General features: G+C 55.3%; 2 protein-coding genes across 2 annotated transcripts; one reads left to right on the forward strand and one right to left on the reverse strand.

Annotated features, from left to right (window-relative positions):
* Positions 1-14,624: 14,624 nt before the first annotated feature.
* On the forward strand, positions 14,625-30,020 carry CIPC (CLOCK interacting pacemaker). The gene is made up of 6 exons (XM_040411955.1): positions 14,625-14,696; positions 14,741-15,004; positions 16,992-17,112; positions 20,243-20,388; positions 28,959-29,699; positions 29,822-30,020. Exons 3-5 carry the CDS (start codon positions 17,007-17,009, stop codon positions 29,649-29,651), a joined length of 945 nt encoding a protein of 314 aa, XP_040267889.1. The 5' UTR covers positions 14,625-14,696; positions 14,741-15,004; positions 16,992-17,006; the 3' UTR covers positions 29,652-29,699; positions 29,822-30,020.
* Positions 30,021-42,961: 12,941 nt separating this feature from the next.
* ZDHHC22 (zinc finger DHHC-type palmitoyltransferase 22) lies at positions 42,962-51,484 on the reverse strand. The gene is made up of 2 exons (XM_040412142.1): positions 50,926-51,484; positions 42,962-43,655 (listed from the first exon to the last, which is right to left on the reverse strand). Exons 1-2 carry the CDS (start codon positions 51,419-51,421, stop codon positions 43,420-43,422), a joined length of 732 nt encoding a protein of 243 aa, XP_040268076.1. The 5' UTR covers positions 51,422-51,484; the 3' UTR covers positions 42,962-43,419.
* Positions 51,485-71,862: the final 20,378 nt, after the last annotated feature.

Below are 71,862 nucleotides of genomic sequence, written 5' to 3' on the forward strand. Positions count from 1 at the left end.
TAGTATATATACAGTATACTGTCCTCTGTAGTATATATACAGTATACTGTCCTCTGTAGTATATATATACAGTATACTGTCCTCTGTAGTATATACAGTATACTGTCCTCTGTAGTATATATACAGTATACTGTCCTCTGTAGTATATATACAGTATACTGTCCTCTGTAGTGTATATATACAGTATACTGTCCTCTGTAGTATATATACAGTATACCGTCCTCTGTAGTATATATATACAGTATACTGTCCTCTGTAGTGTATATATAGTATACTGTCCTCTGTAGTGTATATATACAGTATACTGTCCTCTGTAGTGTATATATACAGTATACTGTCCTCTGTAGTATATATACAGTATACTGTCCTCTGTAGTATATATATAGTATACTGTCCTCTGTAGTGTATATACAGTATACTGCCCTCTGTAGTGTATATACAGTATACTGTCCTCTGTAGTATATATATAGTATACTGTCCTCTGTAGTGTATATACAGTATACTGCCCTCTGTAGTGTATATACAGTATACTGTCCTCTGTAGTATATATACAGTATACTGTCCTCTGTAGTATATATATATACAGTATACTGTCCTCTGTAGTATATATACAGTATACTGTCCTCTGTAGTGTATATATACAGTATACTGTCCTCTGTAGTATATATATATACAGTATACTGCCCTCTGTAGTATATATACAGTATACTGTCCTCTGTAGTATATATACAGTATACTGTCCTCTGTAGTATATATATATATATATACACAGTATACTGTCCTCTGTAGTGTATATATACAGTATACTGTCCTCTGTAGTGTATATATACAGTATACTGTCCTCTGTAGTATATATATACAGTATACTGTCCTCTGTAGTGTATATATACAGTATACTGTCCTCTGTAGTGTATATATACAGTATACTGTCCTCTGTAGTATATATATACAGTATACTGTCCTCTGTAGTGTATATATATATACAGTATACTGCCCTCTGTAGTATATATACAGTATACTGTCCTCTGTAGTATATATACAGTATACTGTCCTCTGTAGTGTATATACAGTATACTGTCCTCTGTAGTATATATATACAGTATACTGTCCTCTGTAGTATATACAGTATACTGTCCTCTGTAGTATATATACAGTATACTGTCCTCTGTAGTATATATACAGTATACTGTCCTCTGTAGTATATATACAGTATACTGCCCTCTGTAGTGTATATATACAGTATACTGTCCTCTGTAGTATATATACAGTATACTGTCCTCTGTAGTATATATATACAGTATACTGTCCTCTGTAGTGTATATATAGTATACTGTCCTCTGTAGTGTATATATACAGTATACTGTCCTCTGTAGTGTATATATACAGTATACTGTCCTCTAGTATATATACAGTATACTGTCCTCTGTAGTATATATATAGTATACTTTCCTCTGTAGTGTATATACAGTATACTGCCCTCTGTAGTGTATATACAGTATACTGTCCTCTGTAGTATATATACAGTATACTGTCCTCTGTAGTATATATATATACAGTATACTGTCCTCTGTAGTATATATACAGTATACTGTCCTCTGTAGTGTATATATACAGTATACTGTCCTCTGTAGTATATATATACAGTATACTGTCCTCTGTAGTGTATATATACAGTATACTGTCCTCTGTAGTATATATATACAGTATACTGTCCTCTGTAGTGTATATACAGTATACTGCCCTCTGTAGTGTATATACAGTATACTGTCCTCTGTAGTATATATACAGTATACTGTCCTCTGTAGTGTATATATACAGTATACTGTCCTCTGTAGTGTATATACAGTATATTGTCCTCTGTAGTGTATATATACAGTATACTGTCCCCTGTAGTATATATATACAGTATACTGTCCCCTGTAGTATATATACAGTATACTGTCCTCTGTAGTATATATACAGTATACTGTCTTCTGTAGTGTATACAGTATACTCTCCTCTGTAGTGTATATACAGTATACTGTCCTCTGTAGTGTATATACAGTATACTGTCCTCTGTAGTGTATATATACAGTATACTGTCCTCTGTAGTATATATATATATATATACACAGTATACTGTCCTCTGTAGTATATATATATACAGTATACTGTCCTCTGTAGTATATATACAGTATACTGTCCTCTGTAGTATATATACAGTATACTGTCCTCTGTAGTGTATATACAGTATACTGACCTCTGTAGTATATATACAGTATACTGTCCTCTGTAGTGTATATATACAGCATACTGTCCTCTGTAGTGTATATATACAGCATACTGTCCTCTGTAGTATATATACAGTATACTGTCCTCTGTAGTATATATACAGCATACTGCCCTCTGTAGTATATATACAGTATACTGTCCTCTGTAGTATATATACAGTATACTGTCCTCTGTAGTATATATATACAGTATACTGTCCTCTGTAGTATATATATACAGTATACTGTCCTCTGTAGTATATATACAGTATACTGTCCTCTGTAGTGTATATATACAGTATACTGTCCTCTGTAGTATATATATACAGTATACTGTCCTCTGTAGTGTATATATACAGTATACTGTCCTCTGTAGTATATATACAGTATACTGTCCTCTGTAGTATATACTGTATACAGTATACGGCCCTCTGTAGTATATATATACAGTATACTGTCCTCTGTAGTGTATATACAGTATACTGACCTCTGTAGTATATATACATTATACTGTCCTCTGTAGTATATATACAGTATACTGTCCTCTGTAGTGTATATATACAGTACACTGTCCTCTGTAGTATATACTGTATACGGCCCTCTGTAGTATATATATACAGTATACTGTCCTCTGTAGTATATATACAGTATACTGTCCTCTGTAGTATATATATACAGTATACTGTCCTCTGTAGTATATACACAGTATACTGTCCTCTGTTGTATATATACAGTATACTGTCCTCTGTTGTATATATACAGTATACTGTCCTCTGTTGTATATATACAGTATACTGTCCTCTGTTGTATATATACAGTATACTGTCCTCTGTAGTGTATATATACAGCATACTGTCCTCTGTAGTATATATACAGTATACTGTCCTCTGTAGTATATATACAGCATACTGCCCTCTGTAGTATATATACAGCATACTGCCCTCTGTAGTATATATACAGTATACTGTCCTCTGTAGTATATACTGTATACAGTATACGGCCCTCTGTAGTATATATATACAGTATACTGTCCTCTGTAGTATATATACAGTATACTGTCCTCTGTAGTATATATATACAGTATACTGTCCTCTGTAGTATATACACAGTATACTGTCCTCTGTAGTATATATATACAGTATACTGTCCTCTGTAGTGTATATACAGTATACTGTCCTCTGTAGTATATATACAGTATACTGTCCTCTGTAGTATATATACAGTATACTGTCCTCTGTAGTGTATATATACAGTATACTGTCCTCTGTAGTATATATACAGTATACTGTCCTCTGTAGTGTATATATAGTATACTGTCCTCTGTAGTGTATATACAGTATACTGTCCTCTGTAGTATATATATACAGTATACTGTCCTCTGTAGTATATATATACAGTATACTGTCCTCTGTAGTGTATATACAGTATACTGTCCTCTGTAGTGTATATACAGTATACTGTCCTCTGTAGTGTATATATACAGTATACTGTCCTCTGTAGTATATATACAGTATACTGTCCTCTGTAGTGTATATATACAGTATACTGTCCTCTGTAGTATATATACAGTATACTGTCCTCTGTAGTATATATACAGTATACTGTCCTCTGTAGTGTATATATACAGTATACTGTCCTCTGTAGTATATATACAGTATACTGTCCTCTGTAGTATATATACAGTATACTGTCCTCTGTAGTATATATACAGTCCTCTGTAGTGTATATATAGCATACTGTCCTCTGTAGTATATATACAGTATACTGTCCTCTGTAGTATATATACAGTATACTGTCCTCTGTAGTATATATACAGTATACTGTCCTCTGTAGTATATATACAGTATACTGTCCTCTGTAGTATATATACAGTATACTGTCCTCTGTAGTGTATATATACAGTATACTGTCCTCTGTAGTATATATACAGTATACTGTCCTCTGTAGTATATATACAATATACTGTCCTCTGTAGTATATATACAGTATACTGTCCTCTGTAGTGTATATATACAGTATACTGTCCTCTGTAGTATATATACAGTATACTGTCCTCTGTAGTGTATATATAGTATACTGTCCTCTGTAGTATATATACAGTATACTGTCCTCTGTAGTATATATACAGTATACTGTCCTCTGTAGTATATATACAGTATACTGTCCTCTGTAGTATATATACAGTATACTGTCCTCTGTAGTGTATATACAGTATACTGTCCTCTGTAGTATATATATACAGTATACTGTCCTCTGTAGTATATATATACAGTATACTGTCCTCTGTAGTATATATACAGTATACTGTCCTCTGTAGTGTATATACAGTATACTGTCCTCTGTAGTGTATATACAGTATACTGTCCTCTGTAGTATATATACAGTATACTGTCCTCTGTAGTATATATACAGTATACTGTCTTCTGTAGTATATATACAGTATACTGTCCTCTGTAGTGTATATATACAGTATACTGTCCTCTGTAGTATATATATATATACAGTATACTGTCCTCTGTAGTATATATACAGTATACTGTCCTCTGTAGTATATATACAGTATACTGTCCTCTGTAGTATATATACAGTATACTGTCCTCTGTAGTATATATACAGTATACTGTCCTCTGTAGTATATATACAGTATACTGTCCTCTGTAGTATATATATATATATACACAGTATACTGTCCTCTGTAGTGTATATCTTATGCCGTGTCAATTACTTTAGATACTACCTTCGAGGTCCTTGTCCTAAGCTTGTGACCTAAATCCCTAAAACCATTTTTAAGGACGCTCCACCTTCCTCTAACTTTGTCATTGGTTCCGATATGGACCGCTGGGTCTTCTCCAGCCCCTCCACTAATCTGTCAGCCCGATCTGCGGTGCGTCGAACTCGAGCGCCAGGAAGACAACACAGAGTCCGCAGATCCCGGTCTTTGTGACAGATCGCCCTATCTGTCCCCCTAATAATGGCGTCTCCCACTACCAGCACCCGTCTGCCCTGCTCTCCTGCTTACTGGAGCTGACATCCCCCTGACTGGCAGAGGAAGGGTCCGGCTGCAGCAGTGCCGTCCCTGGACTGACATCCCCTCATCTGACAACCTTGTGTCAGATCCGGGCTAGCCTCCCTGCACTCCTCCCTCGACCCCGCTTTCTGTTACCCAGCTAGCTCCCTCACTTTCCTCCCCCTCATCTACCCCACAGAGCGCCTGCTCAGTGAGCAGCGAACTCTTCTGCAAATTGTCAAGGCCTCTCAGTGTTGACCCTCGCCCGGTTAGATACTCGATGTGCGATTCCAAACTGGTAATTTGCTCACATGTTGAACAAAGATATGAAAACGGCTGTTCCAGGACTGCAGACACCAGACAAGACGAGCGCTGGACGGCGCTGTCAATAACGGACACAGACTAATGGGGATTACACAAGAAAGAGAAAATACAATACAGTGCAGTGATAACAATGTAACTTACTGCAGTCCCTCCTAAAGTCCCTGAATCTGAAGTCATCTACAGTCACGCACTTAATACACACTGGAACTCAAAACACGTGAACGCTCACAAACTCGCATTATTTGCCGGCTTGTATGAATGCAGCTCCCATGTAAATAACATCACTCCCTCCCACACCCGCCATCAACACACAGTCCCATGTAAATAACATCACTCCCGCCCCCTCCAACACACAGTCCCATGTAAATAACATCACTCCCCCCCCCCCTCCAACATACAGTCCAATGTAAATAACATCACTCCCTCCCCTAGCCCCCTCCAACATACAGTCCCATGTAAATAACATCACTCCCTCCCCTAGCCCCCTCCAACACACAGTCCCATGTAAATAACATCACTCCCTCCCCTAGCCCCCTCCAACATACAGTCCCATGTAAATAACATCACTCCCTCCCCTAGCCCCCTCCAACATACAGTCCCATGTAAATAACATCACTCCCGCCCCCTCCAACACACAGTCCTATGTAAATAACATCCCTCCCTTCAACCCTAACATACAGTCCCAGCATTACTCTGCTCATGTACAGACATCACCACATCCTCTTCCCCAGGACTTCTCCTCTTTACTGCCGTCCTCTCCTGCACTGGGTGACATCATCGCAGGTCCTCCTTAACCACTGCCTGTGATGTCACCACAGGTCCTTCAGCTCTTCCACCGCATTAGATTAAATTGTATTGCCACCCTGAGGACTTACAGTTGTATCTAGCTGGCAGGCAGGACATTCGGGGCCTGGGACAAAACATCAGGGGCCCCGAATGTTTTAACCTAGCAGCGCCCCTGCCCACCACCCAGAAGACTGCAGTGGGCTATTTTTAAGCCATGGAGTTCCGGTGCTCATTTAGCGCCCCCTTTTAAAGCACGAGGCATTGGACTGCTCCATATAACACGCCACAAAACAACGCTGCCTGCCTTCCGGGCTTTCATTTACGTGCAAATCACTTACCTAGGCAAGAACTGGAGGCTTCTCAATCAAGCTGCCTACCTTAGATCCTTGTGAGGGCACCTCCAGTGTGTTCTCCTGGAGATGCTCTCTGACCCCGTCGTCCTGCCTAGCCTCAGCAGATTGCCACCTCACTATTGTGGGCCCTGCTGCAATCACACGTGGATGCAAGGAGGAGGACAACCACATCACCAGCCGCCCGGCCTTGCTTTACATGGGACTTATTGCTCGGTTTTTCCTGGTGGATCCTACTGCTCATACGCTGGGTTTCTGGGATCACATTGCACCAGTTGGCCTTCTGCTAAATAACCTGCACTTTTCTTTTAAAAGGTATCTTCCAGGGAGCCATCTTGCTAGCACCACCTTCTGGAAGTGGCTCTGAATGAGACAAAGTCCGAATTTCCAACAAGCCTTGGGACACGAATAAGCAAGCCAAATATCCCTGCGCAGGATTCGGGTGCTTGCTGCATTTGTAGGATAGATCTACCATAGATGAGTCACAATCACAAACGTTGTGGCCCTTGGAAGCTATCCAGCCCCACCTGCTTCTCCGCACCCCATGACTCTTATTCCAGGACAGAGTTGACTCTTCTGGACGTGACTAACCTAAGGCCATGCACCAGTTGTTTCCTTAGACCTTGGTGACGTCCTATTACGCAGAGATTTCCCGTGCAGCTGTCCAATTGGGTGGTTTGGATAATACACTGGGCTACCTTTGTGGCAGGTACTCACTTCATAAAGAGACATAGCTTTACTATGAGCATCAAAGAAACGACGTATAATAAACGGCGGTCAACATGCCCAGTAGCCATCTCCAGACACAAGGGCCCCCGAAGCACATTCCCTCTGAACACATTTTTGCAAGGTTTGGTAAAGACACAAGATGGATCCTCAAAAAATGACCACTGCCAGGAAAATCAGGTGGCCAGTTCTAGATGGAAGAAGCATCGGAGCTTCCGTAAGAGCATATCCTACGACTGTAGAAGCGTACAAAATGACGAATGAGACGTGCCGCTGGCCCCGCCCCCTCCACAATTTTAGACCTGGCGTGAGCGGGGAGAAGTCGCGCCTGAAATATATGACCCCCTAGGTGTCATGGACCATCAGGTGACTGTTGTCAGGAGATCAGAGAGACTGGCTGAGCGTGGAGGAATCTAACAGCCTCCTTGATTTCTCTTTATTCAGTGTTGATAGGGTTAATGACCACTTCCCTTTTCTCAGCTGTTGCTCAGTGGTCATCACTTCTGCCCTTTATAGTCTGACCCCACCCTTCTGACCATGCGGTAGATAGCTTCATTTGGGTTTGGCTGAGCTGGTGTGAGGTCGTCTCTGGTGTTCCTGTTCTTCCATCGCTACAGAAGTTAAGTGTCGCATTTGTTTGTATTTGTTATATTCCCTGTTGTTTGTATCTGGGCCTGAGACAGAGACTTCCATTCGTCCATCTGGGGAGGAATGGGTTGTCTCTGGTCCTAACCTCATTCCAGGGCCTTATAGGGAAATCAGGGCCTAGGTACCTATTCATATTGAAAGGTAGTCAGGGCCCGGATCAGGGTTGTCTAGGAGGTGACCTGTTCCTTCCCTGGTTTCCAGGCCCAGTTACTGTTCCCCTTCCCTCCTGTGTTCAGTGTGGAGCCTCCCCCCGATCGTTAGGGTTAGGGTCTAACCCTAACCCAGGTTCTTTACCAGGTTAAAGGCAATGCTCTGATGTTAATCGGTGAACCTACTCCCACATGGGCCCAAAAATACCTGCTTGAGATGGTGCACGAAATCTGGGGGTAGAAATAACACACTCTCCAGGAACCCTATCGAGCCGCTCCTGCTATAGGCATTTCTCGTTATCTTCTACGTGCAGAGCTAATGTCTAAGATGGCAGACGTCATCTATTATCTACTCCAAAGCCTCCAGGTCTTTATTTCACGGAGGGGGGGAAACCAAGAACCCCAGGCTAAACCGGGGCCTCAACTTCCCTAATATACGGCGTTACAATCTAGATACTTTACTGCGGTATATGACAGAGTCCCAGAAGAGGTTAAATCCAACCTGGCACGCCATGAGGCTGATCGCATGCATTTCCCCCCTCAGATGTCAAATGTGACCACGGCATCTGAGCAGTCGGGACGCCGGAGCCGCGCACTCCCACTCCGGTATTCCCCGGCTGAGATCGGGGGGCCCGTTACACTGCACTAGCAGACCAAAGCCTCATGCATTTTGTAAGAGATACCAATACAGGCCACTAGGTGGCAGCACTGGGCTGCTATATCGCCATCAGTGAACACAATGGGCGTCGAATGATTCCAGTTATAGTCACCCAGGGGGAATAATGAAATATCAAATCACCCCCTTTCCCCAAAATCAAAATACTTAACCAATAAAAAAAACACACATCATTGGCATCGCCGCGTGCAAAAACCTCTGAACTGTTAAAATGTAACAATATTAACCCCATACGGTGAATGGCGTAACGGAAATAAAAAACAGCCAATTCACCATTTTTTTTGCACTTCAACTTCACGCTAGGTAACAGGTCAATTTTACCACATATTTAACGCCATAAATTTTTTTTAACTGTGTCAGAATCGTGTTTTTTCCCCTTTGGAAATCCCTTTTTCCCGCTTCCCATTATATTGTATGTGAGTGTAAATGGTGCCGTTGGAAAGTACAACTTGTCCTCATAAGGCGATGTGAACTGAAGAAGATAAAAGGGTATGACTATGGGAAGGCGGGGAGTGAAAAACGAAAACGCTAAATCGCTCAGTCCTCTAAGGGTTAACCCTTGCAGACGTAGAATATTGATTCCCACTTCTTCCATCATCTTCAAGCTTCCAATTAGGTTGAAGAGATAATGAGACATCTATGGACCTCCCAACTCAAGTCTCTGGTAGTTGAGGGCTTCCGTAATTCTATAAGTTCCTCCATTACTCCTACTGACAATGGCGCTTAGGTGACCCTCATCCCTCCCGTATAATATGGGTATCTTCCCCACTCGCCCCCGAGTGACGCCCCCACATAAAGTGCTCCGTTCAGCTCACTCCATTCCTTCATCAAACCTCTGCTTGTGGGAGCGCACGGAGAAACGCCATCGTGAAAACGGATTGGATGGCGGCTGCTCCACTGCAGGAAGGCGAAGTCCTTCTCCATAGTGTGCGGTGAATATATCCCACTACAGTCGCCTTCTTCCTCCACAAATAGCTGGGTAATCCTGCACCCGTTAGTGGGGTCACCTCCAGACCTGACTGGGCGGCTCGGAGTAGGGCGAGGCCACCATGTTAATAGACGTACAGCTTTTTTCTCTTTTCATTCCTTTGAGGTGTCGTATGGCTGTGCCGCTCCTGTTTCCGGGCCCCCTTGGGGACACACCCAGATGGATATTACGGTCATGGTGTCCTATACCACAACCGCGCGGCCTTCCCATAGCTGAACGGCTTGTGACGGCGGGGTCAAGTGAGAAGCTGATCTACCCCCCCCCCATCGTCCCTCCTTAAAGGGGTTATCCAATATCCCCCCATATACATCACTATGAAAGGCAGAGACTTACGCCTAGCAGGGAGCCCGGTGTCACTAGTGCTGGACCCCCCTGACGATAGGTCCATAATAAAATACCCCACAACACCTTTAAAGCAGGTAAAAAATAATGCCCACCGTCTTGTCTGGGATTTAACCCTATGACAGACTCCGGGTCACCGATGACAGTCACCTGATGCGGAGCCGCCTCCAAAAAGTGCCGCCATTCCTCGAGCGCCCGCTCCCAATCACCCATGTCAAAGAAGGTGCACGGCCTACGCCGAGCGCTGTCCAGCCGCACCTATTTCCGAAGCGTCAGAAGCTCCTCCTACAAGGGGGCGGCGCCTCAGGTAGGGACCTAGTCGGTGGAGACTCTGAAGGGCCTCTCAGCTGATGTCCGGACTCCAGCGGAGTGTATAGATCAGAGGACATTAGACCGCTATATGTAGACACTGCAATCCGAACAGCCGCGAGGCCGCACTTAGGAAACCATGGAGAACTGGGATGGACGGCGAGGGCGCCTGGTCTTTACCCATGGATGGAGGTGGAGGGCGGAATACGCAGACGGTCCTGAATACACCCTGACAGGTCCGAAATCCGCCCCTCTGGGAATAAATCAATATGGCGATCGTGGTCTATGGAGGATAGATGTTGGCAGGTGCTCGGTACCGATCGTAGAACATGAACCATTACGGGGAAACAGGAATTGGCGCAGTTGGGCCCCCATTTCTCCAGCTCGCCCGCCGACCAGTTAATGGCGCCATGGCAGACCCAAGACAGCAGAGGCCATCACAACCCTCGGTGTATAAAAGTCTACATTTCCTGCAGACCCCGGGTCAACAGGGGCAGGACCCAAATATTTAGGCCGGGATCACGTGGCGTTATAACGGAATTCTAGGACGGAAAGCAAAGCAGAAACCTTTAAGAGGCACTATGTTTGGCTCCGTCCTAATACATGTCTACGGAGCACATAACGGTTCCGTGTTTGTCCGTTATACACGACGGAAAAAAATAGTCCTGTCGTCAGGAACCCTAACGTGCCCCGTAGACCTGTATTAGGACGGAGCCAAACAGAGTGCCTCTTAAAGGTCTCCGGGCAGACGTTCGGGGGTGATCTGCACTCCCCGGGTTCTAGCGCAGCCTTTCTTGTTTGTTCCCCAAGTTTGATGGGTTCATCCACGTGGACCACAGTCCTAGGGGCCAGGGACGCTGGGACCCCTGCTCTCTAAGACGCCCGTCCAGGGAGGGTCAGCTCGCCTGGTCCCTGCCTCCTGAGTGCGGGGTCATACCGCTTAGATGCGGGGCACCATCTGCAGAACTCTGCACGCTAACCCTTCCCTGGCCGCTTACCTTGTGTCGCCACCTTCACCTGATGACCGCCTGCAGGGCGCAGCGCCACCTTCACCTGATGACCTCCTGCAGGGCGCAGCGCCACCTTCACCTGATGACCGCCTGCAGGGCGCAGCGCCACCTTCACCTGATGACCGCCTGCAGGGCGCAGCGCCACCTTCTCCTGATGACCTCCTGCAGGGCGCAGCGCCACCTTCTCCTGATGACCTCCTGCAGGGCGCAGCGCCACCTTCTCCTGATGACCGCCTGCAGGGCGCAGCGCCACCTTCACCTGATGACCTCCTGCAGGGCGCAGCGCCACCTTCACCTGATGACCGCCTGCAGGGCGCAGCGCCACCTTCACCTGATGACCGCCTGCAGGGCGCAGCGCCACCTTCTCCTGATGACCTCCTGCAGGGCGCAGCGCCACCTTCACCTGATGACCGCCTGCAGGGCGCAGCGCCACCTTCACCTGATGACCGCCTGCAGGGCGCAGCGCCACCTTCTCCTGATGACCTCCTGCAGGGCGCAGCGCCACCTTCTCCTGATGACCTCCTGCAGGGCGCAGCGCCACCTTCACCTGATGACCGCCTGCAGGGCGCAGCGCCACCTTCACCTGATGACCGCCTGCAGGGCGCAGCGCCACCTTCTCCTGATGACCTCCTGCAGGGCGCAGCGCCACCTTCACCTGATGACCGTCTGCAGGGCGCAGCGCCACCTTCACCTGATGACCGTCTGCAGGGCGCAGCGCCACCTTCACCTGATGACCGTCTGCAGGGCGCAGCGCCACCTTCACCTGATGACCGTCTGCAGGGCACAGAGCCACCTTCTCCTGATGGCCGCCTGCAGGGCGCAGCGCCACCTTCTCCTGATGACCGCCTGCAGGGCGCAGCGCCACCTTCACCTGATGACCGTCTGCAGGGCGCAGAGCCACCTTCTCCTGATGGCCGCCTGCAGGGCGCAGCGCCACCTTCTCCTGATGACCGCCTGCAGGGCGCAGCGCCACCTTCACCTGATGACCTCCTGCAGGGCGCAGCGCCACCTTCTCCTGAGGACCGCCTGCAGGGCGCAGCGCCACCTTCTCCTGATGGCCGCCTGCAGGGCGCAGCGCCACCTTCACCTGATGACCTCCTGCAGGGCGCAGCGCCACCTTCTCCTGATGACCGCCTGCGCGCAGCGCCACCTTCTCCTGATGGCCGCCTGCAGGGCGCAGCGCCACCTTCTCCTGATGGCCGCCTGCAGGGCGCAGCGCCACCTTCTCCTGATGACCTCCTGCAGGGCGCAGCGCCACCTTCTCCTGATGACCTCCTGCAGGGCGCAGCGCCACCTTCTCCTGATGACCTCCTGCAGGGCGCAGCGCCACCTTCTCCTGATGACCGCCTGCAGGGCGCAGCGCCACCTTCTCCTGATGACCTCCTGCAGGGCGCAGCGCCACCTTCTCCTGATGACCTCCTGCAGGGCGCAGCGCCACCTTCACCTGATGACCTCCTGCAGGGCGCAGCGCCACCTTCTCCTGATGACCTCCTGCAGGGCGCAGCGCCACCTTCTCCTGATGACCTCCTGCAGGGCGCAGCGCCACCTTCTCCTGATGACCTCCTGCAGGGCGCAGCGCCACCTTCTCCTGATGGCCGCCTGCAGGGCGCAACGCCACCTTTACCTGATGGCCGCCTGCGCCACCTTCTCCTGATGACCTCCTGCAGGGCGCAGCGCCACCTTCTCCTGATGGCCGCCTGCAGGGCGCAACGCCACCTTTACCTGATGGCCGCCTGCAGGGCGCAGAGCCACCTCCTCCTGATGACCGCCTGCAGGGCGCAGCGCCACATTCTCCTGATGACCGCCTGCAGGGGCGCAGAGCCACCTTCACCTGATGACCTCCTGCAGGGCGCAGCGCCACCTTCACCTGATGACCGTCTGCAGGGTGCAGCGCCACCTTCTCCTGATGACCTCCTGCAGGGCGCAGCGCCACCTTCTCCTGATGACCTCCTGCAGGGCGCAGCGCCACCTTCTCCTGATGACCTCCTGCAGGGCGCAGCGCCACCTTCTCCTGATGACCTCCTGCAGGGCGCAGAGCCACCTTCTCCTGATGACCGCCTGCAGGGCGCAGCGCCACCTTCTCCTGATGGCCGCCTGCAGGGCGCAGCGCCACCTTCTCCTGATGACCGTCTGCAGGGCGCAGCGCCACCTTCTCCTGATGACCTCCTGCAGGGCGCAGCGCCACCTTCTCCTGATGACCTCCTGCAGGGGCGCAGCGCCACCTTCTCCTGATGACCTCCTGCAGGGCGCAGCGCCACCTTCTCCTGATGACCGCCTGCAGGGCGCAGCGCCACCTTCTCCTGATGACCTCCTGCAGGGCGCAGCGCCACCTTCTCCTGATGACCGCCTGCAGGGCGCAGCGCCACCTTCTCCTGATGGCCGCCTGCAGGGCGCAGCGCCACCTTCTCCTGATGGCCGCCTGCAGGGCGCAGCGCCACCTTCTCCTGATGACCGCCTGCAGGGCGCAGCGCCACCTTCTCCTGATGGCCGCCTGCAGGGCGCAGCGCCACCTTCTCCTGATGGCCGCCTGCAGGGCGCAGCGCCACCTTCTCCTGATGACCGCCTGCAGGGCGCAGCGCCACCTTCTCCTGATGGCCGCCTGCAGGGCGCTGGTGGTGGGTTGACTATACCCGGTGATGTCCCTCCACTTTCTGGCACTGGCGCACCCCACAAACCCCTGACGCCTGTACTCCGACCCTTCCGAACACTAGTGACTGCACTCATCTCACAGGCGCCTCCTGGAACGGCTGTATGAACGCGCTCCTATAAAATAAAGACGTCCCAGTTCATTCAAAACCGGACACCACAGGAAAAAGGAGGAGGGCGGCGGGGCGCCGCTGTCACCATGTCAGGTATACATGCCCCCCTCCGGCCGCCTCGTTTCTCGGGGTCTTTCCTCCTCAGTGACATCCGTGCCCCCGAAGACGATTTCCTCAGACGACCTCCAGGGCGATAATACGCCCTGTTCTGGGTCACTTCTGAGGAGGCTTTAAAGGGCATATGCAAATGAGCCTCTGGGAGCAACGGGGGCGTTACTGTTACACCTGGAGGCTCCGCCCTCTGCACTGTGATTGACGGGACCAGGCACTGCAGAGCTTACATTACATACATTCTTCCCAGCAATGCGGACACGTGTGAACATGGACCAACACAGCCGCCGTCAGGGGCCCTTCCAGCGACATTCTGGGCCCTATGACCCGTTACCTTCAGCCTCCTACACCCTACTCGGTAACATGGAGGCTGCCCGCCCGGAACCGACGAGGTACCAGAGAGACCCCAACATGGCGGACAGAGCAGGACGCCGGGGGAGGCGGAGCTGCACGCAGTGGTGACGTCATCGCGGCGGACGCCGTCTCCTGCCGGTTGTTATGGTGACAGAATGTCGGCAGTGAGGCCTGATCTGCGCTGGAGCTTTGGTGTGGAGTAGCCGCGAGTGCACGGTACATGGCGGGAAGCCAGGGCGGGGGTGTAACGGTACATGGCGGGAAGCCAGGGCGGGGGGCGGGGGTGTAACGGTACAACATGGGAGATAGGAGCCCAGGAGGTGAAGGGGTTCACGATCTATATGTGACAGGAGGTATAATAGGAGGGATGCAATAGTCTGTATGTGACAGGAGGTATAATAGGAGGGATGCAATAGTCTGTATGTGACAGGAGGTATAATAGGAGGGATGCAATAGTCTGTATGTGACAGGAGGTATAATAGGAGGGATGCAATAGTCTGTATGTGACAGGAGGTATAATAGGAGGGATGCAATAGTCTGTATGTGACATGAGGTATAATAGGAGGGATGCAATAGTCTGTATGTGACATGAGGTATAATAGGAGGGATGCAATAGTCTGTATGTGACAGGAGGTATAATAGGAGGGATGCAATAGTCTGTATGTGACAGGAGGTATAATAGGAGGGATGCAATAGTCTGTATGTGACAGGAGGTATAATAGGAGGGATGCAATAGTCTGTATGTGACAGGAGGTATAATAGGAGGGATGCAATAGTCTGTATGTGACATGAGGTATAATAGGAGGGATGCAATAGTCTGTATGTGACATGAGGTATAATAGGAGGGATGCAATAGTCTGTATGTGACAGGAGGTATAATAGGAGGGATGCAATAGTCTGTATGTGACAGGAGGTATAATAGGAGGGATGCAATAGTCTGTATGTGACATGAGGTATAATAGGAGGGATGCAATAGTCTGTATGTGACAGGAGGTATAATAGGAGGGATGCAATAGTCTGTATGTGACATGAGGTATAATAGGAGGGATGCAATAGTCTGTATGTGACAGGAGGTATAATAGGAGGGATGCAATAGTCTGTATGTGACATGAGGTATAATAGGAGGGATGCAATAGTCTGTATGTGACATGAGGTATAATAGGAGGGATGCAATAGTCTGTATGTGACATGAGGTATAATAGGAGGGATGCAATAGTCTGTATGTGACAGGAGGTATAATAGGAGGGATGCAATAGTCTGTATGTGACAGGAGGTATAATAGGAGGGATGCAATAGTCTGTATGTGACAGGAGGTATAATAGGAGGGATGCAATAGTCTGTATGTGACATGAGGTATAATAGGAGGGATGCAATAGTCTGTATGTGACATGAGGTATAATAGGAGGGATGCAATAGTCTGTATGTGACATGAGGTATAATAGGAGGGATGCAATAGTCTATGTGACAGGAGGTATAATAGGAGGGATGCAATAGTCTATGTGACAGGAGGTATAATAGGAGGGATGCAATAGTCTGTATGTGACATGAGGTATAATAGGAGGGATGCAATAGTCTGTATGTGACAGGAGGTATAATAGGAGGGATGCAATAGTCTGTATGTGACAGGAGGTATAATAGGAGGGATGCAATAGTCTGTATGTGACATGAGGTATAATAGGAGGGATGCAATAGTCTGTATGTGACAGGAGGTATAATAGGAGGGATGCAATAGTCTGTATGTGACATGAGGTATAATAGGAGGGATGCAATAGTCTGTATGTGACATGAGGTATAATAGGAGGGATGCAATAGTCTATGTGACAGGAGGTATAATAGGAGGGATGCAATAGTCTGTATGTGACATGAGGTATAATAGGAGGGATGCAATAGTCTGTATGTGACATGAGGTATAATAGGAGGGATGCAATAGTCTGTATGTGACAGGAGGTATAATAGGAGGGATGCAATAGTCTGTATGTGACATGAGGTATAATAGGAGGGATGCAATAGTCTGTATGTGACAGGAGGTATAATAGGAGGGATGCAATAGTCTGTATGTGACATGAGGTATGCTCTTGAAGCCCGCCGAGCGCCTGTACAGTGTTTTTTGTGGATTTTCGGCCCTTTATATTGGGGAGATGCTCTGCCCCTCCCCGCAGTATAGCGGCAGCACAGCCAACGTTTTATTTCTTGTCTCCCCAAGGGTCAGTCTTAAGACATGGAGAAGCTGCAGCCGCCAAGGTCATGTCATGTGACAGCGCAAAAGAAAAGGCCCAGAAACACCGCCGCGGCTCCGGAGTCTGACAAGGATTCAGGATTCTCAGGTGCCAGAGGGCCACCGCTATGTGTGGGGTCATATAGAGTTCGTGGGACCCCCTATGTGTGAGGTCATATAGAGTACGTGGGACCCCCTATGTGTGAGGTCATATAGAGTACGTGGGACCCCCTATGTGTGAGGTCATATAGAGTACGTGGGACCCCCTATGTGTGAGGTCATATAGAGTACGTGGGACCCCCTATGTGTGAGGTCATATAGAGTACGTGGGACCCCCTATGTGTGAGGTCATATAGAGTACGTGGGACCCCCTATGTGTGAGGTCATATACTGTATGTGGGACCCCCTATGTGTGAGGTCATATACTGTATGTGGGACCCCCCCTATGTGTGAGGTCATGTAGTGTATGTGGGACCCCCTATGTGTGAGGTCATGTAGTGTATGTGGGACCCCCCTATGTGTGAGGTCATGTACTGTATGTGGGACCCCCTATGTGTGAGGTCATGTACTGTATGTGGGACCCCCTATGTGTGGGGTCATATAGAGTACGTGGGACCCCCTATGTGTGGGGTCATGTACTGTATGTGGGACCCCCCCTATGTGTGAGGTCATGTAGTGTATGTGGGACCCCCTATGTGTGGGGTCATGTACTGTATGTGGGACCCCCTATGTGTGGGGTCATGTACTGTATGTGGGACCCCCTATGTGTGAGGTCATATACTGTATGTGGGACCCTCTATGTGTGAGGTCATGTACTGTATGTGGGACCCCCCTATGTGTGAGGTCATGTACTGTATGTGGGACCCCCCTATGTGTGAGGTCATGTAGTGTATGTGGGACCCCCTATGTGTGAGGTCATGTAGTGTATGTGGGACCCCCTATGTGAGGTCATGTAGTGTATGTGGGACCCCCTATGTGAGGTCATGTAGTGTATGTGGGACCCCCTATGTGAGGTCATGTAGTGTATGTGGGACCCCCTATGTGTGAGGTCATGTAGTGTATGTGGGACCCCCCTATGTGTGAGGTCATGTACTGTATGTGGGACCCCCCTATGTATGAGGTCATATACTGTATGTGGGACCCCCTATGTGTGAGGTCATGTAGTGTATGTGGGACCCCCCTATGTGTGAGGTCATGTACTGTATGTGGGACCCCCTATGTGTGAGGTCATGTAGTGTATGTGGGACCCCCTATGTGTGAGGTCATGTACTGTATGTGGGACCCCCCTATGTGTGAGGTCATGTACTGTATGTGGGACCCCCCTATGTGTGAGGTCATGTACTGTATGTGGGACCCCCCTATGTGTGAGGTCATGTACTGTATGTGGGACCCCCTATGTGTGAGGTCATGTAGTGTATGTGGGACCCCCTATGTGTGAGGTCATGTAGTGTATGTGGGACCCCCTATGTGTGAGGTCATATACTGTATGTGGGACCCCCCTATGTATGAGGTCATATACTGTATGTGGGACCCCCTATGTGTGAGGTCATGTAGTGTATGTGGGACCCCCCTATGTGTGAGGTCATATACTGTATGTGGGACCCCCTATGTGTGAGGTCATGTACTGTATGTGGGACCCTCTGTGTGAGGTCATGTAGTGTATGTGGGACCCCCTATGTGTGAGGTCATGTAGTGTATGTGGGACCCCCTATGTGTGAGGTCATGTAGTGTATGTGGGACCCCCTATGTGTGAGGTCATGTACTGTATGTGGGACCCCCCTATGTGTGAGGTCATGTAGTGTATGTCGGACCCCCCTATGTGTGAGGTCATGTACTGTATGTGGGACCCTCTGTGTGAGGTCATGTAGTGTATGTGGGACCCCCTATGTGTGAGGTCATGTACTGTATGTGGGACCCCTTATGTGTGAGGTCATATACTGTATGTGGGACCCCCTATGTGTGGGGTCATGTAGTGTATGTGGGACCCCCCTATGTGTGAGGTCATATACTGTATGTGGGACCCCCTATGTGTGGGGTCATATACTGTATGTGGGACCCCCTATGTGTGAGGTCATATACTGTATGTGGGACCCCCCTATGTGTGAGGTCATGTAGTGTATGTGGGACCCCCTATGTGTGAGGTCATGTACTGTATGTGGGACCCCCCTATGTATGAGGTCATATACTGTATGTGGGACCCCCTATGTGTGAGGTCATGTAGTGTATGTGGGACCCCCCTATGTGTGAGGTCATATACTGTATGTGGGACCCCCTATGTGTGAGGTCATGTACTGTATGTGGGACCCTCTGTGTGAGGTCATGTAGTGTATGTGGGACCCCCTATGTGTGAGGTCATGTAGTGTATGTGGGACCCCCTATGTGTGAGGTCATGTAGTGTATGTGGGACCCCCTATGTGTGAGGTCATGTACTGTATGTGGGACCCCCCTATGTGTGAGGTCATGTAGTGTATGTCGGACCCCCCTATGTGTGAGGTCATGTACTGTATGTGGGACCCTCTGTGTGAGGTCATGTAGTGTATGTGGGACCCCCTATGTGTGAGGTCATGTACTGTATGTGGGACCCCTTATGTGTGAGGTCATATACTGTATGTGGGACCCCCTATGTGTGGGGTCATGTAGTGTATGTGGGACCCCCCTATGTGTGAGGTCATATACTGTATGTGGGACCCCCTATGTGTGGGGTCATATACTGTATGTGGGACCCCCTATGTGTGAGGTCATATACTGTATGTGGGACCCCCCTATGTGTGAGGTCATGTAGTGTATGTGGGACCCCCTATGTGTGAGGTCATGTACTGTATGTGGGACTCGCTCTCGTTACGTTTTTCCGGCCGCCCCCCCGGACAGTGGGAATGAGCTGCTCCTTTTTCAGTTTTTTTTTTTGCCACAATTTGGGAGTTTTTGAGCCTTAGAAAATGGCGGGTTTAGTGGGAGGGGCTGAACCTTTGGCGGTCCGCCAGCTTTACTAGGACTTCCGCCAGCGCCTGGCGTCCGTTATAGCTGAAGTCTTGGTGTAGAGCGGCCCCCGCTTATTACAGCACTTCTGACAACTTTCTGCCGGACGCCTCCTGTATTCTATTAGGGTTGTCCCTGCTCGGAGCGCCAGTGCGACCACAGGAAGGGCCCTGCACACCGCCGCGGGGGGGGGGCTAATGATGGCGGGAGGACCGTGGCAGCCGCCGTGTCCTGTCTCTCACCTTCTGTTCTTTATTCTGCAGATGTTGCTTCCGACGACCTGAGCTCCGTGGAGCAGACGGACAGCGAGGAATGCCCCCCGCCATCTGACTGGAGCACTGCCGAGAAGCCGCCGAGGGGTCCTCCCCCTCCCCCGCTGCTTGTCCTGAAGAGTTTGTTAGTCGATCAGGTAGGGCAGCTTTTACCTGGGCTCGCCCCTGACGGCTGCGAACAAAAGCGACTTTCTTTTCAGAACATTTATTGATTTTCAGCAGTTTTTGGCCACATCTTTTCCGTCTTTCTGTCGGTGGAGCCGTTCCTGAGCGTGTTTTGGGGCGGTATAGCGGGTCTGCCACTGTACAACCCCCGCCACCCCAAAGACGTGCAGCTTTATGTCTCATGTACTGTCCACAAAATTAGTAGATCACATCCCAAAAATAATGTCCTCGCAGTAAAAGAGCCAAAAGTGATGGATTTCCGGGTCAGTGGAGCCTCACGTGGCTCGGTCTGTGCACCTCTCCCTGGAGCCCTTCTGGGGCGCGCTACAGTAGGGGAGGAACCGGGGGAACCATTTTGCTAATTTTTGTTTCTTTTTTTAAGTTGTTCACCCGACGGTATAAATAAGGTTATCTTTATTATATGGGTGGTGATGTATGCGGTGACGCCATATAGGTGTGTGAGTGCCAGTAGTACAGCGGCAGAGGTCTCTGGTGACGGCCCTCCTGTCTCTGTAGTGCTGGGGGTGTCTGACTGTCCTCCTGTCTCTGTAGTGCTGGGGGTGTCTGACTGTCCTCCTGTCTCTGTAGTGCTGGGGGTGTCTGATGACGGTCCTCCTGTCTCTGTAGTGCTGGGGGTGTCTGACTGTCCTCCTGTCTCTGTAGTGCTGGGGGTGTCTGACTGTCCTCCTGTCTCTGTAGTGCTGGGGGTGTCTGACTGTCCTCCTGTCTCTGTAGTGCTGGGGGTGTCTGACTGTCCTCCTGTCTCTGTAGTGCTGGGGGTGTCTGACTGTCCTCCTGTCTCTGTAGTGCTGGGGGTGTCTGACTGTCCTCCTGTCTCTGTAGTGCTGGTTGTCTGACTGTCCTCCTGTCTCTGTAGTGCTGGGGGTGTCTGACTGTCCTCCTGTCTCTGTAGTGCTGGGGGGTGTCTGATGACAGTCCTCCTGTCTCTGTAGTGCTGGGAAGGGGGGGTTGTCTGATGACGGTCCTCCTGTCTCTGTAGTGCTGGTTGTCTGACTGTCCTCCTGTCTCTGTAGTGCTGGGGGGTGTCTGATGACGGTCCTCCTGTCTCTGTAGTGCTGGGGGGTGTCTGATGACTGTCCTCCTGTCTCTGTAGTGCTGGTTGTCTGACTGTCCTCCTGTCTCTGTAGTGCTGGGGGTGTCTGATGACGGTCCTCCTGTCTCTGTAGTGCTGGGGGGTGTCTGATGACGGTCCTCATGTCTCTGTAGTGCTGGGGGGTGTCTGATGACGGTCCTCCTGTCTCTGTAGTGCTGGGGGGTGTCTGATGACGGTCCTCATGTCTCTGTAGTGCTGGGGGGTGTCTGATGACGGTCCTCATGTCTCTGTAGTGCTGGGGGGTGTCTGATGACGGTCCTCCTGTCTCTGTAGTGCTGGGGGGTGTCTGATGACGGTCCTCCTGTCTCTGTAGTGCTGGGGGGTGTCTGATGACTGTCCTCCTGTCTCTGTAGTGCTGGGGGTGTCTGACTGTCCTCCTGTCTCTGTAGTGCTGGGGGTGTCTGATGACGGTCCTCCTGTCTCTGTAGTGCTGGGGGTGTCTGATGACGGTCCTCCTGTCTCTGTAGTGCTGGGGGTGTCTGATGACGGTCCTCATGTCTCTGTAGTGCTGGGGGTGTCTGATGACGGTCCTCCTGTCTCTGTAGTGCTGGGGGGTGTCTGATGACGGTCCTCCTGTCTCTGTAGTGCTGGGGGTGTCTGACGGTTCTTCTGTCTCTGGTGGTCCTCCACCTCCTCTAATGTCTGTACTGCAGTGTATGTGGGGCCCTGGTCCCTGCGCGGTCTGTCTCGGTGTATGTGGGGTCCTGGTCCCTGCGCGGTCTGTCTCAGTGTATGTGGGGCCCTGGTCCCTGCGCGGTCTGTCTCGGTGTATGTGGGGCCCTGGTCCCTGCGCGGTCTGTACTGCAGTGTATGTGGGGCCCTGGTCCCTGCGCGGTCTGTCTCGGTGTATGTGGGGCCCTGGTCCCTGCGCGGTCTGTCTCGGTGTATGTGGGGCCCTGGTCCCTGCGCGGTCTGTCTCGGTGTATGTGGGGTCCTGGTCCCTGCGCGGTCTGTACTGCAGTGTATGTGGGGCCCTGGTCCCTGCGCGGTCTGTACTGCAGTGTATGTGGGGTCCTGGTCCCTGCGCGGTCTGTCTCGGTGTATGTGGGGCCCTGGTCCCTGCGCGGTCTGTCTCGGTGTATGTGGGATCCCGGTCCCTGCGCGGTCTGTACTGCAGTGTATGTGGGGCCCTGGTCCCTGCGCGGTCTGTACTGCAGTGTATGTAGGGCCCTGGTCCCTGCGCAGTCTGTCTCGGTGTATGTGGGGCCCTGGTCCCTGCGCGGTCTGTCTCGGTGTATGTGGGGTCCCGGTCCCTGCGCGGTCTGTACTGCAGTGTATGTGGGGTCCTGGTCCCTGCGCGGTCTGTCTCTGTGTATGTGGGGCCCTGGTCCCTGCGCGGTCTGTCTCTGTGTATGTGGGGTCCTGGTCCTCGCGCGGTCTGTCTCGATGTATGTGGGGTCCTGGTCCCTGCGCGGTCTGTCTCGGTGTATGTGGGGTCCCGGTCCCTGCGCGGTCTGTACTGCAGTGTATGTGGGGTCCTGGTCCCTGCGCGGTCTGTCTCGGTGTATGTGGGGTCCTGGTCCTTGCGCGGTCTGTCTCGGTGTATGTGGGGTCCTGGTCCCTGCGCGGTCTGTCTCGGTGTATGTGGGGTCCCGGTCCCTGCGCGGTCTGTACTGCAGTGTATGTGGGGCCCTGGTCTCTGCGCGGTCTGTCTCGGTGTATATGGGGTCCTGGTCCCTGCGCGGTCTGTCTCAGTGTATGTGGGGCCCTGGTCCCTGCGCGGTCTGTCTCGGTGTATGTGGGGTCCCGGTCCCTGCGCGGTCTGTACTGCAGTGTATGTGGGGCCCTGGTCCCTGCGCGGTCTGTACTGCAGTGTATGTGGGGCCCTGGTCCCTGCGCGGTCTGTCTCGGTGTATGTGGGATCCCGGTCCCTGCGCGGTCTGTACTGCAGTGTATGTGGGGCCCTGGTCCCTGCGCGGTCTGTACTGCAGTGTATGTAGGGCCCTGGTCCCTGCGCGGTCTGTCTCGGTGTATGTGGGGCCCTGGTCCCTGCGCGGTCTGTCTCGGTGTATGTGGGGTCCCGGTCCCTGCGCGGTCTGTACTGCAGTGTATGTGGGGTCCTGGTCCCTGCGCGGTCTGTCTCTGTGTATGTGGGGCCCTGGTCCCTGCGCGGTCTGTCTCTGTGTATGTGTGGTCCTGGTCCTCGCGCGGTCTGTCTCGATGTATGTGGGGTCCTGGTCCCTGCGCGGTCTGTCTCGGTGTATGTGGGGTCCCGGTCCCTGCGCGGTCTGTACTGCAGTGTATGTGGGGTCCTGGTCCCTGCGCGGTCTGTCTCGGTGTATGTGGGGTCCTGGTCCTTGCGCGGTCTGTCTCGGTGTATGTGGGGTCCTGGTCCCTGCGCGGTCTGTCTCGGTGTATGTGGGGCCCTGGTCCCTGCGCGGTCTGTACTGCAGTGTATGTGGGGTCCTGGTCCCTGCGCGGTCTGTCTCGGTGTATGTGGGGCCCTGGTCCCTGCGCGGTCTGTCTCGGTGTATGTGGGGCCCTGGTCCCTGCGCGGTCTGTCTCGGTGTATGTGGGGCCCTGGTCCCTGCGCGGTCTGTACTGCAGTGTATGTGGGGTCCTGGTCCCTGCGTGGTCTGTCTCTGTGTATGTGGGGCCCTGGTCCCTGCGCGGTCTGTACTGCAGTGTATGTGGGGCCCTGGTCCCTGCGCGGTCTGTCTCGGTGTATGTGGGGTCCTGGTCCCTGCGCGGTCTGTCTCGGTGTATGTGGGGTCCTGGTCCCTGCGCGGTCTGTCTCGGTGTATGTGGGGTCCTGGTCCTTGCGCGGTCTGTCTCGGTGTATGTGGGGTCCTGGTCCCTGCGCGGTCTGTCTCGGTGTATGTGGGGTCCTGGTCCCTGCGCGGTCTGTCTCGGTGTATGTGGGGTCCTGGTCCCTGCGCGGTCTGTACTGCAGTGTATGTGGGGCCCTGGTCCCTGCGCGGTCTGTCTCTGTGTATGTGGGGCCCTGGTCCCTGCGCGGTCTGTACTGCAGTGTATGTGGGGCCCTGGTCCCTGCGCGGTCTGTACTGCAGTGTATGTGGGGTCCTGGTCCCTGCGCGGTCTGTCTCGGTGTATGTGGGGCCCTGGTCCCTGCGCGGTCTGTACTGCAGTGTATGTGGGGTCCTGGTCCCTGCGCGGTCTGTCTCTGTGTATGTGGGGCCCTGGTCCCTGCGCGGTCTGTCTCTGTCTCTGTGTATGTGGGGTCCTGGTCCCTGCGCGGTCTGTACTGCAGTGTATGTGGGGCCCTGGTCCCTGCGCGGTCTGTCTCGGTGTATGTGGGGTCCTGGTCCCTGCGCGGTCTGTCTCAGTGTATGTGGGGTCCCGGTCCCTGCGCGGTCTGTACTGCAGTGTATGTGGGGCCCTGGTCCCTGCGCGGTCTGTACTGCAGTGTATGTGGGGCCCTGGTCCCTGCGCGGTCTGTCTCGGTGTATGTGGGGCCCTGGTCCCTGCGCGGTCTGTCTCGGTGTATGTGGGGTCCCGGTCCCTGCGCGGTCTGTACTGCAGTGTATGTGGGGCCCTGGTCCCTGCGCGGTCTGTACTGCAGTGTATGTAGGGCCCTGGTCCCTGCGCGGTCTGTCTCTGTGTATGTGGGGCCCTGGTCCCTGCGCGGTCTGTCTCGGTGTATGTGGGGCCCTGGTCCCTGCGCGGTCTGTACTGCAGTGTATGTGGGGTCCTGGTCCCTGCGCGGTCTGTCTCTGTGTATGTGGGGCCCTGGTCCCTGCGCGGTCTGTACTGCAGTGTATGTGGGGTCCTGGTCCCTGCGCGGTCTGTCTCTGTGTATGTGGGGTCCTGGTCCCTGCGCGGTCTGTACTGCAGTGTATGTGGGGTCCTGGTCCCTGCGCGGTCTGTACTGCAGTGTATGTGGGGCCCTGGTCCCTGCGCGGTCTGTCTCGATGTATGTGGGGTCCTGGTCCCTGCGCGGTCTGTCTCTGTGTATGTGGGGCCCTGGTCCCTGCGCGGTCTGTCTCGGTGTATGTGGGGCCCTGGTCCCTGCGCGGTCTGTACTGCAGTGTATGTGGGGCCCTGGTCCCTGCGCGGTCTGTCTCGGTGTATGTGGGGTCCTGGTCCCTGCGCGGTCTGTCTCGGTGTATGTGGGGCCCTGGTCCCTGCGCGGTCTGTACTGCAGTGTATGTGGGGCCCTGGTCCCTGCGCGGTCTGTCTCGGTGTATGTGGGGTCCCGGTCCCTGCGCGGTCTGTCTCGGTGTATGTGGGGCCCTGGTCCCTGCGCGGTCTGTCTCGGTGTATGTGGGGTCCCGGTCCCTGTGCGGTCTGTACTGCAGTGTATGTGGGGTCCTGGTCCCTGCGCGGTCTGTCTCGGTGTATGTGGGGTCCCAGTCCCTGCGCGGTCTGTACTGCAGTGTATGTGGGGTCCTGGTCCCTGCGCGGTCTGTCTCGGTGTATGTGGGGTCCTGGTCCTTGCGCGGTCTGTCTCGGTGAATGTGGGGTCCTGGTCCCTGCGCGGTCTGTCTCGGTGTATGTGGGGCCCTGGTCCCTGCGCGGTCTGTACTGCAGTGTATGTGGGGTCCTGGTCCCTGCGCGGTCTGTCTCTGTGTATGTGGGGCCCTGGTCCCTGCGCGGTCTGTACTGCAGTGTATGTGGGGTCCTGGTCCCTGCGCGGTCTGTCTCGGTGTATGTGGGGTCCTGGTCCTTGCGCGGTCTGTACTGCAGTGTATGTGGGGCCCTGGTCCCTGCGCGGTCTGTCTCGGTGTATGTGGGGTCCTGGTCCCTGCGCGGTCTGTCTCTGTGTATGTGGGGCCCTGGTCCCTGCGCGGTCTGTACTGCAGTGTATGTGGGGCCCTGGTCCCTGCGCGGTCTGTCTCGGTGTATGTGGGGTCCTGGTCCCTGCGCGGTCTGTCTCGGTGTATGTGGGGCCCTGGTCCCTGCGCGGTCTGTACTGCAGTGTATGTGGGGCCCTGGTCCCTGCGCGGTCTGTGTATGTGGGGCCCTGGTCCCTGCGCGGTCTGTCTCGGTGTATGTGGGGCCCTGGTCCCTGCGCGGTCTGTACTGCAGTGTATGTGGGGTCCTGGTCCTTGCGCGGTCTGTCTCGGTGTATGTGGGGTCCTGGTCCCTGCGCGGTCTGTCTCTGTGTATGTGGGGCCCTGGTCCCTGCGCGGTCTGTCTCGGTGTATGTGGGGTCCTGGTCCCTGCGCGGTCTGTCTCTGTGTATGTGGGGCCCTGGTCCCTGCGCGGTCTGTCTCGGTGTATGTGGGGTCCTGGTCCCTGCGCGGTCTGTCTCTGTGTATGTGGGGCCCTGGTCCCTTCGCGGTCTGTCTCGGTGTATGTGGGGCCCTGGTCCCTGCGCGGTCTGTACTGCAGTGTATGTGGGGCCCTGGTCCCTGCGCGGTCTGTCTCGGTGTATGTGGGGCCCTGGTCCCTGCGCGGTCTGTCTCGGTGTATGTGGGGTCCTGGTCCCTGCGCGGTCTGTCTCTGTGTATGTGGGGCCCTGGTCCCTGCGCGGTCTGTCTCGGTGTATGTGGGGTCCTGGTCCCTGCGCGGTCTGTCTCTGTGTATGTGGGGCCCTGGTCCCTTCGCGGTCTGTCTCGGTGTATGTGGGGCCCTGGTCCCTGCGCGGTCTGTACTGCAGTGTATGTGGGGTCCTGGTCCCTGCGCGGTCTGTCTCTGTGTATGTGGGGTCCTGGTCCCTGCGCGGTCTGTCTCGGTGTATGTGGGGTCCTGGTCCCTGCGCGGTCTGTACTGCAGTGTATGTGGGGTCCTGGTCCCTGCGCGGTCTGTCTCGGTGTATGTGGGGTCCTGGTCCTTGCGCGGTCTGTCTCTGTGTATGTGGGGCCCTGGTCCCTGCGCGGTCTGTCTCTGTGTATGTGGGGTCCTGGTCCCTGCGCGGTCTGTACTGCAGTGTATGTGGGGCCCTGGTCCCTGCGCGGTCTGTACTGCAGTGTATGTGGGGCCCTGGTCCCTGCGCGGTCTGTCTCGGTGTATGTGGGGCCCTGGTCCCTGCGCGGTCTGTACTGCAGTGTATGTGGGGCCCTGGTCCCTGCGCGGTCTGTCTCGGTGTATGTGGGGCCCTGGTCCCTGTGCGGTCTGTCTCTGTGTATGTGGGGCCCTGGTCCCTGCGCGGTCTGTACTGCAGTGTATGTGGGGTCCTGGTCCCTGCGCGGTCTGTCTCGGTGTATGTGGGGCCCTGGTCCCTGCGCGGTCTGTCTCTGTCTCTGTGTATGTGGGGCCCTGGTCCCTGCGCGGTCTGTCTCTGTGTATGTGGGGTCCTGGTCCCTGCGCGGTCTGTACTGCAGTGTATGTGGGGCCCTGGTCCCTGCGCGGTCTGTACTGCAGTGTATGTGGGGCCCTGGTCCCTGCGCGGTCTGTCTCGGTGTATGTGGGGCCCTGGTCCCTGCGCGGTCTGTACTGCAGTGTATGTGGGGCCCTGGTCCCTGCGCGGTCTGTCTCGGTGTATGTGGGGCCCTGGTCCCTGTGCGGTCTGTCTCTGTGTATGTGGGGCCCTGGTCCCTGCGCGGTCTGTACTGCAGTGTATGTGGGGTCCTGGTCCCTGCGCGGTCTGTCTCGGTGTATGTGGGGCCCTGGTCCCTGCGCGGTCTGTCTCTGTGTATGTGGGGCCCTGGTCCCTGCGCGGTCTGTCTCTGTGTATGTGGGGTCCTGGTCCCTGCGCGGTCTGTCTCTGTGTATGTGGGGTCCTGGTCCCTGCGCGGTCTGTCTCGGTGTATGTGGGGCCCTGGTCCCTGCGCGGTCTGTACTGCAGTGTATGTGGGGCCCTGGTCCCTGCGCGGTCTGTCTCGGTGTATGTGGGGTCCCGGTCCCTGCGCGGTCTGTACTGCAGTGTATGTGGGGTCCTGGTCCCTGCGCGGTCTGTCTCGGTGTATGTGGGGCCCTGGTCCCTGCGCGGTCTGTCTCGGTGTATGTGGGGCCCTGGTCCCTGCGCGGTCTGTACTGCAGTGTATGTGGGGCCCTGGTCCCTGCGCGGTCTGTACTGCAGTGTATGTGGGGCCCTGGTCCCTGCGCGGTCTGTCTCGGTGTATGTGGGGCCCTGGTCCCTGCGCGGTCTGTACTGCAGTGTATGTGGGGCCCTGGTCCCTGCGCGGTCTGTCTCGGTGTATGTGGGGCCCTGGTCCCTGTGCGGTCTGTCTCTGTGTATGTGGGGCCCTGGTCCCTGCGCGGTCTGTACTGCAGTGTATGTGGGGTCCTGGTCCCTGCGCGGTCTGTCTCGGTGTATGTGGGGCCCTGGTCCCTGCGCGGTCTGTCTCTGTCTCTGTGTATGTGGGGCCCTGGTCCCTGCGCGGTCTGTCTCTGTGTATGTGGGGTCCTGGTCCCTGCGCGGTCTGTACTGCAGTGTATGTGGGGCCCTGGTCCCTGCGCGGTCTGTCTCGGTGTATGTGGGGCCCTGGTCCCTGCGCGGTCTGTACTGCAGTGTATGTGGGGCCCTGGTCCCTGCGCGGTCTGTGGACGTCCCCTTTAATCGCTTCCTTTGCTTTCTTCCAGGGGTCCGCGCCCGACCCGCACCTCCAGTCCTGGGCTGTCCGGCCTTCCTTCCAGCTGATCCCAACTTCTCCACAAATCCTTCTTTTCCCCCCATCACGATCCCCTGTCTGCAAGAAGTCCCCCAAGTACTGGCCCATCTTAAACTCTTACACCAAGATTGCTCCACATCCGTCTCTGCTTTCCTCCAGTTTAACCCCTCCCAGTGCAAACAAGAGGGGGGCCGCCCCAGCCCACCACAGCCCGGCAAAAAGGCCACCTGCTGGGTCACAGTGCGTGACGGCCGAAACCAGTGTCCGTAAGGCTGCAGTGCCCGGGGATGATGGGTCCTGTTGTCAGCTTAGTCTGACCACTCCACCAAAAGACACAAGTGCCAGTTGTGCCACATTAGGCAGAGCCCGGGCATCATCCTCGCCCTCTTACAATGAGGACCAGGCGCTGCCTGCCCGGCAGAACAAGACGCGCCGATTCCACAACACCCTGGATATCCTGCGCCGCTCTGGACTGCTGGCCATTGCCATGAAGACTAAAGAACTGGCGCGAGCGAACCAGGCCACGCAGGGGCAGCTCGAGAGACTGCAGGGGCAGGTGGGCCTGTACACCAAGGCTGTCTGCAGCAGTGACCCGGGCGACTGGCAGCTGCTGCAGGACTCGCTGGCGGGAAGTCATGTGCCGCTGAAGGACGTCGCCATGTGAATCGGGCTTCATTCGTCGCTCCGGAGTCCTGGACGGCGTCTGGATTATACAGTAATATTAGAGGTGGCGGCCGTGGCCGGACATTGTGAGCGGGGACACTGACTGACACCCTGATCTGTGCCCCCAGACCCCTGTCAATGGCAGACATTTGTAATGTGCAGGGCGAGTTGTGTGGCTGCCGTGTTGGCGCCCCGCACGCCCAGTTCTGTAGTTCAGGATGTCTACACGGGGAGAACATACAAACTCCAGATGCCCCCAGCGCTGACCACCATGCTGCGCCCTCCTGTCACATCAGGTATCGCTTTCCATATGGTGGCCTGATTATGGCCCCCTCCACCCGAGCGCTGCTCCTGTACAGGACTGCAGGTGGATGAGTTACAGCGCCTGCACAGCGCAGCCTTCACTGCTGGGCGCAGTTCACACAGGAAGCGGTAGTTCAGTAGGAACGTGTTGTCCAAGAACGTCAAGGAGTGGTTAGTGGTCACCTAGACGGAGGGTTACGACTGATTACAATAATCGCCATCTCACTGAAGATTCATGAAACTGATGTTAGCTCCGCCCCTACAGGCGTGGCCACGCTACTGACCACGGCACCTGGGCCGTATCCCCATTGGCCCCCTACAAATGTAACTGCAGGGGGCTAATGCATTGCCGTGGCAGCCAAGGGTCTACCAGTGCATTATAACAGTGAAGGTCCGCCCCCCCGACCTCCGCTGACCATGTGCACTGGAGGTCGGCTCTTTAAATATGGCGCCTTAGCAGCCAGGGCCCCTGTCAGCAGATCCGTCTTTGACACCGGGTACCTGTTCCGTGTGCGCTCCCATGTCCGTGTGTGCGCTCCCAGTCTCCGGTTCTGAGGCTTCCACAGTGAACATCGCAAATCTCCCATAGACTGCAGTGGTAAGTCATTGCAGTCTATGGGCCACATGTTCAAGCCCCCTAGGAGAACTAAATATAAAAGTCTAAAAAAGTTTAAAAAAATATTATATGTTATTTATATAAAAATTAAAATCACCCCTATGCAGATATTAAAAATAGACAAAAAATAATGATCATTAGCGCGGCCGCGTCCCAAAACTGTTAAAATATAAATGTACCGTACTTATCCCGTATGGTAAACGCCGTCGGGGAAGAAAAATCTAAATGGGCCAGTTCACAGTTTTTTCCCAGCGCTTCACATCCCCAAAAAACGGAATAAAAAGTGATCAAAAAGTTCCTATCTGATAGCGGGTTTATTGTGCAGCTGATGAGGTAAGTGCCGCGGTCGGCACCGGAGGAGGCGGGAGACCTTCTCTGTCTAGTTCCCTTGTACCGTGCGGCTGAGGTAGAGATCATGACTGCTCCATGTTCTCCACACGGACAGCGAATACATGGGTGCGCCCCGTGCGTATCTTGCTCCAGTTTACATCTCGTGATCTACAAGATAGGCGGGTGTGACGGGCAGCAGCCGCCCATCACCCGCCCCAGCTCCGCATGAATTATTCAGGCCGTTCCAGGATGAGACGCAGAGCGAAGACTAGGAATGTAGTAATGCGCCTCCTCACCGCAGGCCCGTGCTGCAAGGGTTACATCATGACCTACCTGTACCTAATGTTCAATGTGAAGAATGAAATAAAACCTAGTGTATACTCACATGTGCCCCTCCTGTGATGTCAGTGTATGACCAGGAGATGGGTGTGCCCCTCCTGTGATGTCAGTGTATGACCAGGAGATGGGTGTGCCCCTCCTGTGATGTCGGTGTATGACCAGGAGATGGGTGTGCCCCTCCTGTGATGTCAGCGTATGACCAGGAGATGGGTGTGCCCCTCCTGTGATGTCAGTGTATGACCAGGAGATGGGTGTGCCCCTCCTGTGATGTCAGTGTATGACCAGGAGATGGGTGTGCCCCTCCTGTGATGTCGGTGTATGACCAGGAGATGGGTGTGCCCCTCCTGTGATGTCAGCGTATGACCAGGAGATGGGTGTGCCCCTCCTGTGATGTCAGCGTATGACCAGGAGATGGGTGTGCCCCTCCTGTGATGTCAGCGTATGACCAGGAGATGGGTGTGCCCCTCCTGTGATGTCAGTGTATGACCAGGAGATGGGTGTGCCCCTCCTGTGATGTCAGTGTATGACCAGGAGATGGGTGTGCCCCTCCTGTGATGTCAGCGTATGACCAGGAGATGGGTGTGCCCCTCCTGTGATGTCAGTGTATGACCAGGAGATGGGTGTGCCCCTCCTGTGATGTCAGTGTATGACCAGGAGATGGGTGTGCCCCTCCTGTGATGTCAGCGTATGACCAGGAGATGGGTGTGCCCCTCCTGTGATGTCAGCGTATGACCAGGAGATGGGTGTGCCCCTCCTGTGATGTCAGCGTATGACCAGGAGATGGGTGTGCCCCTCCTGTGATGTCAGCGTATGACCAGGAGATGGGTGTGCCCCTCATGTGATGTCAGTGTATGACCAGGAGATGGGTGTGCCCCTCCTGTGATGTCAGTGTATGACCAGGAGATGGGTGTGCCCCTCCTGTGATGTCAGTGTATGACCAGGAGATGGGTGTGCCCCTCCTGTGATGTCAGCGTATGACCAGGAGATGGGTGGGCCCCTCCTGTGATGTCTGTGTATGACCAGGAGATGGGTGTGCCCCTCCTGTGATGTCGGTGTATGACCAGGAGATGGGTGTGCCCCTCCTGTGATGTCAGCGTATGACCAGGAGATGGGTGTGCCCCTCCTGTGATGTCAGCGTATGACCAGGAGATGGGTGTGCCCCTCCTGTGATGTCAGCGTATGACCAGGAGATGGGTGCGCCCCTCCTGTGATGTCTGTGTATGACCAGGAGATGGGTGTGCCCCTCCTGTGATGTCAGTGTATGACCAGGAGATGGGTGTGCCCCTCCTGTGATGTCAGTGTATGACCAGGAGATGGGTGTGCCCCTCCTGTGATGTCAGTGTATGACCAGGAGATGGGTGTGCCCCTCCTGTGATGTCAGTGTATGACCAGGAGATGGGTGCTGCTCATGTGATGTCAGTGTATGACCAGGAGATGGGTGTGCCCCTCCTGTGATGTCAGTGTATGACCAGGAGATGGGTGCTGCTCATGTGATGTCAGCGTATGACCAGGAGATGGGTGTGCCCCTCCTGTGATGTCAGTGTATGACCAGGAGATGGGTGCTGCTCATGTGATGTCAGTGTATGACCAGGAGATGGGTGTGCCCCTCCTGTGATGTCAGCGTATGACCAGGAGATGGGTGTGCCCCTCCTGTGATGTCAGTGTATGACCAGGAGATGGGTGTGCCCCTCCTGTGATGTCAGCGTATGACCAGGAGATGGGTGTGCCCCTCCTGTGATGTCAGCGTATGACCAGGAGATGGGTGTGCCCCTCCTGTGATGTCAGCGTATGACCAGGAGATGGGTGTGCCCCTCCTGTGATGTCAGCGTATGACCAGGAGATGGGTGTGCCCCTCCTGTGATGTCAGTGTATGACCAGGAGATGGGTGTGCCCCTCCTGTGATGTCGGCGTATGACCAGGAGATGGGTGCGCCCCTCCTGTGATGTCAGCGTATGACCAGGAGATGGGTGCGCCCCTCCTGTGATGTCTGTGTATGACCAGGAGATGGGTGTGCCCCTCCTGTGATGTCAGTGTATGACCAGGAGATGGGTGTGCCCCTCCTGTGATGTCAGTGTATGACCAGGAGATGGGTGTGCCCCTCCTGTGATGTCAGTGTATGACCAGGAGATGGGTGCTGCTCATGTGATGTCAGCGTATGACCAGGAGATGGGTGTGCCCCTCCTGTGATGTCAGTGTATGACCAGGAGATGGGTGTGCCCCTCCTGTGATGTCAGTGTATGACCAGGAGATGGGTGCTGCTCATGTGATGTCAGTGTATGACCAGGAGATGGGTGTGCCCCTCCTGTGATGTCAGCGTATGACCAGGAGATGGGTGTGCCCCTCCTGTGATGTCAGCGTATGACCAGGAGATGGGTGTGCCCCTCCTGTGATGTCAGTGTATGACCAGGAGATGGGTGTGCCCCTCCTGTGATGTCAGTGTATGACCAGGAGATGGGGGCCGCTCCTGTGATGTCAGTGTATGACCAGGAGATGGGTGTGCCCCTCCTGTGATGTCAGCGTATGACCAGGAGATGGGTGGGCCCCTCCTGTGATGTCTGTGTATGACCAGGAGATGGGTGTGCCCCTCCTGTGATGTCGGTGTATGACCAGGAGATGGGTGTGCCCCTCCTGTGATGTCGGCGTATGACCAGGAGATGGGTGTGCCCCTCCTGTGATGTCAGCATATGACCAGGAGATGGGTGTGCCCCTCCTGTGATGTCAGCGTATGACCAGGAGATGGGTGTGCCCCTCCTGTGATGTCAGTGTATGACCAGGAGATGGGTGTGCCCCTCCTGTGATGTCAGTGTATGACCAGGAGATGGGTGTGCCCCTCCTGTGATGTCAGCGTATGACCAGGAGATGGGTGTGCCCCTCCTGTGATGTCAGCGTATGACCAGGAGATGGGTGTGCCCCTCCTGTGATGTCAGCGTATGACCAGGAGATGGGTGCTGCTCATGTGATGTCAGCGTATGACCAGGAGATGGGTGTGCCCCTCCTGTGATGTCAGCGTATGACCAGGAGATGGGTGCTGCTCCTGTGATGTCAGCGTATGACCAGGAGATGGGTGTGCCCCTCCTGTGATGTCAGTGTATGACCAGGAGATGGGTGTGCCCCTCCTGTGATGTCAGCGTATGACCAGGAGATGGGTGTGCCCCTCCTGTGATGTCAGCGTATGACCAGGAGATGGGTGCGCCCCTCCTGTGATGTCTGTGTATGACCAGGAGATGGGTGTGCCCCTCCTGTGATGTCAGTGTATGACCAGGAGATGGGTGTGCCCCTCCTGTGATGTCAGCGTATGACCAGGAGATGGGTGTGCCCCTCCTGTGATGTCAGTGTATGACCAGGAGATGGGTGCTGCTCCTGTGATGTCAGTGTATGACCAGGAGATGGGTGCTGCTCATGTGATGTCAGCGTATGACCAGGAGATGGGTGTGCCCCTCCTGTGATGTCAGTGTATGACCAGGAGATGGGTGTGCCCCTCCTGTGATGTCAGTGTATGACCAGGAGATGGGTGCTGCTCATGTGATGTCAGTGTATGACCAGGAGATGGGTGTGCCCCTCCTGTGATGTCAGCGTATGACCAGGAGATGGGTGTGCCCCTCCTGTGATGTCAGCGTATGACCAGGAGATGGGTGTGCCCCTCCTGTGATGTCAGTGTATGACCAGGAGATGGGTGTGCCCCTCCTGTGATGTCAGCGTATGACCAGGAGATGGGTGTGCCCCTCCTGTGATGTCAGTGTATGACCAGGAGATGGGTGTGCCCCTCCTGTGATGTCTGTGTATGACCAGGAGATGGGTGTGCCCCTCCTGTGATGTCAGCGTATGACCAGGAGATGGGTGTGCCCCTCCTGTGATGTCAGTGTATGACCAGGAGATGGGTGCTGCTCATGTGATGTCAGCGTATGACCAGGAGATGGGTGTGCCCCTCCTGTGATGTCAGTGTATGACCAGGAGATGGGTGCTGCTCATGTGATGTCAGTGTATGACCAGGAGATGGGTGTGCCCCTCCTGTGATGTCAGTGTATGACCAGGAGATGGGTGTGCCCCTCCTGTGATGTCAGTGTATGACCAGGAGATGGGTGTGCCCCTCCTGTGATGTCAGTGTATGACCAGGAGATGGGTGCTGCTCCTGTGATGTCAGCGTATGACCAGGAGATGGGTGCTGCTCCTGTGATGTCAGCGTATGACCAGGAGATGGGTGTGCCCCTCCTGTGATGTCAGCGTATGACCAGGAGATGGGTGTGCCCCTCCTGTGATGTCAGCGTATGACCAGGAGATGGGTGCTGCTCCTGTGATGTCAGCGTATGACCAGGAGATGGGTGCTGCTCATGTGATGTCAGTGTATGACCAGGAGATGGGTGTGCTGCTCATGTGATGTCAGTGTATGACCAGGAGATGGGTGTGCCCCTCCTGTGATGTCAGCGTATGACCAGGAGATGGGTGTGCCCCTCCTGTGATGTCAGTGTATGACCAGGAGATGGGTGTGCCCCTCCTGTGATGTCAGCGTATGACCAGGAGATGGGTGTGCCCCTCCTGTGATGTCAGTGTATGACCAGGAGATGGGTGTGCCCCTCCTGTGATGTCAGTGTATGACCAGGAGATGGGTGTGCCCCTCCTGTGATGTCAGTGTATGACCAGGAGACGGGGGCCGCTCCTGTGATGTCAGCGTATGACCAGGAGATGGGTGTGCCCCTCCTGTGATGTCAGCGTATGCCCAGGAGATGGGTGTGCCCCTCCTGTGATGTCAGTGTATGACCAGGAGATGGGGGCCGCTCCTGTGATGTCAGTGTATGACCAGGAGATGGGTGTGCCCCTCCTGTGATGTCAGTGTATGACCAGGAGATGGGTGTGCCCCTCCTGTGATGTCAGTGTATGACCAGGAGATGGGTGTGCCCCTCCTGTGATGTCAGTGTATGACCAGGAGATGGGTGCTGCTCATGTGATGTCAGTGTATGACCAGGAGATGGGTGTGCCCCTCCTGTGATGTCAGCGTATGACCAGGAGATGGGTGTGCCCCTCCTGTGATGTCAGTGTATGACCAGGAGATGGGTGCTGCTCATGTGATGTCAGTGTATGACCAGGAGACGGGTGTGCCCCTCCTGTGATGTCAGTGTATGACCAGGAGACGGGTGTGCCCCTCCTGTGATGTCAGTGTATGACCAGGAGATGGGTGTGCCCCTCCTGTGATGTCTGTGTATGACCAGGAGATGGGGGCCGCTCCTGTGATGTCAGTGTATGACCAGGAGACGGGTGCTGCTCATGTGATGTCAGTGTATGACCAGGAGATGGGTGTGCCCCTCCTGTGATGTCAGCGTATGACCAGGAGATGGGTGTGCCCCTCCTGTGATGTCAGTGTATGACCAGGAGATGGGTGTGCCCCTCCTGTGATGTCAGTGTATGACCAGGAGATGGGTGTGCCCCTCCTGTGATGTCAGTGTATGACCAGGAGATGGGTGTGCCCCTCCTGTGATGTCAGCGTATGACCAGGAGATGGGTGTGCCCCTCCTGTGATGTCAGTGTATGACCAGGAGACGGGTGCTGCTCATGTGATGTCAGTGTATGACCAGGAGATGGGTGCTGCTCCTTACTGTTGAGCCTTGTTTTCTGACTAGGATGGTTATCCGCAGGAGGTGTTGTAATGACGAGATCCTCTCATCATTATGTTACCTCCGGTGCTCCATGGTGGTTTGCTCGGCACGGAGACTGCGGCCGATCACAACACGCTCCACACTCGCTGTACTTCATATGTGGTCTTTATTGCATCTTATAAATAACACAGAGCATTACGGAGCCGGAGGACGAGGCTACCACTGGTGGGACACGTGTGGTTATTGGTGGCCAACACCATGGATTCATCCTTATCATACATTCTACTAAAGCTAATTTCACGTTTTTCACCCGAATGCGGCGTGTAGTGACCGCAGAGCTTCCGGACGGATTCCTGACCGTTCCAGTGGGTCCCGTACATCATCTCTGCGTTCAGAAGGAATCGGAGCTGGTTCCATATGGTGCGATATCACACAACTCTGACTCTATAGAAGTGAAGGGCTGTGTGAAAAACCCCCGAAAGGATCCGGACGCAAAGTGTTTTCACTGATGGTTGTTAGGAGATGTTGAGGGTTATTCTTCAGTTCATCTTCACGTGCGTGAAAAACAGAGGCAATCCAGATGGGAAAACGGAGGCAATGAACCCAGTGACAGACAAAACGCATAAGTCACTGAACAGCCCCTGACTGGTATCGCTCGTGTGAAGGAGCCTACGTTTGGTCCTACCTCTGATCCCTGACATGGAGGCCATGGACCTGACCTGGTGACCCCACAGAGTGAGGACCTATTTCTATATAGGATAGAGGAGAGGACACAGCAGCAAGTGGACATGGTTCTCAGAACCTGGAAGGGAATGGAACTTATTCTAAGGACGTAGCAGCAGAAACGAGTAGCCCTGTCTCTCCGGACCAGTGAGCTGTCCTGGTTGTGTGTAGCCTGTGGACATGGAGTGATCCCGGGTCTCCGGACCAGTGAGCTGTCCTGGTTGTGTGTAGCCTGTAGACATGGAGTGATCCTGGGTCTCCGGACCAGTGAGCTGTCCTGGTTGTGTGTAGCCTGTGGACATGGAGTGATCCCGGGTCTCCGGACCAGTGAGCTGTCCTGGTTGTGTGTAGCCTGTGGACATGGAGTGATCCTGTCTCTCCGGACCAGTGAGCTGTCCTGGTTGTGTGTAGCCTGTAGACATGGAGTGATCCTGGGTCTCCGGACCAGTGAGCTGTCCTGGTTGTGTGTAGCCTGTAGACATGGAGTGATCCTGTCTCTCCGGACCAGTGAGCTGTCCTGGTTGTGTGTAGCCTGTGGACATGGAGTGATCCCGGGTCTCCGGACCAGTGAGCTGTCCTGGTTGTGTGAAGCCTGTGGACATGGAGTGATCCTGGGTCTCCGGACCAGTGAGCTGTCCTGGTTGTGTGTAGCCTGTAGACATGGAGTGATCCTGGGTCTCCGGACCAGTGAGCTGTCCTGGTTGTGTGTAGCCTGTGGACATGGAGTGATCCTGGGTCTCCGGACCAGTGAGCTGTCCTGGTTGTGTGTAGCCTGTGGACATGGAGTGATCCCGGGTCTCCGGACCAGTGAGCTGTCCTGGTTGTGTGTAGCCTGTGGACATGGAGTGATCCCGGGTCTCCGGACCAGTGAGCTGTCCTGGTTGTGTGTAGCCTGTAGACATGGAGTGATCCCGGGTCTCCGGACCAGTGAGCTGTCCTGGTTGTGTGTAGCCTGTGGACATGGAGTGATCCTGGGTCTCCGGACCAGTGAGCTGTCCTGGTTGTGTGTAGCCTGTGGACATGGAGTGATCCCGGGTCTCCAGACCAGTGAGCTGTCCTGGTTGTGTGTAGCCTGTAGACATGGAGTGATCCTGGGTCTCCGGACCAGTGAGCTGTCCTGGTTGTGTGTAGCCTGTAGACATGGAGTGATCCTGGGTCTCCAGGCCAGTGAGCTGTCCTGGTTGTGTGTAGCCTGTAGACATGGAGTGACCCTGTCTCTCCGGACCAGTGAGCTGTCCTGGTTGTGTGTAGCCTGTGGACATGGAGTGATCCCGGGTCTCCGGACCAGTGAGCTGTCCTGGTTGTGTGTAGCCTGTGGACATGGAGTGACCCTGTCTCTCCGGACCAGTGAGCTGTCCTGGTTGTGTGTAGCCTGTGGACATGGAGTGATCCCGGGTCTCCGGACCAGTGAGCTGTCCTGGTTGTGTGTAGCCTGTGGACATGGAGTGATCCCGGGTCTCCGGACCAGTGAGCTGTCCTGGTTGTGTGTAGCCTGTGGACATGGAGTGACCCTGTCTCTCCGGACCAGTGAGCTGTCCTGGTTGTGTGTAGCCTGTGGACATGGAGTGACCCTGGGTCTCCGGACCAGTGAGCTGTCCTGGTTGTGTGTAGCCTGTGGACATGGAGTGACCCTGTCTCTCCGGACCAGTGAGCTGTCCTGGTTGTGTGTAGCCTGTGGACATGGAGTGACCCTGTCTCTCCAGACCAGTGAGCTGTCCTGGTTGTGTGTAGCCTGTAGACATGGAGTGACCCTGTCTCTCCGGACCAGTGAGCTGTCCTGGTTGTGTGTAGCCTGTAGACATGGAGTGACCCTGGGTCTCCGGACCAGTGAGCTGTCCTGGTTGTGTGTAGCCTGTGGACATGGAGTGACCCTGGGTCTCCGGACCAGTGAGCTGTCCTGGTTGTGTGTAGCCCGTAGACATGGAGTGACCCTGTCTCTCCGGACCAGTGAGCTGTCCTGGTTGTGTGTAGCCTGTAGACATGGAGTGATCCCGGGTCTCCAGACCAGTGAGCTGTCCTGGTTGTGTGTAGCCTGTGGACATGGAGTGATCCTGTCTCTCCGGACCAGTGAGCTGTCCTGGTTGTGTGTAGCCTGTGGACATGGAGTGACCCTGGGTCTCCGGACCAGTGAGCTGTCCTGGTTGTGTGTAGCCCGTAGACATGGAGTGACCCTGTCTCTCCGGACCAGTGAGCTGTCCTGGTTGTGTGTAGCCTGTGGACATGGAGTGATCCTGGGTCTCCGGACCAGTGAGCTGTCCTGGTTGTGTGAAGCCTGTGGACATGGAGTGATCCTGGGTCTCCGGACCAGTGAGCTGTCCTGGTTGTGTGAAGCCTGTAGACATGGAGTGATCCTGGGTCTCCGGACCAGTGAGCTGTCCTGGTTGTGTGTAGCCTGTAGACATGGAGTGATCCCGGGTCTCCGGACCAGTGAGCTGTCCTGGTTGTGTGTAGCCTGTAGACATGGAGTGATCCTGGGTCTCCGGACCAGTGAGCTGTCCTGGTTGTGTGTAGCCCGTAGACATGGAGTGACCCTGTCTCTCCGGACCAGTGAGCTGTCCTGGTTGTGTGTAGCCTGTAGACATGGAGTGACCCTGTCTCTCCGGACCAGTGAGCTGTCCTGGTTGTGTGTAGCCTGTGGACATGGAGTGATCCCGGGTCTCCGGACCAGTGAGCTGTCCTGGTTGTGTGAAGCCTGTAGACATGGAGTGATCCTGGGTCTCCGGACCAGTGAGCTGTCCTGGTTGTGTGTAGCCTGTGGACATGGAGTGACCCTGTCTCTCCAGACCAGTGAGCTGTCCTGGTTGTGTGTAGCCTGTAGACATGGAGTGATCCTGGGTCTCCGGACCAGTGAGCTGTCCTGGTTGTGTGTAGCCTGTAGACATGGAGTGATCCTGTCTCTCCGGACCAGTGAGCTGTCCTGGTTGTGTGTAGCCTGTAGACATGGAGTGACCCTGTCTCTCCGGACCAGTGAGCTGTCCTGGTTGTGTGTAGCCTGTGGACATGGAGTGATCCAGGGTCTCCGGACCAGTGAGCTGTCCTGGTTGTGTGTAGCCTGTGGACATGGAGTGATCCCGGGTCTCCGGACCAGTGAGCTGTCCTGGTTGTGTGTAGCCTGTAGACATGGAGTGACCCTGTCTCTCCGGACCAGTGAGCTGTCCTGGTTGTGTGTAGCCTGTAGACATGGAGTGATCCCGGGTCTCCGGACCAGTGAGCTGTCCTGGTTGTGTGTAGCCTGTAGACATGGAGTGATCCTGGGTCTCCGGACCAGTGAGCTGTCCTGGTTGTGTGTAGCCTGTAGACATGGAGTGATCCCGGGTCTCCAGACCAGTGAGCTGTCCTGGTTGTGTGTAGCCTGTGGACATGGAGTGATCCCGGGTCTCTGGACCAGTGAGCTGTCCTGGTTGTGTGTAGCCTGTAGACATGGAGTGATCCTGGGTCTCCGGACCAGTGAGCTGTCCTGGTTGTGTGTAGCCTGTGGACATGGAGTGATCCCGGGTCTCCGGACCAGTGAGCTGTCCTGGTTGTGTGTAGCCTGTAGACATGGAGTGATCCTGTCTCTCCGGACCAGTGAGCTGTCCTGGTTGTGTGTAGCCTGTGGACATGGAGTGACCCTGGGTCTCCGGACCAGTGAGCTGTCCTGGTTGTGTGTAGCCTGTGGACATGGAGTGATCCTGGGTCTCCGGACCAGTGAGCTGTCCTGGTTGTGTGTAGCCTGTGGACATGGAGTGACCCTGGGTCTCCGGACCAGTGAGCTGTCCTGGTTGTGTGTAGCCTGTGGACATGGAGTGATCCCGGGTCTCCGGACCAGTGAGCTGTCCTGGTTGTGTGTAGCCTGTGGACATGGAGTGACCCTGTCTCTCCGGACCAGTGAGCTGTCCTGGTTGTGTGTAGCCTGTAGACATGGAGTGACCCTGTCTCTCCGGACCAGTGAGCTGTCCTGGTTGTGTGTAGCCTGTGGACATGGAGTGATCCTGGCTCTCCGGACCAGTGAGCTGTCCTGGTTGTGTGTAGCCTGTGGACATGGAGTGATCCCGGGTCTCCGGACCAGTGAGCTGTCCTGGTTGTGTGTAGCCTGTAGACATGGAGTGACCCTGGGTCTCCGGACCAGTGAGCTGTCCTGGTTGTGTGTAGCCTGTAGACATGGAGTGATCCTGGCTCTCCGGACCAGTGAGCTGTCCTGGTTGTGTGTAGCCTGTGGACATGGAGTGACCCTGTCTCTCCAGACCAGTGAGCTGTCCTGGTTGTGTGTAGCCTGTAGACATGGAGTGACCCTGTCTCTCCGGACCAGTGAGCTGTCCTGGTTGTGTGTAGCCTGTGGACATGGAGTGATCCTGTCTCTCCGGACCAGTGAGCTGTCCTGGTTGTGTGTAGCCTGTGGACATGGAGTGACCCTGTCTCTCCGGACCAGTGAGCTGTCCTGGTTGTGTGTAGCCTGTGGACATGGAGTGATCCCGGGTCTCCGGACCAGTGAGCTGTCCTGGTTGTGTGTAGCCTGTGGACATGGAGTGATCCTGGCTCTCCGGACCAGTGAGCTGTCCTGGTTGTGTGTAGCCTGTGGACATGGAGTGATCCTGGGTCTCCGGACAACAGGACATCAAGAAGAACCCATCTGAACAGGTCAACAAGAAAGAGGATGGCTGTTCTTCAGTCCTGCAGGTGGATCTAACGTGAGGGAATCTACAAAACAGAAGATGTCGGTGGTCCTTCATGTGGGTCTGTCGGGGCATCGCCGTGAGTAAACAGGACAGAGCTGGACAAGATCCCCAGGACAGGGCAGAGGGTGGATCCCAAAGTACAAGTTCAACCAGTGTGATGGGGAAATCTCCCGCTGGAGACCCAGATGAGTGCAGATGCCCACCACCCAATACAGAGCCATCGTGGGATATAGGAAAGTATGTAGATGGTGGAGGTCGTGTGGCGAGTGCCCCCCCCCCCCCCCCACTATACTGCTGGCATCCAGGCTAACTACTCATTAATGGGCCTGTCTGTGGGAGAATTCACACTGTTATATACACAGAATTGTAGATAGAGGGGCTCAGAGACCCCCACCATTATCCAGACAGCAGCTAAAAGGAGCTTCTCTGGCAGAAGAGTCATATTCACAGTTGCAGGCCATTGAATTCAATGGGCACCTGGAGGGTAACTGAGTCCATGATGCTGATTCTTCCAGAGATTCCAGCAGATTACTTCAGAGCCGAGGAGTGGAACAACCTATGACCAGCTTATCGGGAGACCGTCCAAAGTGGGGACCTCATAGAGGTACAGCGCGCTGGGCAGGCCTTCATCAGGCTGATTACTGCGCTTAGCCACCTGCACTGGGAGGTTGGATCTGCCTGATGTAGGTGACGCATCCTACTGATGGGACGTCCTCTGAAGAATAGCACTTGGCTATTTATAAGATATCAATGGAATAATGAGTCCTTTTTTTCATGGTTGAGCCGCTGGTGGAAACTAGTGATGTATGTTATTAATTGGCTCTCGTTATTCATCCACATCTCATGGTATAGATCAGAGGAAGGACCCTGTGAGCCGTCCATAAACATGCAGGGCTAGCTGAAGGGATGACAAATGCATGGTGTTACCTGGAGGGTTGGAGGCCACTGTAGTTATTGGTGGAAGTGGCTTCAAGCTCTATTCATGTGTGTGTGAAGTGTCCTAGTGTAAGGTATGTCTGCTATAGGACAATCTATTGGAAGGTCTAACTGTGTGCAAGTCACTGAGAGGATTCAGCAGTCACTACAAGCTACTATATGAGGTCCCTTAAGCAAAAAAGTGCAACCGTATAAATCCCCATCGTGAGGTCATCGACGCGGCATGTCCCAGCAAAGTCTATGGTGGCACTTAACTAGGTCAAACCGCTTAGCCTGTCCTCACTTCTCCTTCAGGCTAGGAAAAAGTATGGCCATTATCCACCTCTTCCCGAAGACGCTTGTCATATTGTCCACCCAGTGGCTGGGGCTGCGGTCTGTGGACGGGTTCTGTTGGCACACTGGTCTTCTGGAGATCAGCAGCAGCTGGTGACAGCAGAAGGCACCACAGGCTAAACCCACCCCGAACCAGAGGTAGAGCATGAGGACGGCCAGCATTTCCGAACTAAGAAGAGAACCTGCGGGAGAGAAAAGGCTTGAGTCAGAGCAGCTCGTCTGTGGATAATGGCGATGGTGCATTAGTGATGGAGTAAGAGCGTTCTGAAAACGTGTGCTGAGGCTCAGCATGTGGTATATGGGGCAGACATGACAGACGGCAGCTTTTAGTGCCAGCGCCGTCCTCTTCCCCCCCCCCCCCCCCCTGCCTATAAATAGCACCGGGCTCTCGGTCGGGCCCTCATGTGTCATTGTCATAAGAAGGCACAAAACTGGGGCAAGGTTTATCAATGTCACCAGAGCCCAGAAAGCGTGACTCCTTGCAGAGCAAGTAATGTGCTACGTGACGGATGTCGCCATCCAGAGCGCCAAGCCCCGATTATCCCTCCACCTCTGCCTGAAATCTGCAGATTCAATGGAAATTGGATAAATAAATCCGGACATATTGTCACCATCTGCTCGTGTCACACTTTGCAGTCACAGCTCTGTCACATTAGACCTGCCTGCTGGACAGAAGCTGATGGAGAACAGACTACTAGCCCATGGCCAGGAGACCGGCCCCACCGCTATGTCACATTACTGAGACCTGCCTGCTGGACAGATGCTGATGGAGGACAGACTACTAGCCCATGGCCAGGAGGCCGGCCCCACCGCTATGTCACATTACTGAGACCTGCCTGCTGGACAGATGCTGATGGAGAACAGACTACTAGCCCATGGCCAGGAGGCCAGCCCCACCGCTATGTCACATTACTGAGACCTGCCTGCTGGACAGATGCTGATGGAGGACAGACTACTAGCCCATGGCCAGGAGGCCGGCCCCACCGCTATGTCACATTACTGAGACCTGCCTGCTGGACAGATGCTGATGGAGGACAGACTACTAGCCCAGGGCCAGGAGGCCAGCCCCACCGCTATGTCACATTACTGAGACCTGCCTGCTGGACAGATGCTGATGGAGAACAGACTACTAGCCCATGGCCAGGAGACCGGCCCCACCGCTATGTCACATTACTGAGACCTGCCTGCTGGACAGATGCTGATGGAGAACAGACTACTAGCCCATGGCCAGGAGACCGGCCCCACCGCTATGTCACATTACTGGGACCTGCCTGCTGGACAGATGCTGATTTAGAACAGACTACTAGCCCATGGCCAGGAGGCCGGCCCCACCGCTATGTCACATTACTGAGACCTGCCTGCTGGACAGAAGCTGATGGAGAACAGACTACTAGCCCAGGGCCAGGAGACCGGCCCCACCGCTATGTCACATTACTGAGACCTGCCTGCTGGACAGATGCTGATGGAGGACAGACTACTATCCCATGGCCAGGAGGCCGGCCCCACCGCTATGTCACATTACTGAGACCTGCCTGCTGGACAGAAGCTGATGGAGAACAGACTACTAGCCCATGGCCAGGAGGCCGGCCCCACCGCTATGTCACATTACTGAGACCTGCCTGCTGGACAGATGCTGATGGAGGACAGACTACTAGCCCATGGCCAGGAGGCCGGCCCCACCGCTATGTCACATTACTGAGACCTGCCTGCTGGACAGAAGCTGATGGAGAACAGACTACTAGCCCATGGCCAGGAGGCCGGCCCCACCGCTATGTGTCACATTAGACCTGCCTGCTGGACAGATGCTGATGGAGGACAGACTACTAGCCCATGGCCAGGAGGCCGGCCCCACCGCTATGTCACATTACTGAGACCTGCCTGCTGGACAGATGCTGATGGAGAACAGACTACTAGCCCATGGCCAGGAGGCCAGCCCCACCGCTATGTCACATTACTGAGACCTGCCTGCTGGACAGATGCTGATGGAGAACAGACTACTAGCCCATGGCCAGGAGACCGGCCCCACCGCTATGTCACATTACTGAGACCTGCCTGCTGGACAGATGCTGATGGAGAACAGACTACTAGCCCATGGCCAGGAGACCGGCCCCACCGCTATGTCACATTACTGGGACCTGCCTGCTGGACAGATGCTGATTTAGAACAGACTACTAGCCCATGGCCAGGAGGCCGGCCCCACCGCTATGTCACATTACTGAGACCTGCCTGCTGGACAGAAGCTGATGGAGAACAGACTACTAGCCCAGGGCCAGGAGACCGGCCCCACCGCTATGTCACATTACTGAGACCTGCCTGCTGGACAGATGCTGATGGAGAACAGACTACTAGCCCATGGCCAGGAGGCCGGCCCCACCGCTATGTCACATTACTGAGACCTGCCTGCTGGACAGATGCTGATTTAGAACAGACTACTAGCCCAGGGCCAGGAGACCGGCCCCACCGCTATGTCACATTACTGAGACCTGCCTGCTGGACAGATGCTGATGGAGAACAGACTACTAGCCCATGGCCAGGAGGCCGGCCCCACCGCTATGTGTCACATTAGACCTGCCTGCTGGACAGATGCTGATGGAGGACAGACTACTATCCCATGGCCAGGAGGCCGGCCCCACCGCTATGTCACATTACTGAGACCTGCCTGCTGGACAGAAGCTGATGGAGAACAGACTAGCCCAGGGCCAGGAGACCGGCCCCACCGCTATGTCACATTACTGGGACCTGCCTGCTGGACAGAAGCTGATGGAGAACAGACTACTAGCCCATGGCCAGGAGGCCGGCCCCACCGCTATGTCACATTACTGAGACCTGCCTGCTGGACAGAAGCTGATGGAGAACAGACTACTAGCCCATGGCCAGGAGGCCGGCCCCACCGCTATGTGTCACATTAGACCTGCCTGCTGGACAGATGCTGATGGAGGACAGACTACTAGCCCATGGCCAGGAGACCGGCCCCACCGCTATGTCACATTACTGGGACCTGCCTGCTGGACAGATGCTGATTTAGAACAGACTACTAGCCCAGGGCCAGGAGACCGGCCCCACCGCTATGTCACATTACTGAGACCTGCCTGCTGGACAGATGCTGATGGAGAACAGACTACTAGCCCATGGCCAGGAGGCCGGCCCCACCGCTATGTGTCACATTAGACCTGCCTGCTGGACAGATGCTGATGGAGGACAGACTACTAGCCCATGGCCAGGAGACCGGCCCCACCGCTATGTCACATTACTGGGACCTGCCTGCTGGACAGATGCTGATTTAGAACAGACTACTAGCCCAGGGCCAGGAGACCGGCCCCACCGCTATGTCACATTACTGAGACCTGCCTGCTGGACAGATGCTGATGGAGGACAGACTACTAGCCCATGGCCAGGAGACCGGCCCCACCGCTATGTCACATTACTGAGACCTGCCTGCTGGACAGATGCTGATGGAGGACAGACTACTAGCCCATGGCCAGGAGGCCGGCCCCACCGCTATGTCACATTACTGAGACCTGCCTGCTGGACAGATGCTGATGGAGGACAGACTACTAGCCCATGGCCAGGAGACCGGCCCCACCGCTATGTCACATTACTGGGACCTGCCTGCTGGACAGATGCTGATGGAGGACAGACTACTAGCCCATGGCCAGGAGGCCGGCCCCACCGCTATGTCACATTACTGAGACCTGCCTGCTGGACAGAAGCTGATGGAGAACAGACTACTAGCCCATGGCCAGGAGGCCGGCCCCACCGCTATGTCACATTACTGGGACCTGCCTGCTGGACAGATGCTGATTTAGAACAGACTACTAGCCCATGGCCAGGAGGCCAGCCCCACCGCTATGTCACATTACTGAGACCTGCCTGCTGGACAGATGCTGATGGAGAACAGACTACTAGCCCATGGCCAGGAGGCCAGCCCCACCGCTATGTCACATTACTGAGACCTGCCTGCTGGACAGATGCTGATGGAGAACAGACTACTAGCCCAGGGCCAGGAGACCGGCCCCACCGCTATGTCACATTACTGAGACCTGCCTGCTGGACAGAAGCTGATGGAGAACAGACTACTAGCCCATGGCCAGGAGGCCGGCCCCACCGCTATGTCACATTACTGAGACCTGCCTGCTGGACAGAAGCTGATGGAGAACAGACTACTAGCCCAGGGCCAGGAGACCGGCCCCACCGCTATGTCACATTACTGGGACCTGCCTGCTGGACAGAAGCTGATGGAGGACAGACTACTAGCCCATGGCCAGGAGGCCGGCCCCACCGCTATGTCACATTACTGAGACCTGCCTGCTGGACAGATGCTGATGGAGAACAGACTACTAGCCCATGGCCAGGAGGCCAGCCCCACCGCTATGTCACATTACTGAGACCTGCCTGCTGGACAGAAGCTGATGGAGAACAGACTACTAGCCCAGGGCCAGGAGGCCGGCCCCACCGCTATGTCACATTACTGAGACCTGCCTGCTGGACAGATGCTGATGGAGGACAGACTACTAGCCCATGGCCAGGAGGCCGGCCCCACCGCTATGTCACATTACTGAGACCTGCCTGCTGGACAGAAGCTGATGGAGAACAGACTACTAGCCCATGGCCAGGAGGCCGGCCCCACCGCTATGTCACATTACTGGGACCTGCCTGCTGGACAGATGCTGATTTAGAACAGACTACTAGCCCATGGCCAGGAGGCCGGCCCCACCGCTATGTGTCACATTACTGAGACCTGCCTGCTGGACAGATGCTGATGGAGAACAGACTACTAGCCCATGGCCAGGAGACCGGCCCCACCGCTATGTCACATTACTGAGACCTGCCTGCTGGACAGAAGCTGATGGAGAACAGACTACTAGCCCAGGGCCAGGAGACCGGCCCCACCGCTATGTCACATTACTGAGACCTGCCTGCTGGACAGATGCTGATGGAGGACAGACTACTAGCCCATGGCCAGGAGACCGGCCCCACCGCTATGTCACATTACTGAGACCTGCCTGCTGGACAGATGCTGATGGAGGACAGACTACTAGCCCATGGCCAGGAGACCGGCCCCACCGCTATGTCACATTACTGAGACCTGCCTGCTGGACAGATGCTGATGGAGGACAGACTACTAGCCCATGGCCAGGAGGCCGGCCCCACCGCTATGTCACATTACTGGGACCTGCCTGCTGGACAGATGCTGATGGAGGACAGACTACTAGCCCATGGCCAGGAGGCCGGCCCCACCGCTATGTCACATTACTGAGACCTGCCTGCTGGACAGAAGCTGATGGAGAACAGACTACTAGCCCATGGCCAGGAGGCCGGCCCCACCGCTATGTCACATTACTGGGACCTGCCTGCTGGACAGATGCTGATTTAGAACAGACTACTAGCCCATGGCCAGGAGGCCGGCCCCACCGCTATGTCACATTACTGAGACCTGCCTGCTGGACAGATGCTGATGGAGAACAGACTACTAGCCCATGGCCAGGAGGCCAGCCCCACCGCTATGTCACATTACTGAGACCTGCCTGCTGGACAGAAGCTGATGGAGAACAGACTACTAGCCCAGGGCCAGGAGGCCGGCCCCACCGCTATGTCACATTACTGAGACCTGCCTGCTGGACAGATGCTGATGGAGGACAGACTACTAGCCCATGGCCAGGAGGCCGGCCCCACCGCTATGTCACATTACTGAGACCTGCCTGCTGGACAGATGCTGATGGAGGACAGACTACTAGCCCATGGCCAGGAGGCCAGCCCCACCGCTATGTCACATTAGACCTGCCTGCTGGACAGATGCTGATGGAGAACAGACTACTAGCCCATGGCCAGGAGGCCAGCCCCACCGCTATGTCACATTACTGAGACCTGCCTGCTGGACAGATGCTGATGGAGAACAGACTACTAGCCCATGGCCAGGAGACCGGCCCCACCGCTATGTCACATTACTGGGACCTGCCTGCTGGACAGATGCTGATGGAGGACAGACTACTAGCCCATGGCCAGGAGGCCGGCCCCACCGCTATGTCACATTAGACCTGCCTGCTGGACAGATGCTGATGGAGAACAGACTACTAGCCCATGGCCAGGAGGCCGGCCCCACCGCTATGTCACATTACTGAGACCTGCCTGCTGGACAGAAGCTGATGGAGAACAGACTACTAGCCCATGGCCAGGAGGCCGGCCCCACCGCTATGTCACATTACTGAGACCTGCCTGCTGGACAGAAGCTGATGGAGAACAGACTACTAGCCCATGGCCAGGAGACCGGCCCCACCGCTATGTCACATTACTGAGACCTGCCTGCTGGACAGATGCTGATGGAGGACAGACTACTAGCCCATGGCCAGGAGGCCGGCCCCACCGCTATGTCACATTAGACCTGCCTGCTGGACAGAAGCTGATGGAGAACAGACTACTAGCCCATGGCCAGGAGGCCGGCCCCACCGCTATGTCACATTACTGAGACCTGCCTGCTGGACAGAAGCTGATGGAGAACAGACTAGCCCATGGCCAGGAGGCCGGCCCCACCGCTATGTCACATTACTGAGACCTGCCTGCTGGACAGAAGCTGATGGAGGACAGACTATCCCATGGCCAGGAGGCCAGCCCCACCGCTATGTCACATTACTGGGACCTGCCTGCTGGACAGATGCTGATGGAGGACAGACTACTAGCCCATGGCCAGGAGGCCGGCCCCACCGCTATGTCACATTACTGAGACCTGCCTGCTGGACAGATGCTGATGGAGGACAGACTAGCCCAGGGCCAGGAGGCCGGCCCCACCGCTATGTCACATTACTGAGACTTGCCTGCTGGACAGAAGCTGATGGAGGACAGACTACTATCCCATGGCCAGGAGGCCGGCCCCACCGCTATGTGTCACAGCTGCCGGAGGTTAATCTGGGCCGCTGACAATGGGCGATCTCTGCAGAGCAGGGGTGCACAACGTTTCCTGCTCGGGGGCCACATTGCCAGACTGAACCAATCACGAGGGCAGAAATTCAAATTTAAAGTAGTATTAACAACTAAAAACTGTATTTATGGCCAATTAAACATACAGTATTTACCATTAATGTCTGGTTACAGTTCTGGGACTCCATCTAATGGGAAAAATACATGTGAGCAGCCACAAGACATAGACATACATGTCTGCTACCAGATGGTTGGGGCCACACAGAATGGTATCAAGGGCTGCATGTGGCCCCTGTGCGGTAGAGCATAGTGCAGTGTGAGAGCATCCACAGACAGCCCGTACTTAGCGGCATTTTGTGGTATCATGTGTTTTCTGCAGTAGGGCACAATTCGGGCTATATCTGGTGTTACATGGGACTGCAGTGAAATGCTGTGCTACATCCATGCATGAGCCATCCACCAATACATTCACCTCGTCCAGTCATGGGTGCTGTATGAAGGCTAGGACCCATGTCAGAGTCCATGAGCAAAGGGTCTGACCTGAGAAGAAGCGTGTGACAGAGAGAGGAAGGAGCCGGAGGAAGGTCAGAGGATTGGAGAAGGACAGCGAGAAGCGGTGCGAGATGTATCCCACTGCCACCAGCGCAGCGTGGAAGCAGCTGCAGGAGGCGTGCAGGCAGAACAGCACAAAGCTGCGCAGGTTGCTGCGGCCGATGCAGGTCCCAGTGAAGAAGCAATGGTGTTCCTGCTCCCACATCATTCTGCTACAGATATGACAAAACGGTTTCTCGGACATCTCTGCATCTGCACTCTTCCCACGGGACGTAGGACTGTTCCAGATGACTAGAAAGTAGTTTCCTACGACATTGACCAGGAAGAAGACCAAGAGGAGACTGTGAAGAAGAGCGGAGAGAGGCAGCGCGTGCTCCTCGCACATCCCAGGCAGGAAGATGAACAGCTGGAGGCTAAATGTCACAGCAAGAAGGCAGAGGAAGTAGCAGGGCGCCATAAGGTTCAGAAGCTGCAGGAGAACCATCCTGGGAGCCGGGACCGTCTCGGCATGGCGGGGCGTGTGCGCAGGAAGGGAGGCTGGGCTGCTGGAGGTGCACGGTGGATCCTGGAAAGTAAGAGAAGAAGAGCCATCGTTAGCAAACCTCATATCACCCTCTAGACGAAGTGTGGACCAGACCAGTATCGGGGCCGCGGCTCGTCGCCTGCCCACCCATTGTCTCCGAAGCTTTAGGGGCGGCCGGAGGGAATGTCACAATCATGAAGCTGCTTATGTCTCCTGATACGAGCCGACTTGCCAGACAGCCTGGGGTCATCAGGCCGCATTAAGAAGACCCCAAGGCCATCACCTAACCTCTCACAAGCCAAACCACAGAGCAGCGCCTGATGAGACCCTTCCATTTAGTCTCACAGCCCGTCATTGATGGTGAGGGCGGCTGCGGGCAGCGCTGGTCCACACGGGCATGACGGTGGTTCTGAAGGGCTCATATTTGTGGGGTTTCTATACATCACATCCTTCGTGTAATGGTCAAAATGCATGGAGTGTTTGTGAGTGAAGGACATGCTGCTACCGATGTGAACTCCTCATTAACCCCCCGTACCCCGTCCTCAGATCCAGCAGGATGTTCTCATACATGGTGGTGCAGCTCAGACCCCCAGTGGAAAATCATGCAGCAAGGAAAATCTGCATACCCCGAACTGCGTGAAGCTGGCGAGCGTGCAGCAAGACTGTGCTGCTGCCCGCTCGGAGAATTCTACCGTGATCCTGGCTGCATCCTGACAGAACAGTCCACAGGAAGCCTATTAAATCTAGGGGCCCAAAACCATGTGGGACGAGGCTTCTCTGTGGAGACCTAGGCCTTTGGCAAGCTGCCTCGGCTGAGGGTCATCATGAAGTGCTACCAACAAGACCTGCGAGGACAAACTCTCCACAGTGGATGGAGATGAGAGGCCCCCGGGGCAGTGCACACTATTACAGCTCGGGGTTGGTCAGCACCAGCTGTTGTCAGTAGGGTGTGTATACTGTCTCAGCACAAAGCGCCACCATGTCCCCAGCAGAACGATGAAAACATGAGTGCAGTGTCTGCGTCAGTGCTGCGCAGCTGGTGACATAATAACATGGCGCGTTGTCCTGAGTCTCCATTATGAGCTGGGAGACCACTGGACCAGTGCACTGATGAAAGGCGCTGAAGCTACTGTTCACACTGTCCCCTGACATTGTTCTATATGGTCCTTGTATGATGTGCTATAAGCTCCCACACAATACATTATAGACCGAGCTCCACTAACACCAGTGCATTATAGACCGAGCTCCACTCACACCAGTGCATTATAGACCGAGCTCCACTAACACCAGTGCATTATAGACCGAGCTCCTCTCACACCAGTGCATTATAGACCGAGCTCCTCTCACACCAGTGCATTATAGACCGAGCTCCTCTCACACCAGTGCATTATAGACCGAGCTCCACTGACACCAGTGCATTATAGACCGAGCTCCACTGACACCAGTGCATTATAGACCGAGCTCCACTGACACCAGTGCATTATAGACCGAGCTCCACTAACACCAGTGCATTATAGACCGAGCTCCACTGACACCAGTGCATTATAGACCGAGCTCCACTAACACCAGTGCATTATAGACCGAGCTCCACTAACACCAGTGCATTATAGACCGAGCTCCACTAACACCAGTGCATTATAGACCGAGCTCCACTAACACCAGTGCATTATAGACCGAGCTCCACTGACACCAGTGCATTATAGACCGAGCTCCACTAACACCAGTGCATTATAGACCGAGCTCCACTGACACCAGTGCATTATAGACCGAGCTCCACTAACACCAGTGCATTATAGACCGAGCTCCTCTCACACCAGTGCATTATAGACCGAGCTCCACTAACACCAGTGCATTATAGACCGAGCTCCACTGACACCAGTGCATTATAGACCGAGCTCCTCTCACACCAGTGCATTATAGACCGAGCTCCACTGACACCAGTGCATTATAGACCGAGCTCCTCTCACACCAGTGCATTATAGACCGAGCTCCACTGACACCAGTGCATTATAGACCGAGCTCCACTAACACCAGTGCATTATAGACCGAGCTCCACTAACACCAGTGCATTATAGACCGAGCTCCACTGACACCAGTGCATTATAGACCGAGCTCCACTAACACCAGTGCATTATAGACCGAGCTCCACTAACACCAGTGCATTATAGACCGAGCTCCACTGACACCAGTGCATTATAGACCGAGCTCCACTAACACCAGTGCATTATAGACCGAGCTCCACTAACACCAGTGCATTATAGACCGAGCTCCACTGACACCAGTGCATTATAGACCGAGCTCCTCTCACACCAGTGCATTATAGACCGAGCTCCACTGACACCAGTGCATTATAGACCGAGCTCCACTAACACCAGTGCATTATAGACCGAGCTCCTCTCACACCAGTGCATTATAGACCGAGCTCCACTGACACCAGTGCATTATAGACCGAGCTCCACTAACACCAGTGCATTATAGACCGAGCTCCACTAACACCAGTGCATTATAGACCGAGCTCCACTGACACCAGTGCATTATAGACCGAGCTCCACTAACACCAGTGCATTATAGACCGAGCTCCACTAACACCAGTGCATTATAGACCGAGCTCCACTAACACCAGTGCATTATAGACCGAGCTCCACTAACACCAGTGCATTATAGACCGAGCTCCTCTCACACCAGTGCATTATAGACCGAGCTCCACTAACACCAGTGCATTATAGACCGCACTCCGCTCACTACATTACACACTATGCTCCATACACACGCTGTATATTATACTGTATAATTCGTGCACGTTCCTTACTATGCTCACCTGTCGTACGCTGTGGACCGCGCTCTGCTCACCTGTCGTACGCGGTGGACTGCGCTTTGCTCACCTGTCGTACGCTGTGGACTGCGCTTGACTCGCCTGTTGTACGCTGTGGACCGCGCTCCGCTCACCTGTCGTACGCTGTGGACCGCGCTCCGCTCACCTGTCGTACGCTGTGGACCGCGCTCTGCTCACCTGTCGTACGCTGTGGACCGCGCTCTGCTCACCTGTCGTACGCTGTGGACTGCGCTTGACTCGCCTGTTGTACGCTGTGGACCGCGCTCCGCTCACCTGTCGTACGCTGTGGACTGCGCTCTGCTCACCTGTTGTACGCTGTGGACCGCGCTCTGCTCACCTGTCGTACGCTGTGGACTGCGCTCCGCTCACCTGTCGTACGCTGTGGACTGCGCTTTGCTCACCTGTTGTACGCTGTGGACCGCGCTCTGCTCACCTGTCGTACGCTGTGGACTGCGCTCCGCTCACCTGTCGTACGCTGTGGACTGCGCTCTGCTCACCTGTTGTACGCTGTGGACCGCGCTCTGCTCACCTGTCGTATGCTGTGGACTGCGCTCCGCTCACCTGTTGTACTCAGTGGACCGCGCTCTGCTCACCTGTCGTATGCTGTGGACTGTGCTCCCCTCACCTGTTGTACGCTGTGGACCGCGCTCCGATCACCTGTCGTACGCTGTGGACTCCGCGATGCTCACCTTTCGTACGCTGTGGACTGCGCTCTGCTCACCTGTTGTACGCTGTGGACTGCGCTCTCCGCTCACCTGTCGTACGCTGTGGACCGCGCTCCGCTCACCTGTCGTACGCTGTGGACTGCGCTCTGCTCACCTGTCGTACGCTGTGGACTGCGCTTGACTCGCCTGTTGTACACTGTGGACCGCGCTCCGCTCACCTGTCGTACGCTGTGGACCGCGCTCCGCTCACCTGTCGTACGCTGTGGACCGCGCTCTGCTCACCTGTTGTACGCTGTGGACCGCGCTCTGCTCACCTGTCGTACGCTGTGGACCGCGCTCCGCTCACCTGTCGTATGCTGTGGACCGCGCTCTGCTCACCTGTTGTACGCTGTGGACTGCGCTCTCTGCTCACCTGTCGTACGCTGTGGACTGCGCTCCGCTCACCTGTCGTACGCTGTGGACTGCGCTTTGCTCACCTGTCGTACGCTGTGGACCGCGCTCTGCTCACCTGTCGTACGCTGTGGACTGCGCTTTGCTCACCTGTTGTACTCAGTGGACCGCGCTCTGCTCACCTGTTGTACGCTGTGGACTGCGCTTTGCTCACCTGTTGTACTCAGTGGACCGCGCTCTGCTCACCTGTCGTACGCTGTGGACTGCGCTCTGCTCACCTGTCGTACGCTGTGGACTGTGCTCCCCTCACCTGTTGTACGCTGTGGACCGCGCTCCGATCACCTGTCGTACGCTGTGGACTGCGCGATGCTCACCTGTCGTACGCTGTGGACCGCGCTCTGCTCACCTGTCGTACGCTGTGGACTGCGCTCTGCTCACCTGTTGTACGCTGTGGACTGCGCTCTCTGCTCACCTGTCGTACGCTGTGGACCGCGCTCCGCTCACCTGTTGTACGCTGTGGACCGCGCTCTGCTCACCTGTCGTACGCTGTGGACCGCGCTCCGCTCACCTGTTGTACGCTGTGGACCGCGCTCCGCTCACCTGTTGTACGCTGTGGACCGCGCTCTGCTCACCTGTTGTACGCTGTGGACCGCGCTCCGCTCACCTGTTGTACGCTGTGGACCGTGCTCCGATCACCTGTTGTACGCTGTGGACTGCGCTCTGCTCACCTGTCGTATGCTGTGGACCGCGCTCTGCTCACCTGTTCCACGCAGACTGCGCTCTGCTCACCTGTCGTACGCTGTGGACCGCGCTCTGCTCACCTGTCGTACGCTGTGGACCGCGCTCTGCTCACCTGTCGTACGCTGTGGACCGCGCTCTGCTCACCTGTCGTAAGCTGTGGACCGCGCTCTGCTCACCTGTCGTACGCTGTGGACCGCGCTCTGCTCACCTGTCGTACGCTGTGGACCGCGCTCTGCTCACCTGTCGTAAGCTGTGGACCGCGCTCTGCTCACCTGTCGTACGCTGTGGACCGCGCTCTGCTCACCTGTCGTACGCTGTGGACCGCGCTCTGCTCACCTGTCGTACGCTGTGGACCGCGCTCCGCTCACCTGTCGTACGCTGTGGACCGCGCTCCGCTCACCTGTCGTACGCTGTGGACCGCGCTCCGCTCACCTGTCGTACGCTGTGGACCGCGCTCTGCTCACCTGTCGTACGCTGTGGACCGCGCTCCGCTCACCTGTCGTACGCTGTGGACCGCGCTCCGCTCACCTGTCGTACGCTGTGGACCGCGCTCCGCTCACCTGTCGTACGCTGTGGACCGCGCTCCGCTCACCTGTCGTACGCTGTGGACCGCGCTCCGCTCACCTGTCGTACGCTGTGGACCGCGCTCCGCTCACCTGTCGTACGCTGTGGACCGCGCTCCGCTCACCTGTCGTACGCTGTGGACCGCGCTCCGCTCACCTGTCGTACGCTGTGGACCGCGCTCCGCTCACCTGTCGTACGCTGTGGACCGCGCTCCGCTCACCTGTCGTACGCTGTGGACCGCGCTCCGCTCACCTGTCGTACGCTGTGGACCGCGCTCCGCTCACCTGTTGTACGCTGTGGACCGCGCTCCGCTCACCTGTTGTACGCTGTGGACCGCGCTCTGCTCACCTGTCGTACGCTGTGGACCGCGCTCTGCTCACCTGCCGCATGCTGCGGACCGCGCTCTGCTCACCTGTTGTACGCTGTGGACCGCGCTCCGCTCACCTGTCGTACGCTGTGGACCGCGCTCCGCTCACCTGTCGTACGCTGTGGACCGCGCTCTGCTCACCTGTCGTACGCTGTGGACCGCGCTCCGCTCACCTGTTGTACGCTGTGGACCGCGCTCCGCTCACCTGTCGTACGCTGTGGACCGCGCTCCGCTCACCTGTCGTACGCTGTGGACCGCGCTCCGCTCACCTGTCGTACGCTGTGGACCGCGCTCCGCTCACCTGTTGTACGCTGTGGACCGCGCTCTGCTCACCTGTTGTACGCTGTGGACTGCGCTCTGCTCACCTGTTGTACGCTGTGGACCGCGCTCCGCTCACCTGTTGTACGCTGTGGACCGCGCTCCGCTCACCTGTTGTACGCTGTGGACCGCGCTCCGCTCACCTGTTGTACGCTGTGGACCGCGCTCCGCTCACCTTTTGTACGCTGTGGACCGCGCTCTCTGCTCACCTGTCGTACGCTGTGGACCGCGCTCTGCTCACCTGTCGTACGCTGTGGACTGAGCTCCGCTCACCTGTTGTACGCTGTGGACCGCGCTCCGCTCACCTGTTGTACGCTGTGGACCGCGCTCTGCTCACCTGTTGTACGCTGTGGACCGCGCTCCGCTTACCTGTCGTACGCTGTGGACCGCGCTCCGCTCACCTGTCGTACGCTGTGGACCGCGCTCCGCTCACCTGTCGTACGCTGTGGACCGCGCTCCGCTCACCTGTTGTACGCTGTGGACCGCGCTCCGCTCACCTGTTGTACGCTGTGGACCGCGCTCCGCTCACCTGTCGTACGCTGTGGACCGCGCTCTGCTCACCTGTCGTACGCTGTGGACCGCGCTCTGCTCACCTGTTGTACGCTGTGGACCGCGCTCTCTGCTCACCTGTCGTACGCTGTGGACCGCGCTCCGCTCACCTGTCGTACGCTGTGGACTGCGCTCTGCTCACCTGTTGTACGCTGTGGACCGCGCTCCGCTCACCTGTTGTACGCTGTGGACCGCGCTCCGCTTACCTGTCGTACGCTGTGGACCGCGCTCTGCTCACCTGTCGTACGCTGTGGACCGCGCTCCGCTCACCTGTTGTACGCTGTGGACCGCGCTCCGCTCACCTGTTGTACGCTGTGGACCGCGCTCCGCTCACCTGTTGTACGCTGTGGACCGCGCTCCGCTCACCTGTCGTACGCTGTGGACCGCTCTCTGCTCACCTGTCGTACGCTGTGGACCGCGCTCCGCTCACCTGTCGTACGCTGTGGACCGCTCTCTGCTCACCTGTCGTACGCTGTGGACCGCGCTCTGCTCACCTGTCGTACGCTGTGGACCGCGCTCTGCTCACCTGTCGTACGCTGTGGACCGCGCTCTGCTCACCTGTCGTACGCTGTGGACCGCGCTCTGCTCACCTGTCGTACGCTGTGGACCGCGCTCTGCTCACCTGTCGTACGCTGTGGACCGCGCTCCGCTCACCTGTCGTACGCTGTGGACCGCGCTCCGCTCACCTTTCCTGCACACTACATTACACACTATGCTCCATTCCCACGCTGTATATTATACTGTATAATACGTGCAGCATATCTTCCATCCTGTCCCTACAGCCCTAGGATGATGCCACGGGCACAGCAGTGTGCGCTCACCCTCGGGTACAGGACGTGTGCCCCCCATGTATACAGACAAGTGTGTGTCCCACTGACCTTGGGCAGGACTGGAGGTTCCTGTGTGTCTGGCGCGCTGGTCCCTGCTCATCCTGAGGTGGCATCTTGTATAACATCCAAGCGCGCACACTCCTCCCCCTGTACCGGCACCTGCCCCTCCTCCGCAGCAGCAGCACCACTCTGCACCTATCTCTGCTGCTGTCTCTGCACAGAGGATGCTGAGGATTCACCTTCACATCCCCTTCCCTCCTGTCCTTCTATTTAGGGAGGTTCCGGATGGGACCTTTCTGCCCTCGTTCCTACTGATCCCACAAGTCAGTGCCCCATGACATCACATGGGTACATGGAAGCCCCCCGCAGTGGGCACGGGAAGAGGGGTGCAGGGGATTTCACTAAATATCTACAAACTGTCAGGTGCAGAAAGCTGCCGGCCCTAAAAGGGGGGGGTCCCCGTGACCTCTGCCCTCTCCTCCGACATCTGCTTCGGAAATCTATCTGACAACCTCTGTGTTAGTTATAATCGCACAGAGATTGATTGCCAGACATCTGACTGCACCTAAAGGGGAGAGCAGAGAGAGGGACCCTATAGGACACTGACGGCTGCCATACTGACTGCACCTAAAGGGGAGAGCAGAGAGAGGGACCCTATAGGACACTGACGGCTGCCATACTGACTGTACCTAAAGGGGAGTGCAGAGAGAGGGACCCTATAGGGACACTGACGGCTGCCATACTGACTGCACCTAAAGGGGAGAGCAGAGAGAGGGACCCTATAGGGACACTGACGGCTGCCATACTGACTGCACCTAAAGGGGAGAGCAGAGAGAGGGACCCTATAGGACACTGACGGCTGCCATACTGACTGCACCTAAAGGGGAGAGCAGAGAGAGGGACCCTATAGGGACACTGACGGCTGCCATACTGACTGCACCTAAAGGGGAGAGCAGAGAGAGGGACCCTATAGGACACTGACGGCTGCCATACTGACTGCACCTAAAGGGGAGAGCAGAGAGAGGGACCCTATAGGACACTGACGGCTGCCATACTGACTGCACCTAAAGGGGAGAGCAGAGAGAGGGACCCTATAGGGACACTGACGGCTGCCATACTGACTGCACCTAAAGGGGAGAGCAGAGAGAGGGACCCTATAGGACACTGACGGCTGCCATACTGACTGCACCTAAAGGGGAGAGCAGAGAGAGGGACCCTATAGGGACACTGACGGCTGCCATACTGACTGCACCTAAAGGGGAGAGCAGAGAGAGGGACCCTATAGGACACTGACGGCTGCCATACTGACTGCACCTAAAGGGGAGAGCAGAGAGGGGGACCCTATAGGACACTGACGGCTGCCATACTGACTGCACCTAAAGGGGAGAGCAGAGAGAGGGACCCTATAGGACACTGACGGCTGCCATACTGACTGCACCTAAAGGGGAGAGCAGAGAGAGGGACCCTATAGGACACTGACGGCTGCCATACTGACTGCACCTAAAGGGGAGAGCAGAGAGAGGGACCCTATAGGGACACTGACAGCTGCCATACTGACTGCACCTAAAGGGGAGAGCAGAGAGAGGGACCCTATAGGACACTGACGGCTGCCATACTGACTGCACCTAAAGGGGAGAGCAGAGAGAGGGACCCTATAGGGACACTGACGGCTGCCATACTGACTGCACCTAAAGGGGAGAGCAGAGAGAGGGACCCTATAGGACACTGACGGCTGCCATACTGACTGCACCTAAAGGGGAGAGCAGAGAGAGGGACCCTATAGGGACACTGACGGCTGCCATACTGACTGCACCTAAAGGGGAGAGCAGAGAGAGGGACCCTATAGGACACTGACGGCTGCCATACTGACTGCACCTAAAGGGGAGAGCAGAGAGAGGGACCCTATAGGGACACTGACGGCTGCCATACTGACTGCACCTAAAGGGGAGAGCAGAGAGAGGGACCCTATAGGGACACTGACGGCTGCCATACTGACTGCACCTAAAGGGGAGAGCAGAGAGAGGGACCCTATAGGACACTGACGGCTGCCATACTGACTGCACCTAAAGGGGAGAGCAGAGAGAGGGACCCTATAGGGACACTGACGGCTGCCATACTGACTGCACCTAAAGGGGAGTGCAGAGAGAGGGACCCTATAGGACACTGACGGCTGCCATACTGACTGCACCTAAAGGGGAGAGCAGAGAGAGGGACCCTATAGGGACACTGACGGCTGCCATACTGACTGCACCTAAAGGGGAGAGCAGAGAGAGGGACCCTATAGGACACTGACGGCTGCCATACTGACTGCACCTAAAGGGGAGAGCAGAGAGAGGGACCCTATAGGGACACTGACGGCTGCCATACTGACTGCACCTAAAGGGGAGAGCAGAGAGAGGGACCCTATAGGGACACTGACGGCTGCCATACTGACTGCACCTAAAGGGGAGAGCAGAGAGAGGGACCCTATAGGGACACTGACGGCTGCCATACTGACTGCACCTAAAGGGGAGAGCAGAGAGAGGGACCCTATAGGGACACTGACGGCTGCCATACTGACTGCACCTAAAGGGGAGAGCAGAGAGAGGGACCCTATAGGACACTGACGGCTGCCATACTGACTGCACCTAAAGGGGAGAGCAGAGAGAGGGACCCTATAGGACACTGACGGCTGCCATACTGACTGCACCTAAAGGGGAGAGCAGAGAGAGGGACCCTATAGGACACTGACGGCTGCCATACTGACTGCACCTAAAGGGGAGAGCAGAGAGAGGGACCCTATAGGACACTGACGGCTGCCATACTGACTGCACCTAAAGGGGAAAGCAGAGAGAGGGACCCTATAGGGACACTGACGGCTGCCATACTGACTGCACCTAAAGGGGAGTGCAGAGAGAGGGACCCTATAGGACACTGACGGCTGCCATACTGACTGCACCTAAAGGGGAGAGCAGAGAGAGGGACCCTATAGGACACTGACGGCTGCCATACTGACTGCACCTAAAGGGGAGTGCAGAGAGAGGGACCCTATAGGGACACTGACGGCTGCCATACTGACTGCACCTAAAGGGGAGAGCAGAGAGAGGGACCCTATAGGACACTGACGGCTGCCATACTGACTGCACCTAAAGGGGAGAGCACAGAGAGGGACCCTATAGGGACACTGACGGCTGCCATACTGACTGCACCTAAAGGGGAGAGCAGAGAGAGGGACCCTATAGGACACTGACGGCTGCCATACTGACTGCACCTAAAGGGGAGAGCAGAGAGAGGGACCCTATAGGACACTGACGGCTGCCATACTGACTGCACCTAAAGGGGAGAGCAGAGAGAGGGACCCTATAGGGACACTGACGGCTGCCATACTGACTGCACCTAAAGGGGAGAGCAGAGAGAGGGACCCTATAGGACACTGACGGCTGCCATACTGACTGCACCTAAAGGGGAGAGCAGAGAGAGGGACCCTATAGGGACACTGACGGCTGCCATACTGACTGCACCTAAAGGGGAGAGCAGAGAGAGGGACCCTAAAGGACACTGACGGCTGCCATACTGACTGCACCTAAAGGGGAGAGCAGAGAGAGGGACCCTATAGGACACTGACGGCTGCCATACTGACTGCACCTAAAGGGGAGAGCAGAGAGAGGGACCCTATAGGGACACTGACGGCTGCCATACTGACTGCACCTAAAGGGGAGAGCAGAGAGAGGGACCCTATAGGGACACTGCCGGCTGCCATACTGACTGCACCTAAAGGGGAGAGCAGAGAGAGGGACCCTATAGGGACACTGACGGCTGCCATACTGACTGCACCTAAAGGGGAGAGCAGAGAGAGGGACCCTATAGGACACTGACGGCTGCCATACTGACTGCACCTAAAGGGGAAAGCAGAGAGAGGGACCCTATAGGGACACTGACGGCTGCCATACTGACTGCACCTAAAGGGGAGTGCAGAGAGAGGGACCCTATAGGGACACTGACGGCTGCCATACTGACTGCACCTAAAGGGGAGAGCAGAGAGAGGGACCCTATAGGGACACTGACGGCTGCCATACTGACTGCACCTAAAGGGGAGAGCAGAGAGAGGGACCCTATAGGGACACTGACGGCTGCCATACTGACTGCACCTAAAGGGGAGAGCAGAGAGAGGGACCCTATAGGGACACTGACGGCTGCCATACTGACTGCACCTAAAGGGGAGAGCAGAGAGAGGGACCCTATAGGACACTGACGGCTGCCATACTGACTGCACCTAAAGGGGAGTGCAGAGAGAGGGACCCTATAGGACACTGACGGCTGCCATACTGACTGCACCTAAAGGGGAGAGCAGAGAGAGGGACCCTATAGGGACACTGACGGCTGCCATACTGACTGCACCTAAAGGGGAGTGCAGAGAGAGGGACCCTATAGGACACTGACGGCTGCCATACTGACTGCACCTAAAGGGGAGAGCAGAGAGAGGGACCCTATAGGGACACTGACGGCTGCCATACTGACTGCACCTAAAGGGGAGTGCAGAGAGAGGGACCCTATAGGGACACTGACGGCTGCCATACTGACTGCACCTAAAGGGGAGAGCAGAGAGAGGGACCCTATAGGGACACTGACGGCTGCCATACTGACTGCACCTAAAGGGGAGAGCAGAGAGAGGGACCCTATAGGGACACTGACGGCTGCCATACTGACTGCACCTAAAGGGGAGAGCAGAGAGAGGGACCCTATAGGGACACTGACGGCTGCCATACTGACTGCACCTAAAGGTTAGAGCAGAGAGAGGGACCCTATAGGACACTGACGGCTGCCATACTGACTGCACCTAAAGGGGAGAGCAGAGAGAGGGACCCTATAGGGACACTGACGGCTGCTATACTGACTGCACCTAAAGGGGAGTGCAGAGAGAGAGGGACCCTATAGGGACACTGACGGCTGCCATACTGACTGCACCTAAAGGGGAGAGCAGAGAGAGGGACCCTATAGGGACACTGACGGCTGCCATACTGACTGCACCTAAAGGGGAGAGCAGAGAGAGGGACCCTATAGGGACACTGACGGCTGCCATACTGACTGCACCTAAAGGGGAGAGCAGAGAGAGGGACCCTATAGGACACTGACGGCTGCCATACTGACTGCACCTAAAGGGGAGAGCAGAGAGAGGGACCCTATAGGACACTGACGGCTGCCATACTGACTGCACCTAAAGGGGAGAGCAGAGAGAGGGACCCTATAGGGACACTGACGGCTGCCATACTGACTGCACCTAAAGGGGAGAGCAGAGAGAGGGACCCTATAGGGACACTGACGGCTGCCATACTGACTGCACCTAAAGGGGAGAGCAGAGAGAGGGACCCTATAGGACACTGACGGCTGCCATACTGACTGCACCTAAAGGGGAGTGCAGAGAGAGGGACCCTATAGGGACACTGACGGCTGCCATACTGACTGCACCTAAAGGGGAGTGCAGAGAGAGGGACCCTATAGGGACACTGACGGCTGCCATACTGACTGCACCTAAAGGGGAGAGCAGAGAGAGGGACCCTATAGGACACTGACGGCTGCCATACTGACTGCACCTAAAGGGGAGAGCACAGAGAGGGACCCTATAGGGACACTGACGGCTGCCATACTGACTGCACCTAAAGGGGAGTGCAGAGAGAGGGACCCTATAGGGACACTGACGGCTGCCATACTGACTGCACCTAAAGGGGAGAGCAGAGAGAGGGACCCTATAGGGACACTGACGGCTGCCATACTGACTGCACCTAAAGGGGAGAGCAGAGAGAGGGACCCTATAGGACACTGACGGCTGCCATACTGACTGCACCTAAAGGGGAGAGCAGAGAGAGGGACCCTATAGGACACTGACGGCTGCCATACTGACTGTACCTAAAGGGGAGTGCAGAGAGAGGGACCCTATAGGGACACTGACGGCTGCCATACTGACTGCACCTAAAGGGGAGAGCAGAGAGAGGGACCCTATAGGGACACTGACGGCTGCCATACTGACTGCACCTAAAGGGGAGAGCAGAGAGAGGGACCCTATAGGACACTGACGGCTGCCATACTGACTGCACCTAAAGGGGAGTGCAGAGAGAGGGACCCTATAGGGACACTGACGGCTGCCATACTGACTGCACCTAAAGGGGAGTGCAGAGAGAGGGACCCTATAGGGACACTGACGGCTGCCATACTGACTGCACCTAAAGGGGAGAGCAGAGAGAGGGACCCTATAGGGACACTGACGGCTGCCATACTGACTGCACCTAAAGGGGAGTGCAGAGAGAGGGACCCTATAGGGACACTGACGGCTGCCATACTGACTGCACCTAAAGGGGAGAGCAGAGAGAGGGACCCTATAGGGACACTGACGGCTGCCATACTGACTGCACCTAAAGGGGAGAGCAGAGAGAGGGACCCTATAGGACACTGACGGCTGCCATACTGACTGCACCTAAAGGGGAGAGCAGAGAGAGGGACCCTATAGGACACTGACGGCTGCCATACTGACTGTACCTAAAGGGGAGTGCAGAGAGAGGGACCCTATAGGACACTGACGGCTGCCATACTGACTGCACCTAAAGGGGAGAGCAGAGAGAGGGACCCTATAGGACACTGACGGCTGCCATACTGACTGCACCTAAAGGGGAGAGCAGAGAGAGGGACCCTATAGGGACACTGACGGCTGCCATACTGACTGCACCTAAAGGGGAGAGCAGAGAGAGGGACCCTATAGGGACACTGACGGCTGCCATACTGACTGCACCTAAAGGGGAGAGCAGAGAGAGGGACCCTATAGGACACTGACGGCTGCCATACTGACTGCACCTAAAGGGGAGAGCAGAGAGAGGGACCCTATAGGGACACTGACGGCTGCCATACTGACTGCACCTAAAGGGGAGAGCAGAGAGAGGGACCCTATAGGACACTGACGGCTGCCATACTGACTGCACCTAAAGGGGAGAGCAGAGAGAGGGACCCTATAGGGACACTGACGGCTGCCATACTGACTGCACCTAAAGGGGAGAGCAGAGAGAGGGACCCTATAGGGACACTGACGGCTGCCATACTGACTGCACCTAAAGGGGAGAGCAGAGAGAGGGACCCTATAGGGACACTGACGGCTGCCATACTGACTGCACCTAAAGGGGAGAGCAGAGAGAGGGACCCTATAGGACACTGACGGCTGCCATACTGACTGCACCTAAAGGGGAGTGCAGAGAGAGGGACCCTATAGGGACACTGACGGCTGCCATACTGACTGCACCTAAAGGGGAGTGCAGAGAGAGGGACCCTATAGGACACTGACGGCTGCCATACTGACTGCACCTAAAGGGGAGAGCAGAGAGAGGGACCCTATAGGACACTGACGGCTGCCATACTGACTGCACCTAAAGGGGAGAGCAGAGAGAGGGACCCTATAGGGACACTGACGGCTGCCATACTGACTGCACCTAAAGGGGAGAGCAGAGAGAGGGACCCTATAGGGACACTGACGGCTGCCATACTGACTGCACCTAAAGGGGAGAGCAGAGAGAGGGACCCTATAGGGACACTGACGGCTGCCATACTGACTGCACCTAAAGGGGAGAGCAGAGAGAGGGACCCTATAGGGACACTGACGGCTGCCATACTGACTGCACCTAAAGGGGAGAGCAGAGAGAGGGACCCTATAGGACACTGACGGCTGCCATACTGACTGCACCTAAAGGGGAGAGCAGAGAGAGGGACCCTATAGGGACACTGACGGCTGCCATACTGACTGCACCTAAAGGGGAGAGCAGAGAGAGGGACCCTATAGGACACTGACGGCTGCCATACTGACTGCACCTAAAGAGGAGAGCAGAGAGAGGGACCCTATAGGGACACTGACGGCTGCCATACTGACTGCACCTAAAGGGGAGTGCAGAGAGAGGGACCCTATAGGGACACTGACGGCTGCCATACTGACTGCACCTAAAGGGGAGAGCAGAGAGAGGGACCCTATAGGACACTGACGGCTGCCATACTGACTGCACCTAAAGGGGAGAGCAGAGAGGGGGACCCTATAGGACACTGACGGCTGCCATACTGACTGCACCTAAAGGGGAGAGCAGAGAGAGGGACCCTATAGGACACTGACGGCTGCCATACTGACTGCACCTAAAGGGGAGAGCAGAGAGAGGGACCCTATAGGGACACTGACGGCTGCCATACTGACTGCACCTAAAGGGGAGAGCAGAGAGAGGGACCCTATAGGACACTGACGGCTGCCATACTGACTGCACCTAAAGGGGAGAGCAGAGAGAGGGACCCTATAGGACACTGACGGCTGCCATACTGACTGCACCTAAAGGGGAGAGCAGAGAGAGGGACCCTATAGGGACACTGACGGCTGCCATACTGACTGCACCTAAAGGGGAGAGCAGAGAGAGGGACCCTATAGGACACTGACGGCTGCCATACTGACTGCACCTAAAGGGGAGAGCAGAGAGAGGGACCCTATAGGACACTGACGGCTGCCATACTGACTGCACCTAAAGGGGAGAGCAGAGAGAGGGACCCTATAGGGACACTGACGGCTGCCATACTGACTGCACCTAAAGGGGAGAGCAGAGAGAGGGACCCTATAGGGACACTGACGGCTGCCATACTGACTGCACCTAAAGGGGAGAGCAGAGAGAGGGACCCTATAGGGACACTGACGGCTGCCATACTGACTGCACCTAAAGGGGAGAGCACAGAGAGGGACCCTATAGGACACTGACGGCTGCCATACTGACTGCACCTAAAGGGGAGAGCAGAGAGAGGGACCCTATAGGACACTGACGGCTGCCATACTGACTGCACCTAAAGGGGAGAGCAGAGAGAGGGACCCTATAGGACACTGACGGCTGCCATACTGACTGCACCTAAAGGGGAGTGCAGAGAGAGGGACCCTATAGGGACATTGACGGCTGCCATACTGACTGCACCTAAAGGGGAGAGCAGAGAGAGGGACCCTATAGGACACTGACGGCTGCCATACTGACTGCACCTAAAGGGGAGAGCACAGAGAGGGACCCTATAGGGACACTGACGGCTGCCATACTGACTGCACCTAAAGGGGAGAGCAGAGAGAGGGACCCTATAGGACACTGACGGCTGCCATACTGACTGCACCTAAAGGGGAGAGCAGAGAGAGGGACCCTATAGGACACTGACGGCTGCCATACTGACTGCACCTAAAGGGGAGAGCAGAGAGAGGGACCCTATAGGGCACTGACGGCTGCCATACTGACTGCACCTAAAGGGGAGAGCAGAGAGAGGGACCCTATAGGGACACTGACGGCTGCCATACTGACTGCACCTAAAGGGGAGAGCAGAGAGAGGGACCCTATAGGGACACTGACGGCTGCCATACTGACTGCACCTAAAGGGGAGTGCAGAGAGAGGGACCCTATAGGACACTGACGGCTGCCATACTGACTGCACCTAAAGGGGAGAGCAGAGAGAGGGACCCTATAGGACACTGACGGCTGCCATACTGACTGCACCTAAAGGGGAGAGCAGAGAGAGGGACCCTATAGGACACTGACGGCTGCCATACTGACTGCACCTAAAGGGGAGAGCAGAGAGAGGGACCCTATAGGGACACTGACGGCTGCCATACTGACTGCACCTAAAGGGGAGAGCAGAGAGAGGGACCCTATAGGGACACTGACGGCTGCCATACTGACTGCACCTAAAGGGGAGTGCAGAGAGAGGGACCCTATAGGGACACTGACGGCTGCCATACTGACTGCACCTAAAGGGGAGAGCAGAGAGAGGGACCCTATAGGACAGTGACGGCTGCCATACTGACTGCACCTAAAGGGGAGAGCAGAGAGAGGGACCCTATAGGGACACTGACGGCTGCCATACTGACTGCACCTAAAGGGGAGAGCAGAGAGAGGGACCCTATAGGACACTGACGGCTGCCATACTGACTGCACCTAAAGGGGAGTGCAGAGAGAGGGACCCTATAGGACACTGACGGCTGCCATACTGACTGCACCTAAAGGGGAGTGCAGAGAGAGGGACCCTATAGGACACTGACGGCTGCCATACTGACTGCACCTAAAGGGGAGAGCAGAGAGAGGGACCCTATAGGACACTGACGGCTGCCATACTGACTGCACCTAAAGGGGAAAGCAGAGAGAGGGACCCTATAGGGACACTGACGGCTGCCATACTGACTGCACCTAAAGGGGAGAGCAGAGAGAGGGACCCTATAGGGACACTGACGGCTGCCATACTGACTGCACCTAAAGGGGAGAGCAGAGAGAGGGACCCTATAGGGACACTGACGGCTGCCATACTGACTGCACCTAAAGGGGAGTGCAGAGAGAGGGACCCTATAGGGACACTGACGGCTGCCATACTGACTGCACCTAAAGGGGAGAGCAGAGAGAGGGACCCTATAGGGACACTGACGGCTGCCATACTGACTGCACCTAAAGGGGAGAGCAGAGAGAGGGACCATATAGGGACACTGACGGCTGCCATACTGACTGCACCTAAAGGGGAGAGCAGAGAGAGGGACCCTATAGGGACACTGACGGCTGCCATACTGACTGCACCTAAAGGGGAGAGCAGAGAGAGGGACCCTATAGGGACACTGACGGCTGCCATACTGACTGCACCTAAAGGGAAGAGCAGAGAGAGGGACCCTATAGGGACACTGACGGCTGCCATACTGACTGCACCTAAAGGGGAGTGCAGAGAGAGGGACCCTATAGGACACTGACGGCTGCCATACTGACTGCACCTAAAGGGGAGTGCAGAGAGAGGGACCCTATAGGACACTGACGGCTGCCATACTGACTGCACCTAAAGGGGAGTGCAGAGAGAGGGACCCTATAGGGACACTGACGGCTGCCATACTGACTGCACCTAAAGGGGAGAGCAGAGAGAGGGACCCTATAGGACACTGACGGCTGCCATACTGACTGCACCTAAAGGGGAGAGCACAGAGAGGGACCCTATAGGACACTGACGGCTGCCATACTGACTGCACCTAAAGGGGAGTGCAGAGAGAGGGACCCTATAGGGACACTGACGGCTGCCATACTGACTGCACCTAAAGGGGAGAGCAGAGAGAGGGACCCTATAGGGACACTGACGGCTGCCATACTGACTGCACCTAAAGGGGAGAGCAGAGAGAGGGACCCTATAGGGACACTGACGGCTGCCATACTGACTGCACCTAAAGGGGAGAGCAGAGAGAGGGACCCTATAGGGACACTGACGGCTGCCATACTGACTGCACCTAAAGGGGAGAGCAGAGAGAGGGACCCTATAGGACACTGACGGCTGCCATACTGACTGCACCTAAAGGGGAGAGCAGAGAGAGGGACCCTATAGGGACACTGACGGCTGCCTTACTGACTGCACCTAAAGGGGAGAGCAGAGAGAGGGACCCTATAGGGACACTGACGGCTGCCATACTGACTGCACCTAAAGGGGAGAGCAGAGAGAGGGACCCTATAGGGACACTGACGGCTGCCATACTGACTGCACCTAAAGGGGAGTGCAGAGAGAGGGACCCTATAGGACACTGACGGCTGCCATACTGACTGCACCTAAAGGGGAGTGCAGAGAGAGGGACCCTATAGGCACTGACGGCTGCCATACTGACTGCACCTAAAGGGGAGAGCAGAGAGAGGGACCCTATAGGGACACTGACGGCTGCCATACTGACTGCACCTAAAGGGGAGTGCAGAGAGAGGGACCCTATAGGACACTGACGGCTGCCATACTGACTGCACCTAAAGGGGAGAGCACAGAGAGGGACCCTATAGGACACTGACGGCTGCCATACTGACTGCACCTAAAGGGGAGAGCAGAGAGAGGGACCCTATAGGGACACTGACGGCTGCCATACTGACTGCACCTAAAGGGGAGAGCAGAGAGAGGGACCCTATAGGACACTGACGGCTGCCATACTGACTGCACCTAAAGGGGAGAGCAGAGAGAGGGACCCTATAGGGACACTGACGGCTGCCATACTGACTGCACCTAAAGGGGAGTGCATAGAGAGGGACCCTATAGGACACTGACGGCTGCCATACTGACTGCACCTAAAGGGGAGAGCAGAGAGAGGGACCCTATAGGGACACTGACGGCTGCCATACTGACTGCACCTAAAGGGGAGTGCAGAGAGAGGGACCCTATAGGACACTGACGGCTGCCATACTGACTGCACCTAAAGGGGAGAGCAGTGAGAGGGACCCTATAGGACAGTGACGGCTGCCATACTGACTGCACCTAAAGGGGAGAGCAGAGAGAGGGACCCTATAGGACACTGACGGCTGCCATACTGACTGCACCTAAAGGGGAGAGCAGAGAGAGGGACCCTATAGGACACTGACGGCTGCCATACTGACTGCACCTAAAGGGGAGAGCAGAGAGAGGGACCCTATAGGGACACTGACGGCTGCCATACTGACTGCACCTAAAGGGGAGTGCAGAGAGAGGGACCCTATAGGACACTGACGGCTGCCATACTGACTGCACCTAAAGGGGAGAGCAGAGAGAGGGACCCTATAGGGACACTGACGGCTGCCATACTGACTGCACCTAAAGGGGAGAGCAGAGAGAGGGACCCTATAGGACACTGACGGCTGCCATACTGACTGCACCTAAAGGGGAGAGCAGAGAGAGGGACCCTATAGGACACTGACGGCTGCCATACTGACTGCACCTAAAGGGGAGTGCAGAGAGAGGGACCCTATAGGACACTGACGGCTGCCATACTGACTGCACCTAAAGGGGAGAGCAGAGAGAGGGACCCTATAGGACACTGACGGCTGCCATACTGACTGCACCTAAAGGGGAGAGCAGAGAGAGGGACCCTATAGGGACACTGACGGCTGCCATACTGACTGCACCTAAAGGGGAGAGCAGAGAGAGGGACCCTATAGGGACACTGACGGCTGCCATACTGACTGCACCTAAAGGGGAGTGCAGAGAGAGGGACCCTATAGGGACACATTTCCAGTGCTATTATACAGTTATTACATCTCTGTACTGACCTCTGATATATTATACAGTTATTACGTCTCTGTACTGACCTCTGATATATTATACAGTTATTACATCTCTGTACTGACCTCTGATATATTATACAGTTATTACATCTCTGTACTGAC

This window comes from Bufo bufo, chromosome 11 (genome assembly GCF_905171765.1).
Source record: "Bufo bufo chromosome 11, aBufBuf1.1, whole genome shotgun sequence".
In the NCBI taxonomy this organism is placed as follows: Eukaryota; Metazoa; Chordata; class Amphibia; order Anura; family Bufonidae; genus Bufo; species Bufo bufo.

Bases quoted from the DNA above. Each gene is read 5' to 3' on its own strand.
- ZDHHC22 (XM_040412142.1), bottom strand. From the start codon at position 51,421: ATGGTTCTCCTGCAGCTTCTGAACCTTATGGCGCCCTGCTACTTCCTC. The intron at 43,656-50,925 runs GTCAGACCCTTT...TCTCTCCCGCAG, and splicing joins TGTCACACGCTTCTTCTCAG to GTTCTCTTCTTAGTTCGGAA.
- CIPC (XM_040411955.1), top strand. From the start codon at position 17,007: ATGGAGAAGCTGCAGCCGCCAAGGTCATGTCATGTGACAGCGCAAAAG. The intron at 17,113-20,242 runs GTGCCAGAGGGC...TTTATTCTGCAG, and splicing joins CAAGGATTCAGGATTCTCAG to ATGTTGCTTCCGACGACCTG. The intron at 20,389-28,958 runs GTAGGGCAGCTT...GCTTTCTTCCAG, and splicing joins AGAGTTTGTTAGTCGATCAG to GGGTCCGCGCCCGACCCGCA.